Genomic DNA, 56,854 nt, shown 5'->3' on the forward strand with positions numbered 1-56,854 from the left:
TTGGTGCATTTTTCCCCATATTCCATCCAGTTTGCTTTATTTTTATGATCTTGATCTTTCTTGAATAAGTTTCTCCATTTCTTTTTGGTTTTCCTCTAATTTATTCTGAGCCTCTATGTTACAGTTTTTATTGCATCTATCTGTTCGGTTAGACTTTCTATTTCCTTTGTTAGTATAAACTCTTTTGACCTAAATTGCTTTTGTTTTCGAGATGAGTACTGAATTGCATGGCCTCTAAAGGCACATTTAAAGGTGTCCCATACAATAAGGGGATTTGCTGTACCTATGTTATGTCGGAAAAAGTCAGTTATAAATTCCTTTGTCCTAGTTAAAAATAAATTTGTATTTGATTAAAATAATTGATTGGCTTTGATTAAATTTCCAATATCCTCGCCCACGTGGAAATTCAGTAAGAGTAATGTATATGCCAATTATACGATGGTCCGACCGCATTCTGTCCCCTATCAACACTTTTTTAACTGTTGGTACCAACGAGAATGAGATAAGAAAGAAGTCAAGACAACTAGCTTGATTGAGTCTCCGCCATGTATATCTCACTAGATCAGGATATTTAAGCCTCCATATATTTACTAGTTCTAATGTATCCATGACATTCACTATTTCCTTAAGAGCATGTGGGTGATTGTTTGTGGTGTGATTTCCTTTACGGTCCATTGAGCTATTTAAAACAGTATTATAATCCCCCATCATATAATAATGTTGTCTTGAATTGCTTGCAGGGTTGATAATTTATTATATATATTGTCAAAGAAGTGTGGATCATCATTATTTGGTCCGTAAATGTTAATGAGTCATATCTGTTTATTGTCCAATAACATATTTAAAATAATCCATCTACCTTGCGTATCTATTTGGACAATTTGCACATTCGGATCGAAATTACTATTAATTAATATCATCACCCCTTTTGAATTTCTTTGCCAATGGGAGAAGTATATTTCGCCCCCCCCCCCCCCCCCCCCATTCCTTTTTCCACGCAACTTCATCTAGAATTGTTGAATGAGTTTCCTGTAAACAATAGATATTATATTCCTTCTCTTTGAGCCATGTAAATATTGTTCTTCTTTTGTTATTATCAGCTAAGCCATTACAATTATAACTGGCTATACTTATTTCACCATACACCATAATGAGATACAGTGGGGAAAAAAAGTATTTAGTCAGCCACCAATTGTGCAAGTTCTCCCACTTAAAAAGATGAGAGAGGCCTGTAATTTTCATCATAGGTACACGTCAACTATGACAGACAAATTGAGAAAAAAAAATCCAGAAAATCCCATTGTAGGATTTTTAATGAATTTATTTGCAAATTATGGTGGAAAATAAGTATTTGGTCACCTACAAACAAGCAAGATTTCTGGCTCTCACAGACCTGTAACTTCTTCTTTAAGAGGCTCCTCTGTCCTCCACTCGCTACCTGTATTAATGGCACCTGTTTGAACTTGTTATCAGTATAAAAGACACCTGTCCACAACCTCAAACAGTCACACTCCAAACTTCACAATGGCCAAGACCAAAGAGCTGTCAAAGGACACCAAAAACAAAATTGTAGACCTGCACCAGGCTGGGAAGACTGAATCTGCAATAGGTAAGCAGCTTGGTTTGAAGAAATCAACTGTGGGAGCAATTATTAGGAAATGGAAGACATACAAGACCACTGATAATCTCCCTCGATCTGGGGCTCCACGCAAGATCTCACCCCGTGGGGTCAAAATGATCACAAGAACGGTGAGCAAAAATCCCAGAACCACACGGGGGGACCTAGTGAATGACCTGCAGAGAGCTGGGACCAAAGTAACAAAGCCAACCATCAGTAACACACTACGCCGCCAGGGACTCAAATCCTGCAGTGCGAGACGTGTCCCCCTGCTTAAGCCAGTACATGTCCAGGCCCGTCTGAAGTGCATTTGGATGATCCAGAAGAGGATTGGGAGAATGTCATATGGTCAGATGAAACCAAAATATAACTTTTTGGTAAAAACTCAACTCGTCATGTTTGGAGGACAAAGAATGCTGAGTTGCATCCAAAGAACACCATACCTACTGTGAAGCATGGGATTGGAAACATCATGCTTTGGGGCTGTTTTTCTGCAAAGGGACGACTGATCCGTGTAAAGGAAAGAATGAATGGGGCCATGTATTGTGAGATTTTGAGTGAAACCCTCCTTCCATCAGCAAGGGCATTGAAGATGAAACGTGGCTGGGTCTTTCAGCATGACAATGATCCCAAACACACCGCCCGGGCAACGAAGGAGTGGCTTCGTAAGAAGCATTTCAAGGTCCTGGAGTGGCCTAGCCAGTCTCCAGATCTCAACCCCATAGAAAATCTTTGGAGGGAGTTGAAAGTCTGTGTTGCCCAGCGACAGCCCCAAAACATCACTGCTCTAGAGGAGATCTGCATGGAGGAATGGGCCAAAATACCAGCAACAGTGTGTGAAAACCTTGTGAAGACTTACAGAAAACGTTTGACCTGTGTCATTGCCAACAAAGGGTATATAACAAAGTATTGAGAAACTTTTGTTATTGACCAAATACTTATTTTCCACCATCATATGCCAATAAATTCATAAAAAATCCTACAATGTGATTTTCTGGATTTTTTTTTCTCATTTTGTCTGTCATAGTTGACGTGTACCTATGATGAAAATTACAGGCCTCTCTCATCTTTTTAAGTGGGAGAACTTGCACAATTGGTGGCTGACTAAATACTTTTTTTCCCCACTGTACATGTTTCAAGTCTATTTATCATTATATATGTTTGTAAATTTACCATAAAAAAACCCATAATGATTGAGTGTCCATATAGCTGTACCATGATATTTGCATTGCTACTAAGTATCCCTTCAATTGTTCTCCACTAATTCCCCCGCTAAAGCCCCTCCCCATCCCAAGTTGAGCCGTCATCCCAGTGATCGGCATCCCACCCACATCCCTCCGGATCCCTAGGGCCCCGAGAGGCCAGGACCCATCCATCGAAAACAGCACACAGTGCCACGCACAAAACAGAAGCAGATTAAACGCCAAAAGCATTTCCAATGCTGTCACCTCTATATATAACTATTTTAAAAATATATATCTATTCAAATATCTTGCATATCTTATTTTCCATCATTATCAATTAATATGCGTAATAATGTCAGCAGTTCATACGTAGGATTTTAACATATAACCCGGATTGCCATTGTATTACATTTAATTTATTGACAAGCAATTATTATCCTAGCAAATAATTATCGTGGTCCATCCCATACCCCCCCCCAACATCCCCAACCCCCCACAACAGATGCCAGACAAACACACACGCACATACTCACATACTCCAACACACTCATCCCCCCTCCTCCACAATCCACCATAAAATCAGATACTCAACGGTTGTTATATCCCAGAGCCCAACTCAAGAAAGGACCTGATTTACGAGTGCACATACAGTTACAGCTGATTGAGAAAGCATGCAAGATTGAGCAGAAATAGACAACAATGTCAGATTTGATTAATCTACTTAATCTATGTCAAGTCCTAGGTGATGGAGATCAGATCCACCCTCTTCAACTGAGACACAAACACTCTGGTCCCCCGTTGTAACCATTTTCCCCAAGCATCTCCGTGCAGTCAGACCTTTGATTATTTTGTGCCACCTGGGCCACAATGATAAACCCCCTCTCTGATTGTCCGAGTGTGACCCCCTCCCCATGGGTTACTGCAGCCAGTGTTGCCAGCACTGCCACTACCTGGGTGGGGGTACCCCACCGGAATCCCCACCGGCTAGGTAAAAGGTCGTCAAGGTTCTCATTAGCAACTTTGAGAATTTCCTTGTATATAATGCTCTCCCATCAGGGGGCTCTGGCTTTGTAGGACCAACCCTGCCAGGCAGGCTCAGAATCTGCATGCCAGTCTTTCCTGGTTGAGGGTTGTTGAGAGATTAACTGCTTCTCTTCTAGTTTTTATGAGAAATATTACTGTGATGAAAATTCCAGATTGTCTACAGTTGTGGTCAAAAGTTTTGAGAATGACACAAGTATTGGTCTTCACAAAGTTCCCTGCTTCAGTGTTATGATATATTTTTGTCAGATGTTACTATGGTATACTGAAGTACAATTACAAGCATTCCATAAGTGTCAAAGGCTTTTATTGACAATTACATTACGTTTATGCAAAGAGTCAATATTTGCAGTGTTGACCCTTCTTTTTCAAGACCTCTGCAATCCGCCCTGGCATGCTGTCAATTAACTTCTGGGCCACATCCTGACTGATGGCAGCCCATTCTTGCATAATCAATGCTTGGAGTTTGTCAGAATTTGTGGATTTTTGTTTGTCCACCCGCCTCTTGAGGATCGACCACAAGTTCTCAATGGGATTAAGGTCTGGGGAGTTTCCTGGCCATGGACCCAAAATGTCGATGTTTTGTTCCCCGAGCCACTTAGTTATCACTTTTGCCTTATGGCAAGGTGCTCCATCATGCTGGAAAAGGCATTGGTCGTCACCAAACTGTTCTTGGATGGTTGGGAGAAGTTGCTCTCAGAGGATGTGTTGGTACCATTCTTTATTCATGGCTGTGTTCTTAGGCAAAATTGTGAGTGAGCCCACTCCCTTGGCTGAGAAGCAACCCCACACATGAATGGTCTCAGGATGCTTTACTGTTGGCATGACACAGGACTGATGGTAGCGCTCACCTTGTCTTCTCCGGACAAGGTGTTTTCCGGATGCCCCAAACAATCGGAAAGGGGATTCATCAGAGAAAATGACTTTACCCCAGTCCTCAGCAGTCCAATCCCTGTACCTTTTGCAGAATATCAGTCTGTCCCTGATGTTTTTCCTGGAGAGAAGTGGCTTCTTTGCTGCCCTTCTTGACAACAGGCCATCCTCCAAAAGTATTTGCCTCACTGTGCGTGCAGATGCACTCACACCTGCCTGCTGCCATTCCTGAGCAAGCTCTGCACTGGTGGTGCCCCGATCCCGCAGCTGAATTAACTTTAGGAGACGGTCCTGGCGCTTGCTGGACTTTCTTGGGCGCCCTGACGCCATCTTCACAACAATTGAACCTCTCTCCTTGAAGTTCTTGATGATCCGATAAATGGTTGATTTAGGTGCAATCTTACTAGCAGCAATATCTTTGCCTGTGAAGCCCTTTTTGTGTAAAGCAATGATGACGGCACGTGTTTCCTTGCAGGTAACCATGGTTAACAGAGGAAGAACAATGATTTCAAGCACCACCCTCCTTTTAAAGCTTCCAGTCATGTCCTCATCAACACTCACCTGTGTTAACAAGAGAATCACTGACATGATGTCAGCTGGTCCTTTTGTGGCAGGGCTGAAATGCAGTGGAAATGTTTTTGGGGGATTACGTTCATTTTCATGGCAAAGAGGGACTTTGCAATTAATTGCAATTCATCTGATCACTCTTCATGACATTCTGGAGTATATGCAAATTGCCATCATCAAAACTGAGGCAGCAGAGTTTGTGAAAATTAGTATTTGTGTAATTCTCAAAACTTTTGACCACGACTGTACATAATCAAATAACATACAGCTCAGACACACATACATACCCCATAAGACATGCCACCTGGGGTTTCTTCACAGTCCCCAAGTCCAAAACAAATTCACTGTAACGCACAGTATTTTCCAGAGCCATGATCCCATGGAACTCCCTTCCATCTCCAATTACTCAAGCAAACAGCAAAATTACCATTTTTTATTTTTTATAAAACAACATCTAATGCACAACATGGACTGTGAAATGAAACACACACACACACACACACACACACACACAGACACACTATCGCACTCAAACACACACAATCTATTCACATTATTTAGTTGTATTGTTTGTATATCAGTGTATTTTCAATTTGTGTGACTGTTCTTGTCTACCAGTGTATCAGTGTTTTGTTACTTGTCGTGTTTCATGATTTTGTGTGGACCCCAGGAAGAATAACTGCTGCTTCGGCAAAAGCTAAGCGAGTGAACGTTATTTATAATAAGGGTTACAAGGAGAAAATTTGACCTCTCTGAAATGAAAATGGATGGCTCTCCCTTCAGCAAAATATATTTTACCTAAACCCTCCCTGAACGCTTAAAAAAACTAAACAAGTGACCCTCCCTATACCCAAAATTATAATTAAAACAAAGTGGATAGCAGAGAACATGTCTACCGTTTACCTTCACTTCTTGGACAGACCAGAGCCTTAGATATGCAGTTTTAGAAACTGTTCTTTGTCCTGTAAGCATTACATGGCAATGTGGGAATTTTGGTAGTGCACAGGGCTGCAGGCCAGAAGGTTGTTGGTTCGCAGACCACCGTGGACAAGAGTAGGGGTGGAAAGATATCCTTTATAGTAAAAGCATTGCATGAATCTATCATCGTATTTGTAGGTCTAAGAAAAAATTGCCTTTTATGCAATTCTACGTAATTTTACATATTAGCTTAATCCTTTTTTAATACCACACAAAATACCAAAATTACAGTCTAAGAATGGACAGAGAGATAGGCCTATGTGTGCATCTTATCATATTTCTCCAATGCCTAATCAGTGTGTCTTGTTTGCAACGAAACTGTCCCTGTTTGCAAATAATTAAATCTGAGACATCATTAGGAATCTGAGCATGGTACTTTCAAAAGTTAGGCCTACCTTTCCACTCCAGACAGAGTAGGCCTACCGACGCAGAAAAATGTAAGCTTTAACTGCTGGCTACTCTTCTTCTGTGGCTTAACCCAATGAGAGAAGGTCACAAGTGTTTCCCTAAAAGCTCAATTTCGAGTATCATAGCAAAGGGTCTGAATACTTATGCAAATAAGGTATTTATTTTTTTCATTTTTAATACATTTGCAAAAATGTCTAAAAACCTGTTTTCGCTTTGTCATTATGGGGTATTGTGTGTAGATTGATGAGGAAAAATGTGCATTTAATCCATTTTAGAATAAGGCTGTAACGTAACAAAATGTCAAAAAAGGGAAGGGGTCTGAATACTTTCCGAATGAACTGTAGCAACCTATAGCCTAATTTCGCCTGTTAAACAGGTAGGCGTACCTCTTTTTTCTTAAATAGGAATAAATAGGCTCCAACACAAAGCCCTCTTGTTGTTAGTAAAGTCTAATTAAAATGAAGACTTTTGCCTACTAAGCTGTCAATTTCCGATTGATTGTGTCGCGGCTGCTGCTTCAAGTTTCAGCACCACAATGTAAGTTACTCGATTCTGGCTTATTGTGAGGTCAATAACTCTGATAAATACATAATGGGCAAGAAACATATTGTTTTTAATCAAATCTATTATAGTCGTAGCAAGCTATCAAAGTTGACCGCTGGTCCTCCTCATCTTCTGGCCTTTCCTTCTCAAACTGAACAGAACATAGGCTAGTCTGCCCGCAAGATAGTGCATTTTTTTAACTAGGCCTAATCAAAAAAACAAATCGGAAGAAACCTTTGACTCTCATTCCGAACAGCCACATTAGCTCTACACAGCACAGCCATTGGTTAAAGAGCACAAAAAAAAGTTATATATTGGCATGTAATTACCCCCCCAAAAATGTTTATGAAATGCTAATTAGCCGCTAATGTGGCTGTCATACAGAACTACACATTCTGTCACAAGCTTTTACATCATCACTCATGGTAGTGTTGCAGGGTGTGAAAAACCTCCAAATTTCTCCACGCAAACTCTCAGCAACAAGTAGCAAGGAACCTAGAAAGTAAAATCAAATTGAATAACTAGTAGATATTATAGCCTTTTTGTAGTTTCTCGTTTAAATAATTTATATTGTGTATTTCTCGTGTGTATTGTTGTGTAGCATCTTTCAAATTACCTACCTTAGCATTTTTGTATTACTATAATTTTTTGAATTAGCTAAATTAGCTAAACTTAGGTCTCTCCGTCGATCAGAAGCAAGGATGGTTCTGTGCTATGTACCGAATTGTAACCACTACTCTGATAAGCACACGTGCATTTGATCGTTTTCTGACCTCTGTAAGTGAGAGCCGTGTTGCTAACAAGCTGTTTTGGTTAGGTCAAAGAGCTATGTTTAGCTAGGTGCTTATGAAAATTAGCTAAATGGCCACCGACTGTAGTTACGTGTACAACAAACGTTACCTTCCTTACAAGTAAAAAGAAAACCAGCTGGTTTATTGGGGCGGCAGGTAGCTTAGTGGTTAAGAGCGTTGTGGTTAAGAGCGTTGTGCCAGTAACCGAAAGGTCGCTGGTTCTAATCCCCGAGCCGACTAGGTGAAAAATCTGTCGATGTGCCCTTGAGCAAGGCACTTAACCCTAATTGCTCCTGTAAGTCGCTCTGGATAAGAGCGTCTGCTAAATGACTCAAATGTAAATGTAAATGGTTGACAACTCTTTAGTGAGCTAGCCAGCTAGTTAACGTTAGCTCACGGTTTGTGTAGTCATACCTTTTCACATGGTGACATGCTAGCTAGCGTTAGCCCACCAGGGAAGGGATATTTAGCTAGTTAGTTAACGTTAACTCACCGTTCGTGTAGTCAGACTTGCTAGCTAACGTTAGGCCGGCACCATGGCTAGGATAGTTGGTTAGCTAGCATGTCACCACTTAGAAAAGTCTGACTACACGAACTGTGAGCTAATGTTAACTAGCTAGCTAGCTAAATATTGCCTGGTGCGATAGCTAGTTAGGCACCTTGGTTGGCTAGTTAGCTACATTAGCTAGCTAGCGCACAAACAACTTTTGAGCTCAATGTTTTCCCCATACAAAACACAGAAATGGTTTTGTTTCACAAGTGCATCAAATGACCTGTGAAGTCAGCTAGACATGTCAGCAGGGATGGAAATTAAGCTAGCCAGAGGCTAGTATTTCTCAGACTGGGCTAGTAGACAATGTGCCAAATTAGCCTGACATAGCAGTGAAATGGCTGGTAGAAAATGTGCCAAACTAGCCTTACACAGCATGCCACAGATTTAAGACCTGAATGTTACTCGGGCAAGCAGAAATCGTGGTCTGCTGGCAAGTGCCCAAAATCCTTATGTTCCATCCCTGCATGTCAGTCCCTTTCAGATGATCCCCCTACCACTGTTGGTCCTCTTCAGTGACCTCACGGCTGAGGTTTTTAACGTTCCTCTTGAGAATTAGAATCATAAGTACAGTCATATAGCTTATCGCAATACTTCACCTCTTCAGGCAAATAGTACCCTAGACTGTCCTGATCACCTAGTTGAGCATTCCAGATAAATCCTCCATCCCAGCAGAAATGTCCCATCCACATAGTAGGGTTTTAGATGAGCAGATAGACCAAAGCCCAGTCATTTTTACTGTTACTATAGTCAAGTCTGTAGGTTATGGTATTTAAATATAGATCTTACCATTTTAGTAATCAATCTAGCTAGCTAGTAAAATTAACAATTTTTTTTGTCTTTCAGGCGGGCGGACTGGAAACCCAGTGACAACACTCGGATCTGCAGCTGCCATTTTCTGTTGGGAAAATAAATGGCCTTCTATTTACCAGAAAAGGTAGCTCATCCACCATGGCAGAAGAAGAAGATCCAGACACATCCACCATGGCAGGCGATGAAGTACCAGGCCCCTCGGAAGCTGAAGAATGTAGGAGGCTGCTGTCTGCACAGTTGCAGAATGTTCTCACTGAGGTGCATCTTGAGGAAACATTAGCACAGTTGTGGGTTCTACAGGAGAATCAGCTGTATACCCGCAACAGATATTCAGCATCGCAGCTGTCTGATAAAGTACTTAGGATGGAAACAGGACTTCCAGAAAAAGACATGTTCATCATCGTTATTGAATACTTGGAACGTTACAAGGACTGCGTTGCTTACTTTACCAAGTGGAGGGTCGAGGTGCTGTCATTTGAGGATAAAGTGTTTATGGCACTTATGAAGTTGCATCACAGCTACACCAACTTGCACCTGGCTCAACTATTGCATTATAGTGCAAGCACTGTAAGAAATGTTAGCATCACTTTCATTCACGTGATCTTTTCAGGGGTCCAGCAGAAACTGCAGGATGGTCATTGACTGTACTGACATAGAAGTTGCTACTCCAAGTCAGATGGATCTGCAGAAGCAAACCTACTCTATGTATCGTTCAATGCACTCCTTCAAGCTACCCCCCAGAGTTGCACCTAATGCGGTGATAACATACTGCAGCGATCTGTATCCAGGATCTGTGCCGGAGAAAGCCATTGTCCAGAAGTTGAAGTTTGAGAAGATCACGTTTGGATACATGATTTTGGCAGACAAATGCTTCTTTATCCAGAGCTTGATGCCTGCAGGAGTCACTGTGAACATTCCTCCATTTATAAGCGTTGTTATAGTAATGTGCGGGTGCAGACTTGCTGTGCACTTGTAAACCTCCAAGACCCACTCATCAGAGAAGTAGCCGTTGATTGGGAAACAAGAACAAACAATGAGGCATGAGGATTGGGTGTTGAGGGACCACTTGTCACATTGCCCAAGGTGGTTTTGTGTTATGATAAACAATGCATTTTCTGTCCAGATAAAGATGTTGATACAGCATTTTTTTAAACACCACTGACCAAATGTCTCTTTGCTTTCCAGTCCAACAGGAGTGCATCCCTCAGGCCATCCGGTGCATGGACATCCTGTGCCAGTGTTATCTGAGCACAAGCATCGTTGTGGAGACTACAGCAGATTGAGCGTGTGGACAGACAGGTCAGTAACTCATCAAATGTGATATAATGTTATGTACAACAATGAATTTGTAGATATATCTGAACAGTCTGTTTGTCATGTTTGTGTAAGGTTAACATGACTTAAGATTGGGTGTTGAGGGACCACTTGCCACATTGTCCAAGGTGTGTTTGTGTTATGATAAACAATGCATTTTCTGTCCAGATAAAGATGGTGATACAGCATTGAAATGGACATCCTGTGCCAGTGTGATCTGAGCACAAGCATCCAGTTGTGGAGACTACAGCACATGGAGCCTGTGGACGGGCAGGTCAGTAACTCATCAGATATGATACAATTTTAACCCATGTTTTAGACATGAGGCGTGACATGTGGAACATCAGGCTCACCCCACGAGAAGCAGTGCATGATCGACGCCACCCTCAGCAAGGAGATCTGCTGGAAGTGATGGCTATCCTTAGATGCACTCTCTCTCTCTCTCTCTGTCTCTCTAGTTAAGCAGTCCAGATGATTTTCGTAGGGTGTGTCCTATCCAACTCTACAAACTTCTTATTTGGAGTTTAATGGAAACTTTGAAGTTCCAGGCATGAGGGATGATGCCAGATGCCGGGATGGCAGGTAGCCCTTTGCTTTGATGTTGGCAGTTAATTTGAAATATTGTCCGTTAAATTTAAATATTGTCAGTTAATCATTCCACTTTAACTGTCTGGCTAGTTAGCTGACAAACTAACATACTGTGCAGAAATGAATTACATAACTTTAGTTGGCTGCTTTGAGCAAAACTTTTATGTAATATAACCTATTCTAGGAGCCTATTGTTTGTGTATGATCTTTATGCATTGTTCACTTATTTTTCAACAATGTCAAGTACAGGTAGGGATGACTGGGGCCTTCAGCAAGTAAGGGGTAAGAAATGATTTGAACATCACATATATAAATTCCCACTGTGCCCATGATAAAGTTAACTACATTACTTTAGTTGGCTGCTTTGAGCAAAACTTGTATGTAATATAACCTATTCTGGGAGCCTAGTGTGTGTGTGTACGAACTATGTGGAGTATTTTTGGACCATTGGCTTCCCTGAAAACAGGTACTGCCAGGAGGCATGACGAGAACGCTGATCCAGTGCCAGTTTAAGTGGAATGATAAACTGACAATATTTAATTTAACTGACTGAATAGGTCTCTGATCGCGCTGGTGAACGGTAGCTGACAGTGTCAGCTAGAGATGTGTCCAACAAGCTTTCTCTGCCCTTAACCTTGTTCTGAACACCTCCAAAACAAAGGTAATGTGGTTTGGTAAGAAGAATGCCTCTCTCCCCACCGGTGTGATTACTACCTCTGAGGGTTTAGAGCTTGAGGTAGGTACACTGTCCTTCTCTCAGCACATATCAAAGCTGCAGGCTAAGGTTAAATATAGACTTGGTTTCCTCTATTGTAATCGCTCCTCTTTCACCCCAGCTGCCAAACTAACCCTGATTCAGATGACTATCCTACCGATGCTAGATTAGAGACGTAATTTATAGATCGGCAGGTAAGGGTGCTCTCGAACGGCTAGATGTTCTTTACCATTCGGCCATCAGATTTGCCAACAATGCTCCTTATAGGACACATCACTGCACTCTATCCTCCTCTGTAAACTGGTCATCTCTGTATACCCGTCGCAAGACCCACTGGTTGATGCTTATTTATAAAACCCTCTTAGGCCTCACTCCCCCCTATCTGAAATGCCTACTGCAGCCCTCATCCTCCACATACAACACCCATTCTGCCAGTCACATTCTGTTAAAGGTCCCCAAAGCACACACATCCCTGGGTCGCTCCTCTTTTCAGTTCGCTGCAGCTAGCGACTGGAACGAGCTGCAAAACTGGACAGTTTTATCTCCATCTCTTCATTCAAAGACTCAATCATGGACACTCTTACTGACAGTTGTGGCTGCTTTGCGTGATGTATTGTTGCCTCTACCTTCTTGCCTTTGTGCTGTTGCCTGTGCCCAATAATGTTTGTACCATGTTTTGTGCTGCTACCATGTTGTGCTGCTGCCATGTTGTGTTGCCATGTGGTGTTGCTGCCATGCTGTGTTGTTGTCTTAGGTCTCTCTTTATGTAGTGTTTTGGTGTCTCTCTTGTCGTGATGTGTGTTTTATCTTATTTTATTTTATCCCCGTCCCCGCAAGGAGGCCTTTTGCCTTTTGGTAGGCCTTCATTGTAAATAAGAATTTGTTCTTAACTGACTTGCCTAGTTAAATAAAGGTTAAATAAAAAAAGTGCAGGAGCTTCTTGCTGGAATTTGTAGTCTTGCTAGAGATGAAGTTCAGGAGCTTCCTGATGGAATTTGTAGTCTTGCTGAGGTCTTCTCTGTTGCTAATTAGCATTTTGCCTTTTTGAGAGTAAATTGAGGCTAATATATTGATAAGACTCACCTTGTCGAGAGAGAATTACACGGTTATCAAAACGTACTGCCAAGGTAAGTCTACACCAAACATAAACTTAATTTGAGGTATTTGTAAAATTCATTATGTGAAAAATGAATGGTGGAAAGACAATTGGAACCATTTCTGTGTTTGACTGCTAGGTTTTATGGGTATTATGACGAGTCCACAGTGGGGGACTATAGGCAGATCACGGACCTTGTATGCTCCCACGGTTTCGATGAGATCGTGACGTTGACTGGTGAAAGTTGAAACAAGGAAGAACGGTGTATGTAGCCGGAGCCAGCTGTGTACTGTATGTCAGACGAATACAAAAAAATAGGGGGCTGCACATTATTCAGAAACGTACTCTAACGTTACAATTCTTGAATTGTCATCGAAATATTTTAAGAATGGATTTAAACAGTATCCTGTCTCAGCTCGAGACAAACAATGAAGATGAAATTACAAGGCTTTTGCACCAGTACAACGGAGAGGTGGGTGGGATTCTCATCGCTTTGACGTCAACCAAAACAAAGTTATTAGCTAGCTAGCTAGCCAGCCATCTAAAAACGTTTACACAAGCATAGCTGCTAAAATGAATACTAAAACTATATGTCTAGAACTTGCATTTCCCCTCTCATTTTTGCAAGGAATCAACGAGTTTAAAGCCTATTGCTGTGTTCCAGGAAGCATGTTTTCGTCCTGGCTAGCTTGGTTGCTAGCTAACGTTAGCTAGTGTTGTGTCCAAATATTGTATGGTATCTCTTTGTAATCATGTACTGTAGCTAGCTATGCATGCAATGACAGCATGCGTATATAATTCAATTTTCTAGTTAGCTCCCATTTAGTGATAGCTATTACAGCACTTCCTGCTGTAACTTGAGCTAGCTAACTAGGTAAGTTTGCTAGCTAACGTTGTTAGCCGCTGTCACTGATAACCAGACAGAGAGCCTGATGGCGGTAGACTTTGCATTACACTCGAATATCCTAGCTAATGCACTCATGGTTCTGCTCTGTCTGCAGAAGCTATTTACTTTATCTTAGAAACATTACTGAGAATATGTGGTCCTCTGTAGCTCAATTGGTAGAGCATGGCGCTTGTAACGCCAGCGTAGTGGGTTCGGGACCACCCATACGTAAAATTGTATGCACACATGACTGTAAGTCGCTTTGGATAAAAGCGTCTGCTAAATTATATTATATTTTATTCATGCACTATTGCACAGAAGGTGACAAAGCACATTTAGCATATGCATTTGCCTTTTCTCTCATTAGGCTATGTGTATTTAGCCTTGTTGACGTAACTCACATGGTACACAGCGAGGGAGAACTGCCAGGAAGACTGAGTTTGGTGTCAGCCAGACTAATGTACACCATCTTTTTCAGAATAGTCGCACATTCACCTTTGACCCAAAAGAGGAGGACCTACGAAGTGTAAGTAAACAGTAAACACTCTGCCTTGTCAGATGCTTCACTTTCACTTATAGCCTAGATAATGCTTCTGCCCCCTGTGTGTTTGATGATGAACCAACCTTCTCTCCCTTTGCAGAGGCTGTGTCAGGGTCTGCTGACTGTGCTGGGGAGGCAGGTTGGGTCCTGCTGCCAGAGCACCTGCCTGGAGACCCTTCGCATCCTGTCCCGGGACAAGCGGGTCCTGGGCCCTGTGGGCACCCGGGAGGGCATGCTGGTCCTGGCCGAGCTGGCTCGGCTGCAAGGGGGAGAGGAGGGGGGTGACAGCATGCAGGAGGAGGCCCAGACAGAGGAGGAAGAGAGGGTGGTGGTGGAGGCCCTTAAGTGCCTGTGTAACGTGGTGTTTAACAGCGCGGCGGCACAGCAGGTGGGCGCCGACGTGCAGCTGGCGCGGGGTCTGTGTGCCCGCCTGCACGCCGCCCGTGCCGGGCACCACGAGGTGGGCCTGTTCTCCCTGCGCCTGCTCTTCCTGCTCTCGGCACTGCGGCCAGACGTCCGGGGGGGCCTCCAGAGGGAGCTGCATGCCGTGGGGCTCCTCACAGAGGTGCTGGAGCGTACCCTGGACGTACGCTGGGTGGGCCCCTACGAGGCGGCCCCTCCAGGCCCCCAGGCCTTGCCTATCCCTGCTGAAGACAACGAGAGGGCCATGGAGGCCCTGAAAGCCTTGTTCAACCTCACACTGTCTGACACCAGCGATGAGGCGAGTTACACCCACTGTCTGTTACAGAATGTTTTCCTTTTTAAAGAGGATATGTACACTGTACTTGTAATATGGCATTCACATGGTCCTGTATGGCTCAGTTGGTAGAGCATGGCGCTTGCACCGCCAGGGTTGTGGGTTCGATTCCCAGGGCCACCCATACATAAAGCTATGCACACATGACACTTTGGATAAAAGTGTCTGCTAAATGGCTATTATTATTATTATATTATTCAGAGCTCACAGAAGGCTAGACACTGCAGTCATGAGCACAGTGCATGTGTTTAGAGTTACTGCATGAACATAAATGCTTTGCATCTCACTGGCTGTGGATGGACACATCTCCTTGCATATTTAGTATTTAGAATTCAGCATTGAAGCCACCAAACTTTGCATGCTTTGGTTGAAGGCTGTTATTTAAAGATAGAGTAACAGCAAGACACTTGGCTTTATTGAGTGACATCCCTTAATAGAAAGCCCTAACTAAGCCTGCACAGCAATAAGAGGTTTATCAGCTATCTGACCTCGTTTAAGCCCCTTTGGCACCTTTACAGCTTTCTTGATTAGCCAGGGGGAGTTTGTGAAATAATCGTATGTCGCTCACCCCCCTCAATGCTCGCTCAGCCTATAGTGTCACAGCATCACATCATGAAGCAGAGGGGCACATCCCGCTGCTAAATCGTAGATATGAATCTGTCGGATCCGTTACTGAATGTCTGTCTGTGATAATTTGACATGCAAAAAGTGTCATTGATATTTATACATTTGCGAAGAGTTCTCTAATTCAGGCTGGTCAGGAGAGCTGCCTGCTTTAACTGCTGGCTCGTATTGTGCCTCAAAGTGCTATTGGTCCAAATATGTTTTTCTCCATGTTGGTTGTGAGATTGTGGATTTTCATGATCGGGGCTGATCACCCTTGCCTCTCACCATTGTAGCTGACATCTTGTTGAGTCCCTCCCATCCCAGCGTTGACAGAGAGGAAAAGGCGAAGCTAGAGGGAAAACTGGGACCAAAATCTGTGTTCTGCAGCAGGTGGCGTTTTTTTTTTTTTCTCAACAAGCGAGTTTTTGTATGGAGGTAAATGTGTCGAATTTGATTAACAAAAAAATTAATGGCTTATTTGCTACGTGTGACTTATTAATCGAATATACGTTTTGTAATGCTTAGGTTGTTACGAGTGTACTGATATAAGTAGGAACATGTGACATCCCAGCAACATTGAGAAAAAACACTATTGGATTTGTGCCTGTTGTTCACAGGCGTATCTGCCCTCTCATTGGCTAGAATGGTCCCACCTGGTCTTGCCTCCTCCCAACTACCTTCCATTTATTTTCATTGTCAGAGCGGCCACTTGAGTATCTGGTCAATATAATTAATAATCTGTGGCGTTGGTCAGAAAAGCCCTGTGTTCATCTCATGAGTCAATCCCACATGGTCATTTGCATGGAATGGAAAGCCTGTGTGCTCAGTGACTCGCAGCTCTTAGGTCTGACTACCAGGTTTTGGAAATCCGAAATCCGGAAATCCTTAATTCCTCTCATCTTTCCTCAATCTCCATAGTTACAGTCCCTCCCTTTCTCTCGCTCTCTCTGTTCATGCCTTTATTTTTTTTACATTTTACCCCAGCATTGGAATTATAAATGTTATCTAAATGATAGGGGTTATGAGCTGTCGTCCTATGTTTTCTTTTTGACATGACTGCCTCCCCTTTCCGCTTCTTCCACAGCTAATTATATTCTGCTTACCCCTACCTGCTCAGTTCCTCCCCTCCTTTTGTTTGAACCAATGAAATGCTTCCTTAAGGATCACGCTGTTGTACATCCTTCATTTGATAGGATGGTGACCACCAGCTCCGCCTCATCACCGCCATCATGCGCCATCAATTGATGCTAAAGACTCAGACAGAGGACAAAACAGAGGAAGCACACAGGTTGGCAACCCTTCTCCTCGCTGCTCTCCACATAACAGGGCAAAACTGCATCCTTAAAGTACACATTCATCATTTGGTTTGTGCAAATTAATCACCATCCAATGATTACTCTCTGTAGTCAACAGTGACAGCATCCAGTTTATGAGAAAGTTAAAACTTTAAGCCAAGACTGTTTTTAGAAGTCATTTGGCAGTATGTATTTTCCGGACATCTCGTTGATGGGAATTAACAACAATGTTGTTTTTAGAAGGACATGAGAGAATGTAAAGAATGTTTGGCTAGATGGTGGCACTGAAGGAGTGTCATGTAAAAGTGATTGATAATACTCCCTGTGGTCCTATGGATTATGTTGTTGTGTCCCTCTGATCACAGGGGTTTAGCCCATTGTCCAGACTCCAAAGTAGACCTTTAGTCCTTGTCTGTTTAGACTTATTGAATGCCCTGTGGTCTTGACACAAACACAACAACTATAAGAAGGTATAACTACCCAACGTGTCTTCATGCTAGACGGAAGTGCTTGTAACAAACAAGTAGTCTTCAAAAAGTTTAATGATCGGTAGAAAACAATGGCATGCATGTAGCCTATTCTTAAGAACGAAACCACATGTATCATTTGTTAATCCTTCCTACATGCTATAACCAATGACTTAACCACTGTCCTTCCTCCTCCTCCTTTTTCCTCATGTCTTCCTTCTTCTCCTCCAGCCACGCCATCAACCTGCTGAGTAACCTGCCAGTGTCATGTCTGGATGTGCTGATTGACATGCCGGTCCAGGGGGGCCAGGAGGAGTACAGCGGGAAGAACATGGACGCTGTGCAGGTGCTACTGGACTTCATGGAGAAGAGGATAGACAAGGTAAGAACGGGTGAACCAGAGACATTGGGGCGAATCCTTCCACTTAAGTCAAATGTTCACTTAAAGTCACTTACATTTTCACTGAGGCGGCAGGTAGCCTAGCGGTTAAGTGCATTGGGCCAGTAACCGAAAGTTCGCTGGTTTCGAATCCCCGAGCTGACGAGGAACAAATCTGTCAATGTGCCCTTGTGCAAGGCACTTAACCAAAATTGCTCCTGTAAGTCGCTCTGGAAAATAGCGTCTGCTAAATGACCAAAATGTAAATGTCTCTCACTGACATTAATGGACGTGTAATTGAAAATTTGACTTCAGTGGAAGTTTGGATTCGCCCCATTTTGTGTGTGTGCGATATCGGACTGCACAGAATCACTTATCTACAAACCAAGCCTTGCTGATTCTGCTCCTTTCTTCAAACTGATTGCCTCATCTTGGTGGCTGCCACCACAAGACTTTTGCAGTCTACTGAACAAGCCAATGAAATGATGCGGAAATCCTGGCCATCCTATTAGAAGCTGTCCACACAACATAGAAAGTGAATTAGTAATATGAAAAAAATAAAAAACATGTATGCACTCACTAACTGTAAGTCGCTCTGGATAAGAACGTCTGCTAAATGACTAAAATGTAAATGTAATAAATTCCTGAATAGTTATATTACTAATGGTCCACACACCAACTGCTACAGCGTCACTCGCCTCATGTGTGTCTCATTCCAAGCAGGGTGCCAACTACAAAGAGGGGCTGACCCCAGTGCTCAGCCTGCTGACCGAGGGCTCCAGGTACCACAGGGAGATCCGCAGATACATCAAGACACAGGTAGGGCACTGGAGCTAGCAGGGCCTTGAGCTTGAACACACACTTTATGGGCATGTTCTAATCTATCCTATCCTTATACATAAAAAGTGATGCAAAATTAAGATCTTCAAAACTAGTGAAACTACTTCTTCAGTGTGAAATGCATATGAAATGCATATATACTGAACAAAAATATAAACGCAACATGTAAAGTGTTGGTCCCATGTTTCATGAGCTGAAATAAAAGATCCCAGAAATGTTCCATACACACAAAAAGCTTATTTCTCTCAGATGTTTTGCACAAATATGTTTACATCCCTGTTAGTGAGCATTTCTCCTATGCCAAGATAATCCATCCACCTGACAGGTGTGGCATATCAAGAAGCTGATTAAACAGCATGATCATTACACAGGTGCACCTTGTGCTGGGGACAATAAAAGGCCACTCTAAAATGTGTAGTTTTGTCACACAACACAATGCCACAGATGTCTCAAGTTTTGAGGGAGCGTGCAATTGGCATGGTGACTGCAGGAATGTCCACCAGAGCTGTTGCCAGATAATGTAATGTTCATTTCTCTACCATAAGCCACCTCCAACGTTGTTTTAGAGAATTTGGCAGTACGTCCAACCGGCCTCACAACCGCAGACCACATGTAACCACTCCAGGCCAGGACCTCCACATCCGGCTTCTTCACCTGCGGGATCGTCTGAGACCAGCCACCCAGACAGCTGATGAAACTGTGGGTTTGCACAACCGAAGAATTTCTGCACAAACTGTCAGAAACTGTCTCAGGGAAGCTACGTGCTCGTCGTCCTCACCAGGTTCTTGACCTAACTGCAGTTTGGCGTCATAACCGACTTCAGTGCGCAAATGCTCACCTTCGATGGCCACTGGCATGCTGGAGAATTGTGCTCTTCATGGATGAATCCCAGTTTCAACTGTACCGGGCAGATGGCAGACAGTGTGTATGGTGTTGTGTGGGACAGCGGTTTGCTGATGTCAATGTTGTGAACAGAGTGCTCCGTGGTGGTGCGGTTATGGTATGGGCAGGCAAAAGCTACGGACAACAAACACAATTGCATTTTATCGATGGCAATTTCAATGAACAGCGATACAAGATCTTGAGGCCCATTGTTGTGCCATTCATCCACCGCCATCACCTCATACAGTATTTCAGCATGATAATGAATAGCCCCATGTCGTAAGGATCTGTACACACTTCCTGGAAGCTGAAAATGTCCCAGTTCTTCCATTGCCTGCATACTCATCAGACATGTCACCCATTGAGCATGTTTGGGATGCTCTGGAACGACATGTATGACATCGTGTTCCAGTTCCCGCCAATATCCAGCAATTTTGCACAGCCATTGAAGAGAAATGTGACGACATTCCACAGGCCACAATCAACAGCCTGATCAACTCTATGCGAAGGAAATGTGTTGCGCTTCATGAGGCAAATGGTGGTCACGCCAGATACTGACTGGTTTTCTGATCCACGTCCCTACCTTTAAAAAAAAAAAGCTAGCTATGACCAACAGATGCATATCTGTATTCCCAGTCATGTGAAATCCATAGATTAGGGCCTAATGAATTTATTTCAATTAACTGATTTCCTTAAATGAACTGTAACTCAGCAAATTCGTAGAAATTGTTGCATAATGCGTTTATATATTTTTTTAAGTGTATTTAGATCACATATCTTACAACATAACTTCGATCTGTCCAGATTAAATTTCTTCTATCATATCCTCCAGCAGTGGCAGATGGGTCATTCGCTGGCCTGATCACTCAGTTCACTAGTCTAGTGTACTACAGTGTTAGTTTTCATTGAGGCTCTGCCCTCGTTGGCTGTGTGTGTCTCCAGGTGCTGCCCCCGCTGAAGGAGGTCAAGGTCCGGCCGGAGATAGGGTCCACCGTTAGGAACAAACTGGTGCGCCTCATGACCCACGTGGACATGGGCGTGAAGCAAAGCGCCGCAGAGTTCCTCTTCGTCCTCTGCAAAGAGAGTGGTGAGAGAGCGAGACGGAGCAGGCTGTATGATAGGGATGTGCACTGTTATTCAAATATCTGAACGGTTAGTATTCGAATACTTGTTTGAGTATTCTTTTTTGCAGAATGATTGGCCTATTTTTAACACTGAAAAGGCTTTTCTAAATTAAAATATTCATGTGACATTGTTACATACAAGGATATACAATGACTTTTGAAATTATAATTTAAGAAAACGACAGACTTTTCAATGTAGTTTTTATGACGTGCGCACTGTAAATGTGTAGCTTGTTGTATATGTTGGGCCAATCAAAGTGGCAAAGAGGCTCAATGTGTAGCAAGTGGAGTGACAGTTCACTTAATGCAATGCAAGATGGAATAAAATAACGGAATTAAAAGTTAGCGAAAATGAGAAGGAGTAGGCTACAACAAGCAACCAACAATTTGGCTGTTGTTTTAACTGAATGGGGGTGGGAAGAAAGCGCAGCATGTGGCCTCAATTATCCTAGCTAGCTAGCTTCTCTAGGCTACTCCAGTCAAGACAGGCACTGTTATAGGGGATAATAAATAACATTGGCTGCTACAAGTTAGCTAGTCTTGGCTGTAGCCGAGTTGTCTTGGGTACTGGTCGTCACAGCTTCAATAGCCACAGTCATAAACCCCGCCCATTTCCAAAAATTATCTTCTTCACCCCCTAAGGTCGATGTCCGCGCCCCGTGTAAATAGAATTAGCATAATAATAAAAATCCCCATACAAATCTGTCAGTTTAAGCTAGAGATATGTTTTTTTGCAGCGCATCCGCCTATGTCGCACTTCCACATCTGCAGTGAAATGTAACAGAGCTAGAGCTGTGTTTGTCAGACCGTGAGACATCTCACAAAATTGTCTGTAGGGTCCGAACGGTTTGGCCTACAAACTATTATGACCCCTCTATGGAAAGGTGAGACAACACGTACATGTCGGTTGTTATGCTCTAGGACGCCTACAGGCCTCACAAGACTCGTCTGAAGGTCCCCTGGTACCAGTTGAAAAAATTAATGGAAGTATATATGGAGATTGTTTAGTGCCAATAATAAGGGGTTAAATACATGTAAAGAAATAATAATAACTAATGTTTCCTAATCTTTCTTATATCTCTCAGATATACAGTGCATTGCGGGAAGTATTCAGACCCCTTGACTTTTTCCACATTTTGTTACATTACAGCCTTAATAAAAAAATAAATAATGTTTTATCCCCTCAATCTACACACAATATCCTATAATGACAAAGCAAAAACAGGTTTTTAGAAATGATTGCAAATGTATTAAAAAGAAAAAATGGAAATATCACATTTACATAAGTATTCAGACCATTTACTCAGTACTTTGTTGAAGCACCTTTGGCAGCGATTACAGCCTTGAGTCTTCCTGGGTATGACGCTACAAGCTTGGCACACCTGTATTTGGGGAGTTTCTCCCATTCTTCTCTGCAGATCCTCTCAAGCTCTGTCAGGTTGGATGGGGAGCGTTGCTGCACAGCTATTTTCAGGTCTCTCCAGAGATGTTCAATCGGATTCAAGTCCGGGCTCTGGCAGGGCCACACAAGGACATTCAGAGACTTGTCCCGAAGCCACTCCTGCGTTGTCTTGGCTGTGTGCTTAGGGTTGTTGTCCTGTTGGAAGGTGACCCTTCGCCCCAGTCTGAGATCCTGAGCGGTCTGGAGCAGGTTTTCATCAAGGATCTCTCTGTACTTTGCTCTGTTCATCTTTTTTCGATCCTGACTAGTCTCCCAGTCCCTGCCACTGAAAAACATCCCCACAGCATGATGCTGCCACCACCATGCTTCACCGTAGCGATGGTGCCAGGTTTCCTCCAGACGTGACGCTTGGCATTCAGGCCAAAGAGTTCAATCTTGGTTTCATCAGACCAGAGAATCTTGTTTCTCATGGTCTGAAAGTCCTTTAGGTGCTTTTTGGCAAACTCCAAGTGGGCTGTCATGTGCCAATACTGAGGAGTGGCTTCCGTCTGGCCACTCTACCATAAAGGCCTGATTGGTGTGGTGCTGCAGAGATGGTTGTCCTTCTGGAAGGTTCTCCCATCTCCACAGAGGAACTCTGAAGCTCTGTCAGAGTAACCATCGGGTTCTTGGTGACCTCCCTGACCAAGGCCCTTCTCCCGATTGTTCAGTTTGGCCGGGCGGCCAGCTCTAGGAAGAGTCTTGGTGGTTCCAAACTTATTCCATTTAAGAATGATGGAGGCCACTGTGTTCTTGGGGACCTTCAATGCTGCAGAAATGTTTTTGTACTCTTCCCCAGATCTGTGCCTCGACACAATCCTGTCTCTCAACTGTGGGACCTTATTTAGACAGGTGTGTACCTTTCCAAATCATGTCCAATCAATTGAATTTACCACATGTGGACTCCAATCAAGTTGTAGAAACATCTCAAGGATGATCAATTGAAACAGGATGCACCTGAGCTTAATTTCAAGTGTCATAGCAAAGGGTCTGAATACTTATGTAAATACGGTATTTTTTTTAAATATTCTTTTTTATCGGCCAAAAAAAACAACTGTTTTCGCTTTGTCATTATGGGGTATTGTGTGTAGATTGATGAGGGAAAAAAATAATTTAATCAATTTTAGAATAAGGCTGTAAGGTAACAAAATGTGGAAAAAGTCAAGGGGTCTGAATACTTTCCGAATGCACTGTAGGACAGACACTTCAAAACAAACTTCCTTTTGATTTTTTTGTGTGGGACTATCTGTTGTTCCATGTAGTGAATGTTATTCAATGTGTTTTGATGGGCTAATAGCAGTAAGGCCAAATACAATGTATAAAAAAATATCTATATATATTTTTTTGATACTTCAAGGGGTCTTAAAATTCTAAATCAAATAGCAAAATTATCCTTGGTATGACTGTTTTAAAACTATTCCATATAGCTTAATAGAACCCTCCACCCCCCGGCTTAGACAGGGCTTAAACTCTTATGGGTTAAAATGAAAGATGCACTATGCAAAAATGTCAGTTTATGTGACAAAACAAGCAAGTATAGTGTAGAGCAGTGTTTCCCAAACTCGGTCATGGGGACCACAAGGGGTGCACGTTTTGGTTTTTGCCCTAGCACTAGACAGCTGATTAAAAAAGTATGAAAAACTTGATGATTATTTGATTATTATCCCCGTGTAGCTCAGTTGGTAGAGCATGGCGCTTGCAACGCCAGGGTTGTGGGTTCGATTTCCACGGGGGGCCAGTATGATTTAAATAAAAAAAAATAAAAAAAATAATGCTCTGGATAAGAGCGTCTGCTAATTGACTAAAATGTAAAAATTTAAAATTTGAATCAGCTGAGTAGTGCTAGGACAAGAACCAAAACGTGCATCCGTTGGGGTCCTGAGGACCGAGTTTGGGAAACACTGGTGTAGAGAATCCTTGTACCATCTAAACCTCTGTGAAGTATATGTTCCATAACCAAAAATATTGTATTTTCAGCTGTTTGAAGCTGGTGTACAAAACCGAAAGTAAAAGATGCAAAAACGAAATTTAAGAACGGAGGGCAAAGAAATAGCGCACATAGAACAGATCTACCGCTTCTTAGACTTGCTGACAGATCGATAACACACATTTGTTTGTGAATTTGGTTGGGTCACCCAAAAAGTTATATATTGCAGCTTTAAATTTGAACCCTAACCACACTGCTAACCTGATATCTAACCCTAACCTTAAATTAAGACCAAAAAGCTAAAATATTTAGCCAATTTTGACTTTGTGGCTATAGAAGCGAGTGGAAACCTTGTGTACTGCGTCTCTCTCTCTTCCTCCGTCTGCTCCCTCCCATCTCACCGGCCCCTCCGCTGCTGCAGCAATTGAGCTCCAGCGCCTCTCCCTCGCTCAGCAGTGTTCAGGTTAAAATCTTAAAACACCACGTATTTCGGATATCCAACAAAAATTCATGATACTATTCGAATAGTGAAATGATTTCAAACCCCCATCCCTACATACAGTACAGTTGTCCATCATGTTGTACTGATTTCTCCCCCTCTAATCTTCCAGTGGACCACCTGTTGAAGTACACTGGGTACGGTAACGCAGCAGGACTCCTGGTGGCTCGAGGCCTGCTGGCAGGGGGGCGAGGAGAGACTCTGTACTCAGACGACGAAGACTCTGACACCGAAGAGTACAAATCGGCTAAACCTTTGTGAGTAGGCAGGAGCTTTGAATACAGGACCATAGACACACATGCCTTGCTTTGAATTACTAAATGTATGGATTAAATGTTGGGTTGGCTTTAGGGTGTGTCATGGGAGTGCCCACAACATTTATTTAACTACAACAGAATCCATTGGGCCAAGGGGTGCTCTCTAGTGGCCAGGGCTGTTCAATGTCGGTCCTGGAGGGCCAAAACACTTCGGTTTTTTATCCTCTCCTTCTTCTATCCTTCTATAGACCTGGGACACCAGGTGAGTGCAATTACAGTGAGGGGAAAAAAGTATTTGATCCCCTGCTGATTTTGTACGTTTGCCCACTGACAAAGAAATGATCAGTCTATAATTTTAATGGTAGGTTTATTTCAACAGTGAGAGACAGAATAACAACAACAAAATCCAGAAAAACACATGTCAAAAATGGTATAAATTGATTTGCATTTTAATGAGGGAAATAAGTATTTGACCCCCTCTCAATCAGAAATATTTCTGGCTCCCATTTGTCTTTTATACAGGTAACGAGCTAAGATTAGGAGCACACTCTTAAAGGGAGTGCTCCTAATCTCAGCTTGTTACCTGTATAAAAGACACCTGTCCACAGAAGCAATCAATCAATCAGATTCCAAACTCTCCACCATTGCCAAGACCAAAGAGCTCTCCAAGGATGTCAGGGACAATATTGTAGACCTACACAAGGCTGGAATGGGCTACAAGACCATCGCCAAGCAGCTTGGTGAGAAGGTGACAACAGTTGGTGCGATTTATTCGCAAATGGAAGAAACACAAAAGACCTGTCAATCTCCCTCGGCCTGGGGCTCCATGCAAGATCTCACCTCGTGGAGTTGCAATGATCATGAGAACGGTGAGGAATCAGCCCAGAACTACACGGGAGGATATTGTCAATGATCTCAAGGCAGCTGGGACCATAGTCACCAAGAAAACAATTGGTAACACACTACGCCGTGAAGGACTGAAATCCTGCAGCGCCCGCAAGGTTCCCTTGCTCAAGAAAGCACATATACAGGCCCGTCTGAAGTTTGCCAATGAACATCTAAATGATTCAGAGGAGAACTGGGTGAAAGTGTTGTGGTCAGATGAGACCAAAATCGAGCTCATTGGCATCAACTCAACTCACCGTGTTTGGAGGAGGAGGAATGCTGCCTATGACCCCAAGAACACCATCCTCACCGTCAAACATGGAGGTGGAAACATTATGCTTTGGGGGTGTTTTTCTGCTAAGGGGACAGGACAACTTCACCGCATCAAAGGGACGATGGACGGGGCCATGTACTGTCAAATCTTGGGTGAGAACCTCCTTCCCTCAGCCAGGGCATTGGAAATGGGTCGTGGATGGGTATTCCAGCATGACAATGACCCAAAACATACGGCCAAGGCAACAAAGGAGTGGCTCAAGAAGAAGCACATTAAGGTCCTGGAGTGGCGTAGCCAGTCTCCAGACCTTAATCCCATAGAAAATCTGTGGAGGGAGCTGAAGGTTCGAGTTGCCAAACGTCAGCCTCGAAACCTTAATGACTTGGAGAAGATCTGCAAAGAGGAGTGGGACAAAAACCCTCCTGAGATGTGTGCAAACCTGGTGGCCAACTACAAGAAACATCTGAACTCTGTGATTGCCAACAAGGGTTTTGCCACCAAGTACTAAGTCATGTTTTGCAGAGGGGTCAAATACGTATTTCCCTCATTAAAATGCAAATCAATTTATAACATTTTTGACATGCGTTTTTCTGGATTTATTTGTTGTTATTCTGTCTCTCACTGTTGAAATAAACCTACCATTCAAATTATAGACTGATCATGTCTTTGTCAGTGGGCAAACATACAAAATCAGCAGGGGATCAAATACTTTTTTCCCTCACTGTATCTACCAGGTAGAAACAAAAACCAGAAGTGTTTCGGCACTCCAGCACTGGAATTGAACAGCCCTGCGTCTTGCCAAACATTCAGGACAGCCAAGCATTGGGTCATTATCACAATCATTATTAAGTCTTCTGTCTCTCCTTTCTGTTGCCTATCTCTGTCTGTCTCAGCATCAACCCCATCACGGGTCACGTGGAGGAGCCCATGCCTAACCCCATAGAAGACATGACTGAGGAGCAGAAAGAGTACGAGGCCCAGAAACTGGTCAACATGTTCGACAAGTTGTCAAGGTAAACCAACCACCATACAACCTCATCATGTATGAATGCAACTGTGTTTGCCAGCAGTGTTTCTATTCATTGTAACCCTCAATGCCAGATGATTAACCTTTCTGAATGATATAGCTCTGTATCCTGTTTGAATGATTCCCTATGGCTTATTATTTGTGCCCCTAAACCTGAACGTCTGCTGTCTTCATTCATACTGGCCTTTCCTTAGCAAGCAGCACCTAGCACTACTCAGAGAATGATGTGGGTGCGAGGCTGAGCGACACTGAGCGCGCTCCCTGCCAACCAGTTCATTAGAGGAAGAATCTCCTGCCGTTAGCCCCGGTGCTCAATTAGGCCCCGGCCATACCGCCTCGGCCGCCGCTGCATTCAGCTGGAGTCAATGGAAGCCACCGCCGTCGGCGCTGCAGTATCATTACCAGCACGCCATTAATTAGCGTCCTAATTGGCCCACACAGTGGGGTCGGAAGCCCTCGGCTCCTTTCTACTCCTTTATGTGGTACTTTATGTCAGGGTTTTTAATAACGTGTCTACTTCCCTTTATTCACCTTTCTCCTCATTCAGCCCAGGAGCAAAACATTGTACGCTAACTGACAAGGGAGTGGGACTGAGACGTAGGCACAATTGGAGAGAAGAGGAATTGGTTTGGGGTTGGAGGGGTGAATACGTTTACCGACACAAGAAAAGCTGACGTTGTCATTGTTCAGCCACAGAGAGGGGCTTGAGTCGTAATGAGACGCGTGTGCCTGTCTACAACAGGCTGATTCCTTTCCTCTGAATCCATCCTCCTTCTCCTGTATCCCTCCAGCTCACTATTCTGCTGTGTGTTGGTCAGTGTCAAGTAGACATGGCGAAAGAGAGAGGGTGATGACATAGGCTGCATCCCAAATGCACCCTATTCCCTATATAGTGCAGTACTTTTCACCAGAGCTGGGACTGTATAGAGAATAGGGTGCCATTTGTGATGCAGCCACAGTCGCTGCCCTTCCTATCCAACATGCCACGATGGGCTCTCAGGAGATGGCTCAGGGCCCTGCAAGAATGTGCTTCCCCTTGCAGCTTACCTGCTCCTCCAATTAGCACATGCTCTGAATCTGACCCCCTACACACACACACACACACACACACACACACACACACACACACATCTGCTTGCCTGGGTCCTCAGATCCTGCAGAGTGAGGAACAGGACAGGATGCACCATGGGATTAATTGGTAGAACGGACTACAGTGTAGGAGTGTTGTCAGTGGGTGGATGTTTTTCTTGTAGACTCATCTTGTTTTTCACCCTGTTAGAACTTATTATATCTCTATATAGCCCATCTCTGGTTGATTGGGCTTGGCTTGGGACAGGTGGATTGCTGAATGGCTCTCTCTGTCTGAAGATGTCTGTTGAGAGATACTGAAGTGTTCTTAGGAGCAGTTTTGTTGTGTGTTACTGTTTTTGTTGAGTCTGTGTTTCTGAAGTAGGCTAAACCTCAAAAACGTATCTGTCAACAACACTGACCCCATAACCATTAACCTGCCATCTTTCCACCATAGCCTGCCATATACAGTACACAATCAATGTCTCAGTTGTCTCACGGCTTAAAAATCCTTCTTTAACCTGTCTCCTCCCCTTCATCTACACTGATTGAAGTGGATTTAACAGGTGATTTAACATAGCTTTCACCTGGTCAGTCTGTCATGTTTCTAATGTTTTTTGGTCTTCTTGGTTATTGTTGACGGTTTCATGACGCATTTGAGAGAGGATGTGGCACCGTGAAACAGGGTTGTGCGTAGTCGTCAGAACTCACCTTACGTATCTTTCTTTTTCATAAAACAAATTATTTAGTGCTTTTCACTGAAAGGACATCAGATAAGATCTTCAAATTTCCTTAGTGCCGTATTCATACCACACAATCATATTACATGGCTCACCTCCAAGTCTTCTTTATCATGGTCCTCCTCCTGAGCTTTACTCTGTTTTTTGGGGGGAAGGAACCAGGAATGAGGAATTACATGTTAATTTGTGTTTGAATTGTGCAAATGAATGCAAATGGAGCCTTGGTTTTAAGACTTTGATTGGCTAATTCTGTGATAACACATCTGAGAGGGAGCTGGTGGCGCACAGTGCAGATATAATTGGATTAGGATAGAGGGCCTGGTGTGGCTTTGAGGAGATTAGACAGAGCACTGATCCTTTAATTAAACTGACCGACAGAGGAAAGCGGGGAAGGGGAGATGACCAACAATAAGAGAGTTTGTATGTGTGTGTGTGTGTGCACATGTGTTTGAGTGAATGAAGGGGGGATGGGTCGTCATCCAGGGTTCCTGAGCTCCAGATGTAAGAAAAAACAAAGATGTACCACCACCACTCAACAACGGGCCTCTTTAGAAGGTGTAGAATGCGTGACACAGAGGGTTTTGAGGTTCAAAGCAGCACAGGTGGATTGTGGCAGCAACAGATTGGTCTACCAAATGAAACATGTGGGCGTTGGACACTATTGTGTCAAATGTTGAAGGGGAAGATTTCTGAATCCATACCCTGGCACTAAGCATCTGCTAAATGACAAAACAATATCGATATTTGTGGAATGTGCCAATTTCCTATGTGCCTCTTGTTAGGTTCCATGATGGGTTGTTATCAATAAAACGTCACAATACAGTGCAGAGCGTTCGTTTTGGCTGCTGGGGGGCAAGGAGACCACCAGCTCCACTAAAACCATTGACAACTGCGTGCCTTTGTCAAGAGATTTTTAAATAAATGTTTATTTTATTTTATTTTTAGCTATTTGGTTTTAATATCATCACTTCTTGAAGAGCATAGTCAGAACTACACATTTCTGATTATTCCACATTTATCGCCATTTTTAGAGTTATACAGCAAGTAACTGCAAGCTTTTCATGATCAGTAAACATCAATTGATCAATTATTTTCAGATACGTGAGGGTAGCCTATCCATTTGGCATGTAGCTAGCTAGCTAAGCAAACAACGTGCCATTTAGCTTCCTTCATCAGAGATTACACCTTTTGGAAAGAGCTTGACGTCAGCAAGTCCTCATCCTGGTAAAGCTGTCAGTCGGACTACTGTCATAACCACTATAGATGGCAAGCAAATATAGCCATCTAGTTTATCCCCTGAAAGTTAGCTTGTTAACTAGCCATATTGACGTGATCTGATATTTATTTTTATTATAATTTTTTTTAGGGGGTAGATCAGCTTTACTTCCAGCTTATACATACTATATACATTTTATGGACACAGTCAATTTTACAATAATTATATTTTGTTTGTTTTTACTCCTGAACTTCCTCTACCCTCAACCTCTCCGATCATTTTCATGATGTCCATCCGGTTTGCTTCTTTGCATCTTTCTAACTGTGCTCTTTCACAAAAGCTCTCAACCTATAACCTATACAGTGAGGGAAAAAAGTATTTGATGGGCTCCTCCACGTGACCCGTGATGGGGTTGATGCTGAGACAGACAGAGATAGGCAACAGAAAGGAGAGAGAGAAGACTTAATAATGATTGTGATAATGATCCAATGCTTGGCTGTCCTGAATGTTTGGCAAGACGCAGGGCTGTTCAATTCCAGTGCTGGAGGGCCGAAACACTTCTGGTTTTTGTTTCTACCTGGTAGATACAGTGAGGGAAAAAAGTATTTGATCCCCTGCTGATTTTGTATGTTTGCCCACTGACAAAGACATGATCAGTCTATAATTTGAATGATAGGTTTATTTGAACAGTGAGAGACAGAATAACAACAAAAACATCCAGAAAAACACATATCAAAAATGTTATGAATTGATTTGCATTTTAATGATGGAAATAAGTATTTGACCCCTCTGCAAAACATGACTTAGTACTTGGTGGCAAAACCCTTGTTGGCAATCACAGAGGTCAGACGTTTCTTGCAATATGCCATTTAGCAGACGCTTTTATCCAAAGCGACTTACAGTCATGCGTGCATACATTTTTGTGTATGGGTGGTCCCGGGGATCGAACCCACTACCTTGGCGTTACAAGCGCCGTACTCTACCAGCTGAGCTAGTAGGCCACCAGGTTTGCACACATCTCAGGAGGGTTTTTGTCCCACTCCTCTTTGCAGATCTTCTCCAAGTCATTAAGGTTTCGAGGCTGACGTTTGGCAACTCGAACCTTCAGCTCCCTCCACAGATTTTCTATGGGATTAAGGTCTGGAGACTGGCTAGGCCACTCCAGGACCTTAATGTGCTCTTCTTGAGCCACTCCTTTGTTGCCGTGTGTTTTGGGTCATTGTCATGCTGGAATACCCATCCACGACCCATTTTCAATGCCCTGGCTGAGGGAAGGAAGTTCTCACCCAAGATTTGACGGTACGTGGCCCCGTCCATCGTCCCTTTGATGCGGTGAAGTTGTCCTGTCCCCTTAGCAGAAAAACACCCCCAAAGCATATTGTTTCCACCTCCATGTTTGACGGTGGGGATGGTGTTCTTGGGGTCATAGGCAGCATTCCTCCTCCTCCAAACACGGCGAGTTGAGTTGATGCCAAAGAGCTCGATTTTGGTCTCATCTGACCACAACACTTTCACCCAGTTCTCCTCTGAATCATTCAGATGTTCATTGGCAAACTTCAGACAGGCCTGTATATGTGCTTTCTTGAGCAGGGGGACCTTGCGGGCGCTGCAGGATTTCAGTCCTTCACGGCGTAGTGTGTTACCAATTGTTTTCTTGGTGACTATGGTCCTACCTGCCTTGAGATCATTGACAAGATCCTCCCGTGTAGTTCTGGGCTGATTCCTCACCGTTCTCATGATCATTGCAACTCCACGAGGTGAGATCTTGCATGGAGCCCCAGGCCGAGGGAGATTGACAGTTATTTTGTGTTTCTTCCATTTGCGAATAATCGCACCAACTGTTGTCACCTTCTCACCAAGCTGCTTGGCGATGGTCTTGTAGCCATTCCAGCCTTGTGTAGGTCTACAATCTTGTCCCTGACATCCTTGGAGAGCTCTTTGGTCTTGGCCAGGGTGGAGAGTTTGGAATCTGATTGATTGATTGCTTCTGTGGACAGGTGTCTTTTATACAGGTAACAAACTGAGATTAGGAGCACTCCCTTTAAGAGTGTGCTCCTAATCTCAGCTCGTTACCTGTATAAAAGACACCTGGGAGCCAGAAATCTTTCTGATTGAGAAGGGGTCAAATACTTATTTCCCTCATTAAAATGCAAATCAATTTATAACATTTTCTACATGCGTTTTTCTGGATTTTGTTATTGTTATTCTGTCTCTCACTGTTCAATTAAACTACCATTAAAATGATAGATTGATAATTTCTTTATCAGTGGGCAAACGTACAAAATCAGCAGGGGATCAAATATGTTTTTTCCCTCACTGTATACTTACAGTTGAAGTTGAAAGTTTACATACACTTAGGTTGGAGTCATTAAAACTAGTTTTTCAACCACTCCACAAATTTCTTGTTAACAAACTATAGTTTTGGCAAGTTGGTTAGGACATCTACTTTGTGCATGACACAAGTAATTTTTCCAACAATTGTTTACAGACAGATTATTTCACTTATAATTCACTGTATCACAATTCCTGTGGGTCAGAAGTTTACATACACTACGTTGACTGTGCCTTTAAACAGCTTGGAAAATTCCAGAAAATGATGTCATGGCTGTAGAAGCTTCTGATAGGCTAATTGACATCATTTGAGTCAATTGGAGGTTTACCTGTGGATGTATTTCAAGGCCTACCTTCAAACTCAGTGCCTCTTTCCTTGACATCATGGGAAAATCAAAAGAAATCAGCCAAGACCTCAGAAGAAATTGTGTAGACCTCCACAAGTCTGGTTCATCCTTGGGGACAATTTTCAAACCCATGAAGGTCCCACGTTCATCTGCACAAACAATAGTACGCAAGTATAAACACCATGGGACCACACAGCCGTCATATCGATCAGGAAGAGACACGTTCTGTCTCCTAGAGATGAACATTCTTTGGTGCGAAAAGTGCAAATCAATCCCAGAACAAAAGCAAAGGACCTTGTAAAGATGCTGGAGGAAACAGGTACAAAATGATCTATATCCACAGTAAAACGAGTTATATATCGACATAACCTGAAAGGCCGCTCAGCAAGGAAGAAGCCATTGCTCCAAAACCGCCATAAAAAAGCCAGACTACGGTTTGCAACTGCACATGGGGACAAAGATCGTACCTTTTGGAGAAATGTCCTCTGGTCTGATGAAACAAAAATAGAACTGTTTGGCCATAATGACCATCATTATGTTTGGAGGAAAAAGGGGGCTGCTTGCAAGCCGAAGAACACCATCCCAACCGTGAAGCACGGGGGTGGCAGCATCATGCTGTGGGGTTGCTTTGCTGCAGGAGGGCCTGGTGCACTTCACAAAATAGATGGCATCATGAGGAAGGAAAATTATGTGGATATATTGAAGCAGCATCTCAAGACATCAGTCAAGAAGTTAAAGCTTGGTCGCAAATGGGTCTTCCAAATGCACAATGACCCCAAGCATACTTCCAAAGTTGTGGCAAAATGGCTTAAGGACAACAAAGTCAAGGCATTGGAGTGGCCATCACAAAGCCCTGACCTCAATCCTATAGAACATTTGTGGGCAGAACTGTGTGAGCAAGGAGGCCTACAAACCTGACTCCGTTACACCAGCTCTGTCAGGAGTAATGCGCCAAAATTCACCCAACTTATTGTGGGAAGCTTGTGGAAGGCTACCCGAACCGTTTGACCCAAGTTAAACAATTTAAAGGCAATGCTACCAAATACTAATTGAGTGTATGTAAACTTCTGACCCCACTGGGAATGTGATGAAAGAAATAAAAGCTGAAATAAATCATTCTCTCTACTATTATTCTGACATTTCACATTCTTAAATTAAAGTGGTGATCCTAACTGACCGAAGACAGGGTATTTGTTTTAGGATTAAATGTCAGGAATTGTGAAAAAACTGAGATTAAATGTATTTGGCTAAGGTGTATGTAAACTTCCTACTTCAACTGTATTATGGACACAGTATGCTTTACATTAGTTATCTTGTTGTTATTAGTTGTTGTTAGTTGTTATTAGTCCCATCCTTCAGCTCCATTCAACACCGCTCATCTATCTCTTAACACCATCCATATTGGATTTCTATTTGCCATATACACTGCAAAAAAAATCCTAGATCTGAATGAATGAAATAATCTTATTAAATACTTTTTTCTTTACATAGTTGAATGTGCTGACAACAAAATCACACAAAAATTATCAATGGAAATCAAATGTATCAACCCATGGAGGTCTGGATTTGGAGTCACCCTAAAAATTAAAGTGGAAAACCACACTACAGGCTGATCCAACTTTGATGTAATGTCCTTAAAACAAGTCTAAATGAGGCTCAGTAGTGTGTGTGGCCTCCACGTGCCTGTATGACCTCCCTACAACGCCTGGGCATGCTCCTGATGAGGTGAGGCCAACTCCTGGACAGTCTGTGGTGCAAAGTGGCGTTGGTGGATGGAGCGAGACATGATGTCCCAGATGTGCTCAATTGGATTCAGGTCTGGGAAACGGGCGGGCCAGTCCATAGCATCAATGCCTTCCTCTTGCATGAACTGCTGACACACTCCAGCCACATGAGGTCTAGCATTGTCTTGCATTAGGAGGAACCCAGGGCCAACCGCACCAGCATATGGTCTCACAAGGGGTCTGAGGATCTCATCTCGGTACCTAATGGCAGTCAGGCTACCTCTGGCGAGCACATGGAGGGCTGTGCGGCCCCCCCAAAGAAATGCCACCCCACACCATGACTGACCCACCGCCAAACCGGTCTTGCTGGAGGATGTTGCAGGCAGCAGAACGTTCTCCACAGCCTCTCCAGACTCTGTCACGTCTGTCACGTGCTCAGTGTGAACCTGCTTTCATCTGTGAAGAGCACAGGGCGCCAGTGGCGAATTTGCCAATCTTGGTGTTCTCTGGCAAATGCCAAACGTCCTGCAAGGGGTTGGGCTGTAAGCACAACCCCCACCTGTGGACGTCGGGCCCTCATACCACCCTCATGGAGTCTGTTTCTGACCGTTTGAGCAGACACATGCACATTTGTGGCCTGCTGGAGGTCATTTTGCAGGGCTCTGGCAGTGCTCCTCCTGCTCCTCCTTGCACAAAGGCGGAGGTAGCAGCCCTGCTGCTGGGTTGTTGCCCTCCTACCGCCTCCTCCACGTCTCCTGATGTACTGGCCTGTCTCCTGGTAGCGCCTCCATGCTCTGGACACGGCGCTGACAGACACAGCAAACCTTCTTGCCACAGCTTGCATTGATGTGCCATCCTGGATGAGCTGCACTACCTGAGCCACTTGTGTGAGTTGTAGACTCCGTCTCATGCTACCACTAGAGTGAAAGCACTGCCAGCATTCAAAAGTGACCAAAACATCAGCCAGGAAGCATAGGAACTGAGAAGTGGTCTGTGGTCACCAACTGCAACACCAGTCCTTTATTGGGGGTGTCTTGCTAATTGCCTATAATTTCCACCTGTTGTCTATTCCATTTGCACAACAGCATGTGAAATGTATTATCAATCAGTGTTGCTTCCTAAGTGGACAGTTTGATTTCACAGAAGTGTGATTGACTTGGAGTTACATTGTGTTGTTTAAGTGTTCCCTTTATTTTTTGGAGCAGTGTATTTTTCAACTGTACTGTGATGTTTTACAAAAGTTCTGAACCCTTCTATTCTCATTGTTTCTACAGATTGTACATTGAAAATAAACATTTTTGCTAAAAGTATTACTATGTTATTGATCGATTGACTATGACTTTTCAGATCACCCAGTAGTGCTATTTGCAGGGTTAGCTCCAGGTAAATATTGCAATCCTTTAGCCATTCCTGGACCTGTGTCCAAAAACAAGCTACAAATGGACAGTACCAAAACAAATGATCTAATGATTCTGTCTCTTCGCAGTAAAATATGCAGAGCTGGGAAGATTGTATCCCCCACATACATAACATTCTATTGGTAGCAAGAATTTTGTATAATAATTTAAATTGAAAAATTCTACGTTTTGAATCCGGCGTGGTTTTGCGTATCAGTTCATAAACACTATGCCATGGAATCGGTACGTCAAAAATCTCTTCCCAACTATCTATATGGGACGGCTGTCAATCCTTTGGTCCTTAACAAAAGTATACCAGTTTCATTTATTAAAAGTTCCTTACTTTTTTCCCCTTCCACTTTCCTCTTCCATTTTTGCGGTAATGCTGCAATTATTTGGTTGTAATTTTGGGTAGAGCAGACAATTCCATATGTCCTACCTACGATATAATTTACGAAGATTATACCTTTATTATTTTTTTTAAGTATGGTTTTTTATCAATTCATATATTTGAGTTTAACCACAATATTTGTTGCATTATTTGTTCTGTCGTTTCTGGAGGATTAAATTGAAATTGCAACCAACTTTCTATGGCTTGTTTTAGAAATGGTGATATTTGGGAGATGATTTCCTTTCCAAATAACTGAAAGTGAGAGGTTGTAATCTGAATAAAGGGAAAAGGGCCATTCTTGAACATTGGGTGAGACAATCTTACTAATTTGCTAGAGAACCAGTTCGGATTTAAGTATAACTTTTGTATGACTGAAGCTTTTAGTGATCGGTCTAATGCTTTAATATTTAATCATTTCTGTCCTCCGAATTCATATTCATTATATAAATAGGCCTGTTTAATTTTGTCTGGCTTGCCGTAGCAAATAAAATGGAATATTTTTTTCTCATATAATTAAAAAAACTGTTCGCTAGGCGTAGGCAAGACCATAAGCAAATAGGTAAACTGGGATAATACTAAAGAGTTAATCAAGGTGATTTTTCCACAAATTGACAGGTGTTTACCTTTCCATGGTAGTAAGATCTTATCTATTTTTGCTAACTTTCTATTAAAATGTATTGGAGTGAGATCATATTTCATTTGGGATATGTATTCCGAGTATATCCACATCACCATCAGACCATTTTATTGGTAAACTACATGGTAATGTAAAAATTGTATTTTTTTGTGATCCAATATGTAATATAGTACATTTATCATAATTTGGCGTTAATCCAGAGAGGTTAGAAAATGTATCTAGATCCTCTGAGGCTGTCGAGGGATTCTAGTTGTGGATTTAAAAGAAAACATGAGTCATCAGCGTACAATGACACCTTTGTTATTAAGCCCTGGATTTTTAATCCCTTGATATTATTAATGGATCTGATTTTAATAGCTAACATTTCGACGGCCATAATAAAATAGATATGCCGATAGTGGACAACCTTGTTTTACTCCTCTTGACAGTTTAAAACTTTCTGGGAAATAGCCATTATTTACTATTTTACACCTAGGGTTACTATACATGATTTTAACCCATTTTATAAGAGATTATCCAAAATTGAAATGCTCCAGGCATTTATATATAAACCCCAGTCGTACTTTATCAAATGCCTTTTCAAAGTCTGCTATGAATAGCAGGCCTGGTTTCCCAGATTTTTCATAGTGTTCTATTGTTTCCAGTACTTGCCTTTATATTAATCTCCAATATATTGTCCATGTAAAAAAAACAGTCTGATTAGAATTAATAATGTCCGACCAATACCTTTTTAAATTCTATGCGCTATACATTTTGCTAGAATTTTTGCATCACAACACTGAAGTGTAAGGGGCCTCCAATTTTTTTAATGGACTGGATCTTTATATTTTCCACTTCTATCCTGTTTCAGTAATAATGAAATCAGACCTTCTTCTTGAGTGTCTGATAATCTACTATTTACATAGGAATGGTTAAAACATGATAATAACGGTCCTCTGAGTATATCAAAAAAGGTTTGGTATACCTCAACTGGTATGCCATCCAACCCTGGTGTTTTCCCAGACTTAAAGTCTTTAATTGCATCCAGAAGTTCCTCCTCTGTAATTTCACCTTCACACAAGTCTTTCTATATGGCTGTTAATTTTACATTATCAATAGAAAACAAATCTCTACAATTAGCTTCAGTTAGAGGAGATGGAGGCGATTGAAACAAAAACATATGCTTAAATTACTTTGCTTCCTCCTTCAAAATATAATTTGGTGAATCATGGATGACTGTCATTTGTAACCAGTTTCATTAAATTATTTTTGGTAGCATTTCTATGTTGAAGATTAAAAAATAATTTGGTGCATTTTTCCCCATATTCCATCCAGTTTGCTTTATTTTTATAATATATTACACTTGATCTTTCTTGAATAAGTTTCTCCATTTATTTTTGTTTTTCCTCTAATTTATTCTGAGCCTCTGTTACAGTTTGTATTGCTATCTATCTGTTCTGTTAGACCTTCTATTTCCTTTGTTAGTATGGACTCTTTTGACCTAAATTGCTTTTGTTTTCTAGATGAGTACTGAATTGCATGGCCTCTAAAGGCACATTTAAAAGTGTCCCATACAATAAGGGGATTTGCTGTACCTATGTTATGTCAGAAAAAATCAGTTATGAATTCCTCTGTCCTAGTTATAAACAAGTTATCATCCAATAGGCTTTGATTAAATTTCAAATATCCTCGCCCACGTGGAAATTCAGTAAGAGTAATGTATATGCCAATTATGATGGTCCGACCGCATTCTGTCCCCTATCAACACTTTTTTAACTTTTGGTGCCAACGAGAATGACATAAAGAAGTCAAGACGTGCTGTTATTAGCTAGCTAGACAATGTGATTAAACACTCTTAAAAACATTGTTGAAATTGGCAAATGTGCCCTTGTGCTGCTTGACAGGCATCCTCCTAGGGTGCATCCTCTTCTCAACCATGAGTAACTGTGAGACATATTCTGGGTTGTAATGTGTTTGTTTTCCTCTGCACTCCCGCTAGTCTTTGTTGTGTAACTGTGTCTGTCAGCTCCCCAGTGACTATTTGTTTTCTCCTGCTGTGGTTTCCAAACTGTGTGTTGTGAATATCACAAAGTAATATTCTTATGACCCAGCAAATAGACCCAAAGCATGTTCCTGACAGGGTTGTGCTCAATTTGAGTTGAAGGCAGTCAATTCAGGAAGTGATTTGAATTTATAATTCAGAAATGTTTTTTAAATTTATATAAATAGCTTCTACTTTTCAGTTTATTGAGAAGGCATTGAAAATCAATGGCCTTCTTTTAATTATTGAATTGGAATTTTTGTTTACTTCCTGAATTAGCCCAACCCTGGTTTCTAATCACCATCAAACACTGTTCTCCAGAACAGGGTCGCATTCATTTTGAAAGGGAAAGTTTAAACAAGTGTTTCTTATTGGACAAGTTCAGGTAGTTCCGGCCTGTTTCAGTTTGTTTTCTTCCGTTTGGTGCCTAGTGAATACAACCCAGTTGTGATGTTTTTGTGTCTGTTTTTGTGCTCCACAGGCAGCAGCTGATCAGGCCCATGGGGGTGAGGAGGGACGGCACACTGGCGCCCCTAGAAGAGGCTCTTAGACAGCCCACGGCTGACAGCTGCAGCTCAGACTCAGACTAGAGCAACTACGACACAGACCAGACCCCCGTATACAGTGCCTTCAGAAAGTATTCATACCCTTTGACTGATTCCACATTTTGTTGTTACAGCCTGAATTCAAAATTGATTAATTCGATAATTTTTTTCTCAACCAGCTACACAATACCCCATAATGACAAAGTGAAATAAAGGTTTTTGGAATTTCTGCACATTTATTGAAAATTAAATACAGAAATGTCTAATTTACATAAGTATTCACACCCCTGAGTCAACACATTTTATAATCACCTTTGGCAGCTTTGTCTCTAAGAGCTTTGCACACCTGGATTGTACAACATTTTCTCATTATTCTTTTCAAAATTCTTCAAGCTCTGTCAAATTGGTTGTTGATCATTACTAGACAACAATGTTCAAGTCTTGCTATAGATTTTCAAGCAGATTTAAATCAAAACTGTAACTCAGCCACTCAGGAACATTCACTTTCTTCTTGGTAAGCAACTCCAGTATAGATTTGGCCTTGTATTTTAGGTTATTGTGGAAAGCAGACTGAACCAGGTTTTTCTCTAGGATTTTGCATGTGCTTCGCTCCATTCTGTTTATTTTTATCATGAAAAACTCAGTTCTTAACGATTACAAACATACCCATAACATGATGTAGCCACCACTATGCTTGAAAATATGGAGAGTGTTACTCAGTAATGTGTTGTATTGGATTTGCCCCAGACAAAAAGTTAATTGCTTTGCCACATTTTTTGCAGTATTACTTTTACTCCTGAACTTATTTAGGCTTGCCATAACAAAGGGGTTGAATACTTATTGCTTACAGCTTTTCATTTTTTATTCATTTGTAAAAATTCAGGAAAACATAATTCCACTTTGATATTATAGAGTATTGTGTGTATGCCAGTGACAAAAAAATCTAAATGTAATCCATTTTAATTTCAGGCTCTATCAAAACATTTGGAAAAGTCAAGGCGTGTGAATACTTTCTGAAGACACTGTAGCTACAGTTGGCTGTGTCCAGCGCAGAGGTCCCCTCCCTCACATGCTGTCTGTCTGTCTTCCTCTGCTTGTCAGAGACTGAAGGGGCCTCGCCCTTTCCCCATAGGCTGTTCTGTTCTCTAAAGCTGATTTAAGTCTGACTTGATACAATACAGGAAAATACAGGGTTAGGGTCGAGCACATGCTCCCGACCACACCATTGTTACTACTTTAATGTTTTTATTTTTTATTAACCATTTCTCTGCTCATGCCTCTCAAATTTCAAAGAATGAAACATAGCTCTTAATCAAATTGCTGTATAGATGTGAATCACTGAAAGCATGGTTGTCGGTTGGGGGTTGGCCTAATTGTAATTGAGTTTGGATAAGAAATCATTCCTTAGATATAATTATAACACACACACATCTGACCACTCATGGTTCAGATAACTGAGAATCATGTCCAGTGAGAACTGACATTGACTATGTGGTCGTTTAGATGCACGCACAATTAAACATCAGACATACATGGATTCAGTCCATAGGAGGAAAAGTTCAGCAGGAGGGAAAACTGTGGAAGTGCTCATCAGGATAGGGAAAGCACATTTCTGACCACACAGTGTGCTGGAGTCATAGACTAACTGAAACTGAAGTCCCTGGAATCAAGGCCTCTGATAGGCTGAAGGAGATGTGGTGATAAGTATTTAGCGTGACCTTGACCAATAAGACTCTAACAAAAGTTGGGGTCCTCTGAATGGGAGACTAAGCTGCCCAACTAGAACTAACCAGAAGGGATGGCTAGAATCAGCTGACTGAAGCTGGCCGTTTTAACAATACCCATAACATGATGTAGCCACCAATATGCTTGAAAATATGGAGAGTGGTACTCAGTAATGTGTTGTATTGGAATTGCCCCAAACATAACACTTTATATTCAGGACAAAAAGTGAATTGCTTAGCCAAATTTTTTGCAGTATTACTTTAGTGCCTTGTTGCAAACAGAATGCATGTTTTGGAATATTTTTATTCTCTTCAGGCTTCCTTTTCACTTTGTCAATTAGGCAACTACAAAGTTGTTGATCCATCCTCAGTTTTCTCCTATCACAGCCATTAAACTCTGTAACTGTTTTAAAGTCACCATTGGCCTCATGGTGAAATCCCTGAGCGGTTTCCTTCCTCTCCGGCGACTGAGTTAGGAAGAACGCCTGTATCTTTATAGTGACTGGGTGTATTGATACACGATCCAAAGTGTATTTAATAACTTCACCATGCACAAAGGGATATTCAATATCTGCTTTTTTATATATAGGTGCCCTTCATTGCGAGGCATTGGAAAACCTCCCTAGTCTTTGTGGTTGAATCTATGTTTGAAATTCACTGCTCGACTGAGGGGCCTCACAGATAATTGTATGTGTGGGGTACAGAGATGACGTAGTCATTCAAAAATCATGTTAAACACTATTATTGCACACCGAGTGAGAACTTATTATGTGACCTTTTAAGCATATTCTTACTCCTGAACTTATTTAGGCTTGCCATAACAGAGGGGTTGAATACTTATTGACTCAAGACATTTCAGCTTTTCATTTTTAATTACATTTCTAAACATTTCTAAAAATATAATTCCACTGACATTATGGGGTATTGTGTGTAGTAGACCAGTGACACAAAATCTCAATTTAATCTATTTTAAATTCAGGCTAACACAACAAAATGAGGGAAAGGCAAGGGTTGTGAATAATTTCTGAAGGCACTGTATATTCCTCTGGTGGGCGATAAGTATTTGGATGGTTTCTGCCTTACCCATTGGGGACTCTTGACATTCAGAAATGTGTATTAAAATGACTGTTTTTTAAATGTAACTTTCATTAGCCAATTCCGCATTGTAAAATCATAGAAAAATCATACAGATTTTGAACTATTTTGAAGACTCAATGGATTTTATATATGTGTAATCTACTGGTATATAGATACTGAGTTACATTTCCTTGAATATTCTACATTGCTGCATATCGAATAGATGCATAGGCCTTCTGTACAGGTCGTTGAGTTTATAACATTGTTGACCATCACTCCATTTGAAGAAAATGGCATGGTTGAGGTGTGAAGGAGAGTATTCCATTAGCTCTGTTTATACAGTACCTGGTGCTAACATGCATCCTGTGTTCTGATTTAACCTTTAACAGATAGTGATTGGATCATCTTGATTAGATCACGACAACCACATGTTAATGTAAGGTGTAACCAGGGTAAATTCTTTGAGAAATGGCATCTGCAAGATTAAAACCTGTGACCTTATCACAGTGCCTAGTCCATTGCACTAGCAAGGGAGAGGGCACCACTCTTGTTTTCTTCACATGTATAAAGCTTTTCAGTCAGTCATTTAGAATGGTGGTGCTCCTGCTTGACTACATGCATTGCATCAACCAATGGTTGTGCTCCACCTCATCGACTGTGCAGTTGGGCACCAGATTGCTATATCATATGATATGTGGTTTGCTGATATGTTAAACACATATCAAAGCGTTGTGAGAGCTGGCAGGTGTCTGCAATGTAGTCATGCAGGAACGCCACCAAAGTCAATAGATTAGAAATGTGATTAGTTGAGTATGTTGGAAAACAAAAAAACGCATTGGGATTCGAACTGGCAAACTTCTGTGTTGAATGTGGGCACAATCAGAATGTGGACAAGATCAGGACACAAGTAGCTAAAATATATATATTTTTTGCTGTGAAAAACTAGGGGCTCTATTCAATCAGACCCGCTTTAGCCAATATCCGCATAGTGGTTGTTTTGGCGGTGTCGGAGGTGGAATTGCAATAGAGCTGTCAAATCCACAAGCGGCTCTTGGCATTACCTAAACTGGGCATTGCCATTGGCTGCACAGAGTCGAATTAAGATAAATCCCATGCAGCCTTGTTTACAAGTTCAAACACTGTAATATGAGATGTAATCTACAGCTCAATTAGGCTGATACATATCCTAATTTTGTTGAACGATTTTCAATTTGAGCGTAATTATTTCTTTATAGCCTACACTTTCTCATTCTGAACTTCTAACATGAGTGAGATGGGAGTGGCTTCTTGACAATGATCTAGAGCAGCTGCTCACCGATTTGACAGCTCCAATGCAGTTACACCTCGGACACCGTCAAAACATCAGCTGTGCAGGGGTCACATGATTTCACATGACTGGGAATACAGATATGCAGCTATCGCCAGTTAATTAACGCTTGATCTGATTGAATCTAGGCCTAGTAGTTTTCCTTGGTAAATGACCACTACCTGCTCACGCCCTAGCTAGAACAACAGAAGTAACTTGTAAAATAATACAATTTGAACTATATACTCTGTCAGTCACCTCCGCACAAAAAAAACTGTTGAGCACTTGAGTTCCAGTTTGGAAGGAAAAAAGTACATTCAAGGTGTGTATTCTTTTCATGTGTGTGTTCTTTTTGTAAATTTCTTCTGACAGAAAATGTAACCACACTGTAAACACGAAGGACATTCAAAAAAAAAAGTATACTGAACAAAAATATAAACGCAACAATTTCAAAGATTTTACTGAGTTACAGTTCATATAAGAAAATCAGTCAATTGAAATAAATTCATTAGGCCCTAATCTATGGATTTCACATGACTGGGAATACAGATATGCATCTGTTGGTCACAGATACCTTTAATAAAAAGGTAGGGTCATGGATCAGCAAACCAGTCAGTATCTGGTGTGACTGCCATTTGCCTCATGCAGCGCGACACATCTCCTTCGCATAGAGTTGATCAGGCTGTTGATTGTGGCCTGTGGAATGTTGTCCCACTCCTTTTCAATGGCTGAACACGCTGTCGTACAAGTCGATCCAGAGCATCCAAAACATGTACAGATCCTTGCGACATGGGGCAGTGCAATATCATGCTGAAACATGAGGTGATGGCGGTGGATGAATGGCACGACAATGGGCTTCAGGGTTTCGTCACAGTGTCTGTGCATTCAAATCTACTAAGCTATATGGAATTGGTTTAAGAAGGTCATACCAAGGATCATTTTGCTATTTGATTTAGATTTTTAAGACCCCTTGAAGTATTTTTTATTTTATTTTTACAAATAATTTGATACAAAATTGTATTTGGCCTTACTGCTATTAGCCAATACAAACGCATTGAATAACAGATAGCCCCCAAAACATCAAAAGGACATACAAACTAGATCGATGAGAGAAAAGTACTTACGGGTAGTATTTACGGGGTATCCAGGAAAAAGAGGGAGAGATTACAGAAAAAATAGTGAATCCCTTCTTTCTTACAGCGCTTCAAATTCCACTCGAGGCTGTCGACAAAATCCAACTTGAACGTGTACACCGTTTCGGACAAAGAGGACAGAGATATGAGTGTCCAATCGTTGCCAAATTTGCTTTTTTTAAGGATAAAGTAATGGTTAGGTTTATTTGAACAGTGAGAGACAGAATAACAACAACAAAATCCAGAAAAACACATGTCAAAAATGTTATAAATTGATTTGCATTTTAATGACGGAAATAAGTATTTGACCCCCTCTCAATCAGAAAGATTTCTGGCTCCCAGGTGTCTTTTATACAGGTAACGAGCTGAGATTAGGAACACACTCTTAAAGGGAGTGCTCCTAATCTCAGCTTGTTACCTGTATAAAAGACACCTGTCCACAGAAGCAATCAATCAATCAGATTCCAAACTCTCCACCATGGCCAAGACCAAAGAGCTCTCCAAGGATGTCAGGGACAAGATTGTAGACCTACACAAGGTTGGAATGGGTTACAAGACCATCGCCAAGCAGTTTGGTGAGAAGGTGACAACAGTTGGTGCGATTATTTGCAAATGGAAGAAACACAAAATAACTGTCTGGGGCTCCATGCAAGATCTCACCTCGTGCCTGGGGCTCCATGCAAGATCTCACCTCGTGGAGTTGCAATGATCATGAGAACGGTGAGGAATCAGCCCAGAACTACACGGGAGGATCTTGTCAATGATCTCAAGGCAGCTGGGACGATAGTCACCAAGAAAACAATTGGTAACACACTACGCCGTGAAGAACTGAAATCCTGCAGCGCCCGCAAGGTCCCCCTGCTCAAGAAAGCACATATACATGCCCGTCTGAAGTTTGCCAATGAACATCTGAATGATTCAGAGGAGAACTGGGTGAAAGTGTTGTGGTCAGATGAGACCAAAATCGAGCTCTTTGGCATCAACTCAACTCGCGTGTTTGGAGGAGGAGGAATGCTGCCTATGACCCCAAGAACACCATCAAACATGGAGGTGGAAACATTATGCTTTGGAGGTGTTTTTCTGCTAAGGGGACAGGACAACTTCACTGCATCAAAGGGATGATGGACGGGGCCATGTACCGTCAAATCTTGGGTGAGAACCTCCTTCCCTCAGCCAGGGCATTGAAAATGGGTCGTGGATGGGTATTCCAGCATGACAATGACCCAAAACACATGGCCAAGGCAACAAAGAAGTGGCTCAAGAAGAAGCACATTAAGGTCCTGGAGTGGCCTAGCCAGTCTCCAGACCTTAATCCCATAGAAAATCTGTGGAGGAAGCTGAAGGTTCGAGTTGCCAAACGTCAGCCTCGAAACCTTAATGACTTGGAGAAGATCTGCAAAGAGGAGTGGGACAAAATCCCTCCTGAGATGTGTGCAAACCTGGTGGCCAACTACAAGAAACGTCTGACCTCTGTGATTGCCAACAAGGGTTTTGCCACCAAGTACTAAGTCATGTTTTGCAGAGGGGTCAAATACTTATTTCCCTCATTAAAATGCAAATCAATTTATAACATTTTTGACATGCGTTTTTCTGGATTCTTTTGTTGTTATTCTGTCTCTCACTGTTCAAATAAACCTACCATTAAAATTATAGACTGATCATGTCTTTGTCAGTGGGCAAACGTACAAAATCAGCAGGGGATCAAATACTTTTTTCCCTCACTGTATATATGTGTATGTATGTGTATATATATATATATATATATATATACATATTTGCGAGAAGAAAAAAAAGATATGGGGGATTGGATGTGATGCAGACAATTACATTGATGGAAGTTACAATCTATCTGCAATATTAAAGCTGATCTACCACCCCCAAAAAAAATACAAAATAAAAAGGAGGTTTGTTCTGAAATGTCTGTCCTATACAGTGGGGGAAAAAAAGTATTTAGTCAGCCACCAATTGTGCAAGTTCTCCTACTTAAAAAGATGAGAGAGGCCTGTAATTTTCATCATAGGTACACGTCAACTATGACAGACAAATTGAGGAAAAAAAATCCAGAAAATCACATTGTAGGATTTTTTATGAATTTATTTGCAAATTATGGTGGAAAATAAGTATTTGGTCATCTACAAACAAGCAAGATTTCTGGCTCTCACAGACCTGTAACTTCTTCTTTAAGAGGCTTCTCTGTCCTCCACTCGTTACCTTTATTAATGGCACCTGTTTGAACTTGTTATCAGTATAAAAGACACCTGTCCACCATCTCAAACAGTCACACTCCAAACTCCACTATGGCCAAGACCAAAGAGCTGTCAAAGGACACCAGAAACAAAATTGTAGACCTGCACCAGGCTGGGAAGACTGAATCTGCAATAGGTAAGCAGCTTGGTTTGAAGAAATCAACTGTGGGAGCAATTATTAGGAAATGGAAGACATACAAGACCACTGATAATCTCCCTCGATCTGGGGCTCCACGCAAGATCTCACCCCGTGGGGTCAAAATGATCACAAGAACGGTGAGCAAAAATCCCAGAACCACACGGGGGGACCTAGTGAATGACCTGCAGAGAGCTGGGACCAAAGTAACAAAGCCTACTATCAGTAACACACTACGCCGCCAGGGACTCAAATCCTGCAGTGCCAGACGTGTCCCCCTGCTTAAGCCAGTACATGTCCAGGCCCGTCTGAAGTTTGCTAGAGTGCATTTGGATGATCCAGAAGAGGATTGGGAGAATGTCATATGGTCAGATGAAACCAAAATAGAACTTTTTGGTAAAAACTCAACTCGTCGTGTTTGGAGGACAAAGAATGCTGAGTTGCATCCAAAGAACACCATACCTACTGTGAAGCATGTGGGTGGAAACATCATGCTTTGGGGCTGTTTTTCTGCAAAGGGACCAGGACGACTGATCCGTGTAAAGGAAAGAATGAATGGGGCCATGTATCGTGAGATTTTGAGTGAAAACCTCCTTCCATCAGCAAGGGCATTGAAGATGAAACGTGGCTGGGTCTTTCAGCATGACAATGATCCCAAACACACCACCCGGGCAACGAAGGAGTGGCTTCGTAAGAAGCATTTCATGGTCCTGGAGTGGCCTAGCCAGTCTCCAGATCTCAACCCCATAGAAAATCTTTGGAGGGAGTTGAAAGTCTGTGTTGCCCAGCGACAGCCCCAAAACATCACTGCTCTAGAGGAGATCTGCATGGAGGAATGTGCCAAAATACCAGCAACAGTGTGTGAAAACCTTGTGAAGACTTACACAAAACGTTTGACCTGTGTCATTGCCAACAAAGGGTATATAACAAAGTATTGAGAAACTTTTGTTATTAACCAAATACTTATTTTCAACCATAATTTGCAAATAAATTCATAAAAAATCCTACAATGTGATTTTCTGGATTTTTTTTGCTCATTTTGTCTGTCATAGTTGACGTGTACCTATGATGAAAAAATTACAGGCCTCTCTCATCTTTTTAAGTGGGAGAACTTGCACAATTGGTGGCTGACTAAATACTTTTTTTCCCCACTGTATCTGAGAGATTTTGTGCATGTATTTAACCCCTTATTTTTGGCACTAAACAGTCTCCATATATAATTCCTTTCATTTTTTCAACTGGTACTGGGGTACCTTCAGACATCTCTCCCTAATTTCTGAATCATGCTTGTAACGTCGTCAGTAGCCTACAGCAACCTATGCTTCAGAGGTTGCAGGTAGCCTACACACATGCACACCCTCTGGCAAAGATTTCCAGCTGGCAGGCAGACGCTGGAATAAGTTTGAGTGACAGAGTGATGGCTTTGTATAGGCGCTTTGTTGCGATTTTTATGGGACTGGAAAAAAATTGCCCGGAACTTAAAATAACGTTATTAACCGGTTCCCATGCTTTTAAAAATAACGGTTCTGTTCCGGAACAGTATAGATCATTTTCGTTTCTGGTTCGGGTTCTGTTCCTCAAATAATTTCCGTTATTTTCCGGTTTTCGGTTCTCTTTTTTGAACCGGTTCCAACCCTTGGTGCAGACTCTAGCGCAGTGGAAGTCTCGACCCATTGTTCACCCGTTTTGGAATACCTGATGGTCAAATGCAGACCCTTCTACTTCCCGAGAGAGTTTTCCTTTGTTATCGTGACAGCTGTATATATTCCACCTTAGGACAACAAGCTGGCACTTAACGAACTGTAAGAGACTATAAAAACAAGCAGGAAACCATGCACCCGGAGGCTGCTTTTCTTGTTGCTGCCGATTTTAAATTCAAGTCAGACACATGATGCCCAACTTATCAACAGATCTCCTTCTCCACTAGGGGCGATAAAGACCACTGTTACTCAACCCACAAGCAAGCATACAAGACCCTCCCCCGTCCCCTCTTCAGCAAGTCCAATCATGTCTCTATACTCCTGCTTCCTGTTTACAGAGAAATGGTGTGACATAGGCGGATGCAGTGGAGTGAGAGGCATCCAATGCAAAAAAACAGATACAGTATCTCTAGCTTAAACGGACAGATTTTTATGGGAATTATTGTATTATGCTAATTAGATTATTGCAGGGGCGCGGACATCGACCTTAGGGGGTTAAAACATAACCCTTATACTGTAGTTGAAAAAACAACAATCTCCAACTGCGTTGAAATTATGAACTTCTGAACCTTTAAAGAGGATGATGAAAAAGGAAACTGCTCTAATAGACCATTCACGCAAGTCAAAACCTAACAAATATTTCTAAATGATCATTAGGTCATCTGATAACATTGTCTTAAATACAAGTGCTCAACGGCCTTTAAATGTACAATGTGAAGTGTTGAATCCCAGAGTAGTACTGCATAGATGGGTGTACAAATGACCTGTGGACAACCGTGTGTATTGAGTCTAGACAAAATGGAATACTTGCATTTGGCCAACATTGACAGAGCATGGACCCTGTCTCTCAGAGCAAACTCTGCACATGTTTCTCCTCTTCCATACAAACACAACGCGATCACACACATGCGCACATAAGCGGATATTGGCTTCTTTGTTGAGGGCCAGAGACATTTATGAGAGTTTTGGATGGAGCCCCCCACTCAGTGGCAGCCTGGTGCCTGTGAAAACACAGTGGGGCACTGCACACTCGGGGGTCACGCCTTCCATGGTAATTTACCACTGTCCTCTCTGAGCTGGGCCCAAGCCCCTGCCCCCCCCCCCCCCCTCCCCACCCCTGAATACCCATCTACACCCACCTCACTCACCTTTACTGACCATTTCAGACAAGGAAAGACATTTCTGAAAATGTGACTGTTTGCATGGCGTTTGATATTAAACATACATACTGTACACATACATGCACATACCAGATTATAAAACCAGCTAAACACAAGCAGTATTTCTTCTACCAATAAAAGTGTATTCCTCAGACCCAGGGGACATGCTCAGTCTTAGTTACTTGGGCTGGATTGACTTGACACTGTCTGTGCTCTTGCTGTCTGTCTCTGAGTCGCTCTCCTCACTGCTGCTGCTGGTGGGGCCCCTGGTCTGGACTTGGGGGTAAACCTCCCTCGGGGCTTCGATGCCCCTCTCCTCCCCAGGCCGGTGGCTTTGGTCTGGATGGGCCCTCCTCGTCCCCGTCCACTCCCTGATGGAACACTGCTTACCAGAGTAGGGGTTGTCTGCAGAGAAATAACGCAACCAGCTTCGTTCACAACACAGCAAAATACTCATCTAAGCCAAAGAGAAGAGAACCAAGAGAGAACAAGCTAGTCCACTAGAAATTACACTGGCCTATAAACTGAATAATATAGAAAGTGTTGTATTGTACATACCCCATTTCCCTGACTGGTCATCAGGTCTTAGATCGCAGAGTGCCACCCCAGGATTTCAGCAAACCTCCTGACCATGTCCACCAGGTCCCCCAGCTCCATGTAGTCGCCCTTCCTCAGGGGCACCTTCTGAAAGGGACCCACCGCGTCCTGTTTCAGGAGCAGCCGCGGGACCGTGGACCTCACTGTATTCACCAGGATGGCAAAGGGCTCGATCTTATTTTCGACCTAGGGTGTTGTTGTTTCATCAAAACTGGGATGTGTGATCTGGTTAAGATCAGCAAAAATGTCGCTAAAATTAACTACCCCTTTTAGGTAACTGAACTCAAGTAAGTAAAAAATAGTGTGGAGTAGTTGGCCGTGTGGTGTGGTTTGTGTTAGTATCCCATATAAGTTTCATTTATGCATCCGCTCTACAGAGTTGTGAGGAGTTTACCTGTAAAGACGTGCCCATGATGATGAGCAGGGCCACTCATGAGTTTAAGCTGTATAGCTCCAGCGTTTGAGTGTCTTGAACATTCTTAAAAGCGAAGCCTGAATCAAGTCCATATTTTCTGTGATACAAAGTGGTGTCTCCATCTCTTTGTGGGTTTTGTAAATTAAGAAGATCTTTTCATTTCTGATTTGTTGCTGACCAGCTGACCTTTGCCCCGGTTTACCTTGGCCCCTAGTCAATACATTTGTAAAACCAAAATCTTACCTTGACTTGGAAGAGTTCCAGTGTTGTGTTGGATAGTCATAGCCAGCTAGCTAACATAGCATCCCTCTGTTTGAGCAGGGTGTTTGAGTAGACTAAACTAGCTAGCTGCATTTGCTAGCTAAGTGAAACTGAAAGTGAAAAAAAAGGACGAAATCTCTCTCTCTATCTCTCTTGCTTCTCCTTCATTTTGGAAGAAATGAATCTGTTCAAAACTGTTCAACTATTGTATTTTTCTCTCTTTGAGTCAACTACTCACCACATTTGATGCACTGCAGTGCTAGCTACCTGTAGCTTATGCTTTCAGTACTAGATTCATTCTCTGATCCTTTGATTGGGTGGACAACATGTCAGTTCATGCTGCAAGAGCTCTGATAGGTTCGGGCACGTCCTCCGGAAGTTGTCATAATTACTGTGCAAGTCTATGGAAGGGGGTGAGAACCATGAGCCTCCTAGGTTTTGTATTGAAGTCAATGTACCCAGAGGAGGATGGAAGCTAACTGTCCTCCGGCTACACCATGGTGCTAAACTACAGAGTGCTGTTGAGGCTACTGTAGACCTTCATTGTGTTTTAATCAATTATTTGGTGACGTGAATATATTTAGTATAGTTTTATCTCAAAAGTAGGGTGGTCCTACCTTTCCTCCTCTGAGGAGCCTCCACTGTTGGGAACAGAAAACCAACCAATCACTTGGAACTGATTTCCTGGTGTTTTACATTTTTAGTAATTTAGCAGACACTCTTATCCAGAGCGACTTACAGTTAGTGAGTGCATACATTTTCACACTGTTTTTAGTCTTATATCCAAAATACACTGCTCAAAAAAATAAAGGGAACACTTAAACAACACATCCTAGATCTGAATGAATGAAAATTTTTTTACATAGTTGAATGTGCTGACAACAAAATCACACAAAAATTATCAATGGAAATCAAATTTATCAACCCATGGAGGTCTGGTTTTGGAGTCACCCTCAAAATTAAAGTAGAAAACCACACTACAGGCTGATCCAACTTTGATGTAATGTCCTTAAAACAAGTCAAAATGAGGCTCAGTAGTGTGTGTGGCCTCCACGTGCCTGTATGACCTCCCTACAATGCCTGGGCATGCTCCTGATGAGGTGGCGGATGGTCTCCTGAGGGATCTCCTCCCAGTCTCCAGACTCTGTCACGTCTGTCACATGTGCTCAGTGTGAACCTGCTTTCATCTGTGAAGAGCACAGGGCGCCAGTGGCGAATTTGCCAATCTTGGTGTTCTCTGGCAAATGCCAAACGTCCTGCAAGGGGTTGGGCTGTAAGCCAACCCCCACCTGTGGACGTCGGGCCCTCATACCACCCTCATGGAGTCTGTTTCTGACCGTTTGAGCAGACACATTCACATTTGTGGCCTGCTGGAGGTCATTTTGCAGGGCTCTGGCAGTGCTCCTCCTGCTCCTCCTTGCACAAAGGCAGAGGTAGCGGTCCTGCTGCTGGGTTGTTGCCCTCCTACGGCCTCCTCCACGTCTCCTGATGTACTGGCCTGTCTCCTGGTAGCGCCTCCATGCTCTGGACACTACGCTGACAGACACAGCAAACCTTCTTGCCACAGCTCGCATTGATGTGCCATCCTGGATGAGCTGCACTACCTGAGCCACTTGTGTGGGTTGTAGACTCTGTCTCATGCTACCACTAGAGTGAAAGCACCGCCAGCATTCAAAAGTGACCAAAACATCAGCCAGGAAGCATAGGAACTGAGAAGTGGTCTGTGGTCACCACCTGCAGAACCACTTCTTTATTGGGGGTGTCTTGCTAATTGCCTATAATTTCCACCTGTTGTCTATTCCATTTGCACAACAGCATGTGAAATGTATTGTCAGTGTTGCTTCCTAAGTGGACAGTTTGATTTCACGGAAGTGTGATTGACTTGGAGTTACATTGTGTTGTTTAAGTGTTCCCTTTATTTTTTTGAGCAGTATATATATTATTTTTCTTCAGAAAACTTGGGGGTGCAGGTGCTGCCAGTTGGGGAACCCTGGTGTACTTGTTTGTTGTTCAGTCACTTATTTTTTTATGTGAATTTGTTCTTAATCCATTAAATCCTTTTTTCTATAACAAATGACTTACTCACTTGTTTTTGGCTCCAACAGGATTCACACAGCTTCTAACACTCTGAACCCCCTCCTGCTCTCTCGCTAGCTTTTTGACCCATATTTAAAAAGCAGTTACAATAAAATCATAGTGGCGCTCCTTTGTGCTCACTCCCTTGGCCCTGTGAAAAGCTGAAATGTTTTAAAACTGTCAACGCTCAAACAAAAGGTAATGGCTGTAATATATTTAGCATCCCCCCCCCCCTCCTCTTCAGCAGCTATGCTAATACAGTCCACAGCTGTGGCAGCTTTACTGTTCAGAGAGAGAGAAGAGGGCCGAGGCGGGGTGGGGTGAGGGGGGCGAAGGCGAGGGTAAAAAGAGGGGTGGCGGACGGGGTGAAAGAGAACCCTAGATTGACTGTGTGTCAACAAACTCAGCTGGAAGAGAAAGGAGGATGCCCCTTCAAAGCCCCCTCAAACGGAGGAGAAAAGGAGAGGGGGTGCAGAGATAAATGATATGGAGGCAGGATTCAATGAAGAGGGAATGAAGGACGAAGACAGCGGATTGGAGTGAGGGAAGGAGGGTGGGTGTCTTTTGCAAAGCTTTTCTGGGCCTTCAAACTTCGATGGGCAATGAGTGAGTGAGAGTGATCAGGGGAGAGAGAGACAGAGGAGACAAAAGAGCTAATACCCATAAAGCAGGGCCAGCGTCAGAGCATGGGGAGGAGATAAGACCAGCCTTTTCACTAGGGCTCCTTATCGGCCTCAGGAGGTGACATGGGGGGGCTTAATGAAAGCAGTTCACATGACAATGCTGCAATACACAACAAGGCTATAAAAACATTTAGGCTACTGACTGAGGGAAGGGGGAGATAAAAGCTCTGCTGCAAGTCACATGTAGCATCGACATGGTAGAAAATCTTGAAGCCAACTTACGGCTGGTGTTCTTGAAGAAGAAATAGGCCTACTTGGAAAGACAACTATAGCAACTTGATTTTTAGGGGGAAAAATGTTCCAAGCTCATTTTCAGGGCGTTTAATCTTTTTAACCACCAGACCAGTGGCATCTTGTCCTGAAAGGTTGAAGCCTCCACATCACCACTGCTTTAATGCATGTTCCTGCAGTACTATTAAAAACCACAGGGGGTCGTGAGGGGGGGTTCACTGGCTTTGTCTGTCGTCCCCCCAGAAAGGCACTGCTGAGTAGGACCAATAAATCACTGCACTGGTTATTAAGGTCCCACACAGATGGTGCAGGGTTACGGGTTAGTAGACTCAGTCCCAGCACCCAGTCCCCTGGCATAAGCCACGGTATTACAGTCATCTTCAAGTAAAGGAACAGCAGAAAGCAAGAAACAGCAACAAGCGATTGTGTGTGCTGATGTTGTTTGCCCTTTTTGTGCAAAGGGGCATTCCAGAGAGCCATGACGAAGGGGAAGGGCAGGTTTCATTTGGGTGGAATGATTGGGAACAATAAATTAAGCAGTAGGCTGAACGCTTCATTGGTCTTGTCCAACACATATAGCCCGCCTTGTGAACAGAAAAGTGGGTTAATTACAATCATAACTCACCTCAACACATTCATGTCAACATACCTGATGGCTGATCTTATTAAACCACATGATATTGCTCTAGAGGAGGACCAGTATAAATGGGGACTTAGTTTAGACTTTATGAAAATTTGTTTGAGAATTGGTATAGATACTGTGATCGTATGAGCTTAATACATGAACATCCTTAACTAGGTTTTTCTTAACTTTTGAAGAATGGGTAGCCTATCCATTCAATAGTTAAGAAAGGCCTTAAGGCCTAGTTAAGGCCTAGGTAAGTATGAATCTCAGAGAAAGATTATCAAACTAAAACGAAAATGAACGTAAATATAATTGTGGTCAATTTCACCTTCAACTTTAGCACGGGTTAGTCTAATAAATGCTCAAGTAGATCAGAAAACAACAGCTACAGTGGGAGGTTGAATGGTAATGTCCAGCTGATACATGTCCAGAGGTCCGCTCTATTGTGAGTGAGGGGGGAGAAAGTTGTCTTGTGCTAAAGAGAGACTTAACTAGCCTGAACATGGGGGCTTAACTCCAAAGGAGAGGGCAAAAACCAACATGGTCGCCGGGGTTGGAGGAAACCATGGTGAGGAGGCTAGCAACCGCCTGTCAGTAATGGAATGAGCAGCCCGACAGAAGCAGTAACTAGCTACTGGGGGAAATACACAGAGTTGACCCAAGCGACAAGAGAGAGAGGGGGAATCATCGGTCAGCGGTTTGTGTTGACAAATTGACTATAATTCGTTTAGCATGGCAGCACAAGTGTAGCAGGTGAATTCCAATTCATTGTATTCATGGAACGTAACCATCCATAACACCTCTGAATATCGACGTACGTGCAAGTCCCATACACAGAAAAATGTTTTGGGGAAAAAACTGTTTGTAAAATATATGAATACCCAGTGCCTTGATACTATACACTAGCTAAATGGGTTAGGCTACACTGAATGACCAGGGAGGATTTGTGTTTTTTTCTATAATAAACTCTTATTATATGTAATTATGCTACTTGATGCTGCTCTGATCCCATGATTGTTCTTTAATGACGAATAAATCCCTGTATAAATGACAAAAGGTTTAGAGAGGATTTGAGAGCCCTCCCCTCGACATGGCCTTTGAGTTGGGGCAGCTCTCCCACCTCTCCCCAGCCTAAAGCTCAGTCCCCCCCAGTCCCAATCCGCTCCCCAGTGCCCTGGCCCTGCCTCAGCGTCGGGGTGGGGTGCAGGGACCACCAGCGGTGAGGTGGCCCCTCGTATGGGGGTTACAGTAATCTAATTAGAGCTGTCCCCCAAAACTGGGCGGTGCCTCAGCGCTCTGCTCTGCTCACCACCCTCACCCTGCCTCACCCCCCCCCCCCCCCCCACCCCCACCCCCCCAAAAACAGTCCAGCTCAAATCCTTTTACAACTCAGAGGGACCAAAGCCTATACCCGCTACTTACATTTACATTTTAGTCATTTAGCAGACGCTCTTATCCAGAGCGACTTACAGGAGCAATTAGGGTTAAGTGCCTTGCTCTACTTCGCAAAAAAGGTTTGCCTTTTGTAAGAGACAGCATCACAGAATCCTGGTGTGTTTTAACGAATACTCAGCATGCTAATAAACCAAAGACATAATCAGAGGCCAAAAGACAGGCAGTAAAAAGTTTTACTTAAAATCATTAACCCTCTGGTTGCTGCCAAACTCTACTTCTCCCCCCGGCCAACCTGTCGATCAATGCTGCCCCTCTATGGCAAGGATTGGAATTGACAGGCAGGTCAGTCACCATGGAGACCGCTTGAACACTCCCCCCCCTCCCCACCGAACCCCCCACACCCCTCCGCACTAATGACATATAACTTAGTGTTGCATCTGTGTTGGATTCTCAATTGGCACAAAGCAACTAATTTGTGTTGGGTATATTGTTTGCTCAAAGAGAGAG

General features: G+C 42.6%; 1 protein-coding gene across 3 annotated transcripts; it reads left to right on the top strand.

The window, feature by feature from the left end:
• The first annotated feature begins 13,239 nt into the window (after positions 1-13,239).
• LOC311136928 (chaperone Ric-8B-like) lies at positions 13,240-41,723 on the top strand. 3 transcript variants are annotated; one of them, XM_084171246.1, is made up of 11 exons: positions 13,322-13,551; positions 14,444-14,491; positions 14,607-15,227; positions 17,063-17,157; positions 17,863-18,013; positions 18,734-18,829; positions 20,675-20,819; positions 24,836-24,980; positions 27,033-27,152; positions 39,519-39,674; positions 40,552-41,723. In XM_084171246.1, exons 1-10 carry the CDS (start codon positions 13,468-13,470, stop codon positions 39,625-39,627), a joined length of 1,614 nt encoding a protein of 537 aa, XP_084027372.1. In that variant the 5' UTR covers positions 13,322-13,467; the 3' UTR covers positions 39,628-39,674; positions 40,552-41,723. The 3 variants fall into 3 exon arrangements, with proteins under 3 accessions (XP_084027371.1, XP_084027372.1, XP_084027373.1); XM_084171245.1 differs by having other exon boundaries at positions 13,240-13,551; positions 39,519-41,723; XM_084171247.1 differs by having other exon boundaries at positions 13,329-13,551; positions 18,731-18,829; positions 39,519-41,723.
• Positions 41,724-56,854: the final 15,131 nt, after the last annotated feature.

The sequence above is a fragment of the Coregonus lavaretus genome, assembly GCF_964263955.1.
Source record: "Coregonus lavaretus genome assembly, chromosome: 11".
Lineage (NCBI taxonomy): Eukaryota > Metazoa > Chordata > Actinopteri > Salmoniformes > Salmonidae > Coregonus > Coregonus lavaretus.

Bases quoted from the DNA above. Each gene is read 5' to 3' on its own strand.
- LOC311136928 (XM_084171247.1), top strand. From the start codon at position 13,468: ATGGATTTAAACAGTATCCTGTCTCAGCTCGAGACAAACAATGAAGAT. The intron at 15,228-17,062 runs GCGAGTTACACC...TTCATTTGATAG, and splicing joins TGTCTGACACCAGCGATGAG to GATGGTGACCACCAGCTCCG. The intron at 20,820-24,835 runs GTGAGAGAGCGA...CTAATCTTCCAG, and splicing joins CGTCCTCTGCAAAGAGAGTG to TGGACCACCTGTTGAAGTAC.